General features: G+C 38.8%; 2 protein-coding genes across 5 annotated transcripts in view; one reads left to right on the top strand and one right to left on the bottom strand.

The window, feature by feature from the left end:
* rnaset2 (ribonuclease T2) overlaps nt 1-7,997 on the bottom strand; it is an 8,239-nt gene extending 242 nt beyond the window's left edge. The window contains exons 1-11 of one of the 3 annotated variants that reach the window (XM_037754465.1): nt 7,828-7,969; nt 6,992-7,051; nt 6,489-6,566; nt 6,226-6,280; nt 4,181-4,230; nt 3,697-3,754; nt 3,312-3,376; nt 2,066-2,179; nt 1,781-1,826; nt 1,550-1,624; nt 1-1,415 (exon numbers count right to left, since the gene is read on the bottom strand). The exon at nt 1-1,415 is cut by the window's left edge and continues 242 nt beyond it. In XM_037754465.1, coding sequence (XP_037610393.1) covers nt 1,221-1,415; nt 1,550-1,624; nt 1,781-1,826; nt 2,066-2,179; nt 3,312-3,376; nt 3,697-3,754; nt 4,181-4,230; nt 6,226-6,280; nt 6,489-6,559 — 729 coding nt within the window. In that variant the 5' untranslated portion in view covers nt 6,560-6,566; nt 6,992-7,051; nt 7,828-7,969 and the 3' untranslated portion in view covers nt 1-1,220. Of the gene's footprint in view, nt 1,416-1,549; nt 1,625-1,780; nt 1,827-2,065; nt 2,180-3,311; nt 3,377-3,696; nt 3,755-4,180; nt 4,231-6,225; nt 6,281-6,488; nt 6,567-6,776; nt 6,955-6,991; nt 7,052-7,827 lie in introns of those variants that run through there. The other 2 variants (XM_037754458.1, XM_037754469.1) reach the window with 2 other exon arrangements.
* A 4,623-nt stretch (nt 7,998-12,620) lies between these two features.
* On the top strand, nt 12,621-48,290 carry myom2b (myomesin 2b). 2 transcript variants are annotated; one of them, XM_037754430.1, is made up of 39 exons: nt 12,621-12,769; nt 14,732-14,835; nt 17,524-17,581; nt 17,827-17,981; nt 18,218-18,304; nt 20,767-20,855; nt 21,185-21,235; nt 21,404-21,568; nt 21,996-22,157; nt 22,682-22,823; nt 23,034-23,233; nt 23,831-23,884; nt 24,040-24,167; nt 24,914-25,097; nt 25,259-25,433; nt 25,511-25,632; nt 25,791-25,978; nt 26,267-26,393; nt 26,621-26,799; nt 28,241-28,355; nt 28,579-28,741; nt 28,874-28,980; nt 32,576-32,620; nt 33,026-33,162; nt 33,407-33,551; nt 34,295-34,357; nt 34,657-34,724; nt 35,716-35,829; nt 36,485-36,572; nt 37,253-37,291; nt 38,207-38,312; nt 39,213-39,279; nt 39,692-39,788; nt 42,064-42,100; nt 43,262-43,284; nt 43,472-43,527; nt 44,096-44,185; nt 46,825-46,950; nt 47,716-48,290. In XM_037754430.1, the coding sequence occupies exons 2-39, from the start codon at nt 14,753-14,755 to the stop codon at nt 47,923-47,925; spliced, it is 4,245 nt and encodes a 1,414-aa protein (XP_037610358.1). In that variant the 5' UTR covers nt 12,621-12,769; nt 14,732-14,752; the 3' UTR covers nt 47,926-48,290. The 2 variants fall into 2 exon arrangements, with proteins under 2 accessions (XP_037610358.1, XP_037610366.1); XM_037754438.1 differs by lacking the exon at nt 14,732-14,835 and having other exon boundaries at nt 12,630-12,769.
* Nucleotides 48,291-72,089: the final 23,799 nt, after the last annotated feature.

The following is a 72,089-nucleotide window of genomic DNA, read 5'->3' as shown; positions in this document are numbered from 1 at the left end:
TTTGCTACATCCTTGAGAAACAGGTATTTTATCTCTACAGTAGTAGAGCATGTGTGACAAAAATGGTGCATAATGAACTCGTGTGACATCTTGTGTGATGTATTGGGCTTAGTGTGGGTTGTGAGGTTTCCATGGCAAAGTACTTGGGTTTTTGGACTCGTATCTACTAAAACTGTAGAAAGAACTGAAGCATTTACTCTATACACCATATACTGTAGTTACCTTCTAGTCTATACATTGGTTCTATATTGGGTTTTAAGCTCACAAATGTGACCAACAGTCCTCTTCCTGCAGCATAGACAGACCTAACCAGGCCTACAGCACAATATTGAATAATGGATTATGTACTTGGCAAACATCAGAAGCTAGCAAACAATAACTACCACTAGTGTATAATACCTGAAACCTGTGGATGTTGTTGAAAATCATCAATGTTTGTTTAAAAATTATGCTCCAAAAGCCCTCAAAAATATGCATATAACTCAATATTGTAGTGATTTAACAATGGAGATCACCAGCTATTTTGATGTATTAAATTAATTTAATTATAATGTAACTAAAACATCTAATTACCCCCGCAAAAAAAAGAGATGGTACTTAATAAGTGGCACTTAAGCACACAAATGTGGTATAAAATATGGCCAGATGTCACAAGATAATGCACTAGGCTTTGATATCTACACAACCTATAACATGAAGTAAGAGTCACCTGCAACACTGATGCAAGACTCCACTCATTTGCCAACAAGATACAGTACATTAAGTGTCCATCTTCCTGCCCGCCTGCCTGACCTGAACTCACCATGATGCCCCCTGTCGAGCCCTGCTGTGCACTATATCGGATTCAGTTTCTAAGCAAGGGTCGGTCAGGAAGGGACATAATTGCATTAAAGCACAAGGTATTAGTGTAGTGTGTGTCCTGGTCTTTGTAGGATGTAAAAAGAGCAATGCACTTTAAAGGAGATTTTTTTCAAGTACCTGTCGCAGCCATAATTTTCATGCAGTTCAAACATGTTTTCAGACTGCACTGATAGTGTGACGGTATTTTTGACATACATTATCATTTAAGTTATGATGTGAAGCCTGAGAAAAATAGAATTATAGTCAGTTTGTGCGCACGCGCTAAATCACAGTACAGTTGATTTGTTTGCATGTCTGTGTGTGTGAAAGTAGGGCTGTAGTGTGCTGTTGTTGCGTTTCAGTTTGGGCATGTATGTGTTTTATGGAAGAGAGGGTGGGTAGTAAACTGGCATATCATGGTCACACACACTGAACCCAGATACCCTGTCAACAGCAATGGTATTGTCCCAGTCTTCCCTGGATACTGTCTCCATGGTATGTCTCTCACAGTCCACGAGGGTGAAGTCAGGGTCAAAACAGATCTCAATCTGCCCCAGAGTCTGGAAATCATCATTCTGTGAAACACAAAAACACACAATTTAACAATCTAACAGACTGCCAGGCGAAATTTGACACAAAAAATGTACCTGAACTTTACCAAAAAGTAGGATCATGACTTCATTATTTGAATGAAATTAGGTGTTTATACCTTTGTCGGATGGGCACACTGGATCTTAGGTTTGACGTTGTAGAAGTTCTCTATGACTCCTTCAATTTGTGAAAGCTACACAGACACGGAGAGAAGAGCAAAAGTGAGGGGCAATATTATTACAGACCTTATTATTACGAGGCACTTGCATGCTTTATTCCTAACATAACATTAATATTTGATTAGATTTTAATATACCATGATTTAACGTTACAATATAAATAGACCTACTTTGTAGTAGTTTTCTGAAGGGATGATGTCAAACTTCTTCAGGATGCTACAATAACAGAAACAGATTTATATCTGAGGCTTTGAGGTGTTTATGCTTTTACCTAGAGTGACTTAAAATAAATACACAACAGTAGTCAGATTCTGTGAACCACACTGAGGACAGCAAACACACACATGGTTAACAGTGATCAAGAACATCGAGACAATACTAAGAACTAGAAAATGAGACATTGTTTCTGAGGAAAGAGGTGCGTGCAAGGGTGTAAATGTGTACACGAGCTGTACCTGTCCAAATCCAATTTATGGTATAGTTCCAGTGCCTTGCCGAAGTATTTATGTTGACTATTCAGAGAATCTGCTTTGGCTGCACATGTACCATGTTTGTGCCACTCATACTTCCTGTTGAAACAGACAAACAAATAGCAATAGGTTTCACAATGATTATAAATGATGCCAGGAATACACTACACGATAATGCTAATCTCCATATGGTTAATCTTTATGACTATACTCCGGAGAAATCTGAATATGATCATGTAGTCAGAGCTGGTTAACAAATAAATATCTGAGCACAGTGCGCTAGTCAACAACAGCCTATGAATGCCAGTTAATAAATGCATGACACTGCATTGTATAGTGTATTCCCTGCTTTATAGAGATTACATACACTATACTATAACTTATACCATTTAACAATATGCAGTAGAGTATCAAGAAGACATAAATGTCTGTATCGCTGTCAGAAAATAAGTGAATAGAAGTAGAAGTAAATGCTTGCAGCCATTTGTGGCTGTGAAGTACATAAAATTCATTCAGATCACCCACTATAAGATTTGTTTTTTTAATTATTCTTGGTCTGAAATACTGTATGTCTAAGATCATACACAAGCGTGTACATAGCATGGTATAGTGGAGTAAAGTACATTAATGTCGACTACTACAATCAGCATTTTTATACAGGAATAAATTTGTTATTAGTTAGTCATATTACTTGCATATCTGAATCCACTTGAGGATGCATTGACAAAACAGACAAACAATGCAGTTGTAAGATACATGTAAGAAAATGCTGATGTGGTAGTTAGGGCTGGGCGATATGGAGGAAATCAAATATCACAATATTTTTGTCCAAATACCTCGATAATGATATTGTGATGATATTGTAGGGTTGACTATTGGTGCTTTCACAAAATATTTAGACAATGAGATTTTTTATAAATAATCATCACTAAGTGGGTAAAGGCAAATAATATAATATCTAGAGTAGTCGTGAAAGTTCAGAAAAATACACCACTTTATTGTAATGCAGCCTTTAAAAGCAGGAAAAGACAACACTTTTGCCATATTACCATATCCAAAATCTGAGCTATATGTAATCTCATATCACGATATTGATATATTATTGATATATTGCCCAGCCTTAGTGGCAGTAGTACAGTTATAGTATATAACATAAGAACATACCCAACTAAAAAGGTGTCACAGACAGACTGACAGACGGAAAACATTGAAGGGTTGATTGATACAGTACCAGAATTCAGTAGAAAAGGGTTTAAGCAAGTCCGGCCAACTCTTCTTCATGTCTGGGAGCAGGTCCTGAGAACATACACCCAATAACAGAGTTGTTTAATCTATCAGTATACCAGCCAGAGAAAAAGAACATTAAATTGACCTTTCCAAATTTGGTAATGCCAAATTTTACAGTCTGTCTCCATTTAATGTGCTTTAGATTAAAAGAGCTTTCCATCTAGCTTTCTGAAGAAATAAGTATTCTCCCATTTCTTCTTTGTCCTGCCAATTGTCATCTGTGTAACTGGTGTCTGTTTGTTCTTCTTGATAAACTAAAGTGACTACTGATATACAGAAAGACTATATTAATTACTTTCAAGACACACTCAGCCTGAACAGTGTTGTACCTCTATTTGAGAAGAGTTGAAATGCCACGATGAATTACAGTCAATCCCTTTATCTGGCCTGGAAAACAATAACATTCACAATATTAGATATCTTGCACGCCCTGTGTTGCTCATTCACAGACAGAGAGAGAGAGAGTGAGAGAGAGAGGGAAGGGAAAAAAGACTTAGTAAAACAGGTATTATGACCAAGTAACAATTACCATGCGTTGCATTTCTTTCTCCAAGTAATGCACAATTAGATGTGCTTCATTACAGTCACTTTCCTAAAGCAGTTAGTGGAAAAGATAATACATCTCTGTTGTATTATTTTCAAGTTCTGAGCTGGTTTTTATTCTAATATTGTATATATTTAATATGTTGTAATAATGTACATTTTCAGAGATTTACTTTAAACTATTTTCTGAAGTGTTAATACCTAACAGGTTGTTTTTTAGTAACATCTGCCGACACTCTTATATGATTTAAAAACCACCATCACACATACCAGAGTCCATGTAGTGTCCAGAAGCTAATGTTGGCATGACAATGTTCCATCTGAAATGTATAAACATTTGTATTGTTATTCCATCTGGATGCATAAACCCAACACTTAACTCTTTATTAGTAATTAACATTCACTAATATTCAGCTGGCAGTGTCTCATTGAGCTGAAAAACAAAAATCTGTCATAAACTCAGTGAAGGCACATGAATTAAAAAAAAGAAGGTTGAAATGAATAGAGAGCTACTCGCCTGCAACTAATGATCATATCTATTACTGATTAATTTTGATTATTCTTAGACGAACCAATTATCCATTAATTGGTGGCACCACTAGCAATAGTTTGTTTGTAAGATATGAGTGATTGATGAAATGGACAATCACTTTAAAGATACAGTATGCCTTGCATATTGTATTTATATTGCACCTAGCATAAAAAAAAAAAAAAAAGTTCCTTCTCCAACTAAGGAAAGTCACACTGTCGAGTCGAAAGGGGAACTGCAGCAACTTTGTGGCTTTGCAGTTATTGGTCTACATGTACTGTATATTTCCTCAGTTGAGTCTTGGTATGTCAATTTCTAAAACTGTCCTAAAATTGCCTTGATAGAAACTTCTACTGAGAATGTTAGTTTGTCAATCATTAAGCAAAATAAGACCCAGAGCATTTCCCACCCCAAACAGAAACTTCTCATACCAAGACCAGTTGCCAAACCTTTGCTTCTGACACACAGCCAAACATATGACACAACAAAACCACGTCACTCGTAGGTTTGCACCATCAGAGGTTTCCAAGAAAGCAAAAAAAGTGCGGTCGAAAGCACAAAATAAGGATGTGTGTTTTGTATCGTGACTGGAATGGTTAAAACTGCATCTTCCCATGTTGAATCTTGCCGAATCAAACCACATTGCTGACATACAACAAGTCTCATGACTCATAAATAGAAATCACATGATATTAAAGGATTAATTGTTGACGCAGTGATAAAGTATAAAGGTAAGATTCTGGGGCAATATAAGAGGTAAACATCGTCTTAAGATGGGATAACATGTTATTAATCAATTAATCATAATTGTTGGATACATATTAAATATCCATACTACACTCAATTTGTTACAACAGGGGTATATTCATCTTTGATTGTGCAGAATTGGATCTAACCAGACACAGACATTACACTTTGGCTAGGCCCATACAGTAGATAACGTTATTGCTGGACTAAGAATGCCGCATATGAAAACATAAAGTTTTAATGAAAGGTGAGGCTCTGGAGGTGACTGTGACAACCAAAACCTGACTAATCAAACACAGGCTGCTGATAGATGCTTATCATGATACACTGAAAACCTTCTTCTCATAGACATTTAATAAAAATTCAGTTGAATATTAAAAACTGATTCAGGGACTTAGGTGAGTAACAGACTCTTTTCATCCTATAAATGAAAGAATAACAGAAGAATGTGTAAATGGAGTCAAATCTGGATCTGGTCCAATGAATCACAGCCCTTGTTCGCAGCAGATATTTTGACTTGACTTGGAAGGAGAAGCACAGGTGTTACTAATAACATTAACGATGGCTCCATGCTATTCAAGCAGCTTAATGGCAATCATCAATTTTATTAATTACACTTGTGCTTTACCTACTGTGATAAGTCGGATTGTGTTAAGCCCTATTGTATCTTTAAAAAAGGTCAAAATTAGGGATGTCAAGGCATTTTTTTAACTGATCACTATGCCAAAAAGATTACAGAGGGTTTTTTATTTCATAATTTGTTATATTGTAAAAAATAAAACGTTACAGAACAGCTTGGAAGCAGGCAATGTGTGTCTTAATGCAATGCAGAGCTATTCAATTGGCAAGCATATACATTGGATTGAGTTTAATAACTTTAAAGTAGGCTACTTGAAGTGCTCACTGTGTAGCTGTATTATCTCGGAAAATAGAAGTATCAGATCGGGACTCAGCATCGGCAGATACTCAATATTAAATCGGAGGCAAAAAAAAATAAACAAATAAAAGACTAAATAAATAAAGGGAGGCAGAAACTCACACTACAGAAGGTCTTTGGCCAGTGGTGGGTCAGGATCAGTTTGGTCCACATGTGTCTGAAATACACGCACACATACATTCATTTCTTAGTGGATTTCAGTTTGTTTGTTATTTATACAGAATGACAAGGACACAACGTTATCTATTGAGAGTTATGTGTTAATTTAATTAACATACAAATGGAGAGGCAGAAAATAGCAGCTCACTAGACCATCTACCATCATATTCATCTATATATACAGTATATTATGCTGCTGTACTTACGGAGGTGAAATCACAAAGGCAGTCGACAGGCCTGCTGCCAGGCACAGCAGAACGGGGGACCAGAGCCTCATGTTGGACCTAAAAGAAGATTTTTTTGTCAATTAACAGATGCTTTTATTCAGAACAACCCCAGGTTCCTCCTCCAACATCCACATTACAACAACATTAAAACAATGCCCAGTGTGTAGAATAGAAAAAAACCAAAAAAAAACCCATTTGTGACTGTGGAGAATTCATGCACCAAAGTACTTTTCCATAATAATGGATTTTGATGAAACCATGTATTACACAAATTGTAGATGTTAGTTAGCAAGAAAAGCAGACTCGTGCACAGTGATGGACAAAAAGAGAAAAACCGGTAGTGGCTTCAACTAGGGGGAAGTGAAAGGCAATTAAAACCTCATGTGACACCTTAATTAGACACTCAACAAAAGCCTTTAACATGCAAACTCTCGCTCATATACACAAACAACATAAAATTAAACCTTATGCACACATATTACCTGGGGCCAGTTTAGCAAACAGTACCCAAAATCCCATCAATCATGTAGGTGACAGTTGATCTATTTAAAAATATAAGAAATGATCTAATGCTGATTCTCACGGGATCTCTCAAACTGTGCAGTTATGAGTCAGGCTGAAGTTCCCACTCATGATGAAATAGTCAGTGCATGTCACAGCCTAGGAGACAACCACAACAACACATAATAGATGCACTACTTCATGTTTGTTTTTTTTGTTGTTTTTTACATTTATCTTTGATATTGCAATATATTGTTATTAATTGTTTTTTATTTGTTTGTTTGTTTTATTAACACAACAAACATTAATTACTTCTTAATTGTTTTCTTCCATTTACATGCATGTTCTTTTTAAATATCTATATATTGTAATTTGCTTAATGAATTGTATATATGTATTTTGTTTTTATATTTTTTATTTATATATTTTTATTTATTATTGAATTGACTCTTTGGCAATTTTGTTCACCTGACAGTCATGCCAATTAAGCAAATTGAATTAAAACAAAATAATAATTTAGTCCAGTTTGTGGAAATACATCCAGAAAGTTCCTGTGAAATGTGCCCTGCTACAAACAACAAAGTCAGCAACAATGCCAAAGATGTATTGATATCTAGGCCACTTCCTAGAGACATGAAGCAGCTCTATAATACTGCAGTGAGTGAACAAAACACTCACACTGAAACACAAACTGTCACGTTAGTTAACAAACAGATGGCAACTCTGGAGTCAAGTCAACAAACTAACACGTTTTCTGTAGTTCACATTAACTTAACCTAATCTAAAGTTACACATGCAATGTTTAAACTGGTCTCACCTTGTTCCGGATGTGTTGCAACAAAGACTTGTGGTTACTGCGCAGTTTATAAAGTAGAAAACTTCACTAGGTTGGAGCGACAGACGGGACACTAGAGTAACAAGAGAGCTGTCTGTTGTTTATGTCCCGCAGACGAGTCACTACCGGCCTGTCTGCTCAGCCAATCAGGAGCGCCGTAGACGTCATGCGTCATCACGTGGTAGGATGGGTGGGTTTGATTTACTGTCCGGTCCCCGCCGGCTGCTCCTTGTCCAGTAGCCTTGTAGTGACGTTGTGAAACCAGGTTCGCTGATGTGACAGTTTTGAAGCGTCCCTTTCAAGACAGCTTGCACTACAGTGTACAGTATTCGTGTCTAGAAGAAGGGAACCCCCAAGTTGCGAAACTCTTAAAGGTATAAAATAAGATAAGATAAGATGAACCTTTAATAATCCCCGGAGGGAAATTCAGGTGTCAAAGCAGCAACATCAGCAAACAGAGTGAAACACAGGAGAGGTAAAGGTATACAAAAATTATAAAAACAATAATGGAGATATAAAAGATACAGAGTGAATGGGTGAACTTAGTGTGTGCAGTAAATATATATTATATAATATAAATATAATAAATTAATATGCAACAATTTCCTAAAAAAAAACAATGTATAGACTGATAGAAAAATAATCAAATTCAAATAAGCTTTATTGGCATGAATATTCAGGTTACATTACTGCCAGAGCGAAATTACATATTAATGAATAATTACATTTTACAAGAAATACTCACAAAATAATCACAATCACAAGTTATAATCACAATCACAAGAAATAATCACAAAATAATCACAATCACAAAAAATGATCACAATCACAATATACCAAATACATTTTAAATATACATTCTTTTACGGATGTAGTTAATCAGAAACATGTTCGGAGCTTGTAGCACCTCTTATTGTATGGCAACAGTCAATATATCTTGCAGCTAATATTGCACATTGATTTTTCTCCCCACATAAGTATGGTATTTTCTGAGGATCGGGGAGATGGATGAACTCAGGATATATGTTATTTATTTTTTCAAAGAAAACATCTCTCACATCCTTATATTTCTCACAGCACAGTAGGAAGTGAGATTCTGTCTCCACCTCTTGTATAACAATGTGAATATAATGTAAATAATCCCTCTCAATCATCACTTATGCCGGTAACACTTCATTTTACAGGTCCGCAAATGTCATGGTAATTAGGTGATAATTAGCAAGTAACCAAGTAACCTATTTGAAATTTCTTTGGAATTACTGTCAAATTACCCCAATATTTGCCTCAAAATTAATCATTTATTATAAACATTATTTAATAATTATATGCCGCTATTTCCAAATAGCTGGTAATTTATTTAATACATTTCCAGGAAAAGAATACAAAGTTAATTGATATGCTTTATTTCCATGTCTGCTGGTGTAATAGATGATAATTAGCACATAACTTCTTTGAAATTTCTTTAAAAAACAACATTAATCATTACATTAGTTACCAGGTTACATTTGTGTAGACAATAAGTCACACAATGGTGAGATTTTTGCCTGATCAGAAGTGTCTCGTATTAGTTTTGGTTTTCCAACTCCAATTAAGAGCAGCGCAAAGCTGCTTTTCAAGCCTAAGGGCCCTATTTAATAATTTAATTATTTGATTAATTTTGATGTAAATATTGGGGTAATTTGGCAGTAATTCCAAAGAAATTTCAAATAGGTTACTTGCTAATTATCACCTAATTACCATGAAATTTGCAGACCTGTAAAATAAAGTGTTACCCTTATGCCCCACTAGAAGTGGAATCACTGTGAGTTCCCCTGTTCCTCTGTCTCTCCTCTGCTGTGTGCAATGGCTGTTGTGCTGCTATCAGTGTGCATCTGCCAGTTTGACCGAGGCACACAAACCAGGCAGAGAGGACAGCCTGCAAATTGGCACATTCTAGCAGGGTTTTGTGGAGTTAGTTGTGTGTATATTTGTGTTTTAGAACGTAACCGCGATGAAAAAAAAAAAAAAAAACTGTTTTATTTCTCTTATTTGCTGCTTTGTTCTCACTATCGGCGCTCTTCCTTGGTTCATTCTATAGCTCGCTTGAGGAGGAGTGCCCAACTTTGACAACTGTTGCATATTATACCTTTTAATCATAGTTTTAGAACCGTTCTGGTCACATTTTGTTTCATGTTACAGAAGCAATTATTATTAGAAAATATTACAATGTTAAGATCTCTGGAGATTAGTTTGGGGATACTGACGTACATTGAAGACAAATAATTAAATAACTAACTCAGATTTGATAAAAATGTCAGCTCTCTAACAAAACTGCATTCTGATAAACACAGTTTTAATGATTTTGGAGAGAATATACCAGATTAAAAGCCTGTGAACAGCATGCTTTGGCAACAGCATTTGGGAAATTTGGAAGCTGTGTCAACAGAGAATCAGTTTCACTATGTGCCAAAACTACTTAATTAATCTGTAGTCAGCTATACAGTGTTGTATTGTAGTTTTCAACAACCATACAACACACAGACGCGCTACATTCACAACATACTGGGGGATTATTATATATCTCCTTTGTTACTTTGTGCATTAATGTCTACAGCTGCTGCAGTGTTTGGCAAGCTGCCACCCTCCATGCCTCTAAGCTCAACAGAAATCATGTGACCTAAACAGAAGTTTACAAAGCCCAGTATGAACACACTCTGTAGTTAATGGGAAGAGACAGTTGATGTCATTTTCTGTCAAAAAGCCTCAGATCCTGTTCAGGGTTTTTTTTTTTTTCTTCCAGAAATGGTTGTAGTTTAAATAGTCTAAATGGAGAGACAGTCAGCTAAATGTATTGCATGTCTGCCCAATGTTTCTTCAATATTCAAATATTTAGTCAGACTTTTTCTCTTTGTTAAGTGCTCTGAACTAACGATTCATAATTTAAAGTTAATCGGACAGGCCTGACGTATTAAATGTACGAAGTGCCCAGGGGGGATTCCTTTTAAATAATGACTCATTATAAGCCAGTGTGTAAAATTAAGCATGTCAGGAGAATAAAATGAGATTAATTAATCTTGCTATGTCTCCAGGGACTGTAGCGTCAAAAGGTGTTGCCTGGAATAGTCAAAATTTCACAATATATTCCTGAAAGAAGCAGAGATTGATCATACAACAACTTCGCACATTATCAATTTTCAATGATTCCTTTTTTTTCAATGCTATTTCTTCCTCGTTCAACTTGCTAGACATTTAGCACCACCTCATTACCTTGGAGCCCTGGCTTACCAACGCCTCACTGTCAGCCAACAACATAATGTACTAAAATTATCACGGGGCTTTGGTTACAGAGTGTACTACCACATGACCAACAGAGGGCTCTTTTCGACCACAGACAGACGTCATTCCTGTTTCTACCACACACACACACACACACACACACACACACACAGAGACAAAAACTATGAATCTTACATAGACTGATTGAAGTGTATAAACCTTTTGCTCATTTAAGACTTTAAGAATTTAAGACATAATAAACCATTAATGAACAAGTCATATGTCTCATTTCAATGCAGGATGCTATTGACTCCTGATGACTCTTACCTCTCACATTTTAACCTCTCACAAAATGCTTTTCCTTTGTATTTATAATTTATTATAATATTAAATATTTTATTTGCGATTTCACAATTAAATAAACAGAGCGCTGCTTTCACTTCCATGTTGTGTTACATTCCACAAAAACTCAAAATGTTATCCTAATGTCATCTATAGTGGTAATTTGATTAAAAACACACAATTCAAATGATTAGGAAATAAATTATTTTATTTTTATTTAAATATTTGCTTTGATTAAAACATCTTGGAATTAGTAGTTTTAATTATATAGTATTAGCTGCTAGTGTTAGGAAGTTACACAGGTCATATTTCTCTCTCTAAAATCTATTTATGTTGCATATTTGACATTATTTGGTATTTATTTTTTTCTCATAAAAAAATGTGACATTTTGTAATGTTATAGGCTAGGTAATGCGGATGGGACCTTGTAAGTCCAAAAATCTATTCTACGTCACTCACACATCACACACTCCTCTCTTCCTACCACTCTCTCTCTTTCCTTTTCTCAAGTGTAACTACATGATGTACCATCATATGATTTCACCTCAGATGTGAAATGTGTTTCACAGCTCCTCCAGTGTGTCAGGAATAGTCTAGCTGTAACTGTAGCTATTTTTATAAATAGACCCTGTCCAAAGTTCAGCGTGCGACACACTGTCTCAAGACGTTTCTGAGAGCAGATGGAGAAAGATCTTAGAGAGGGACTTCACTACCGTTTAAAGTGCAGCTAGAACGATTTAAATGTATGTGTGAAACACCCATTTACAGGCTGTTATAATATATATTGCACATTGAATTTAAAATGGATTTTCAGAGTTTGAAGGTGCATGCTCTATAAGCTCTGTAATTCTGTTTAAAGTATGTTTTATTATTCAACAACTATGCCATTGTGGTATGGAAGAAAATAAAGGGACTTCTTGAATAAGCTCACCATATTCTGTAGAGCTAAATATGCCGCTTGAACATGTGTGGCTCTGCCCCCATAACAGATCCTCTGCATTGTCTAGATCAACTGGTATACTTGAATAACCAGCTGTTTAGCATCAGTTGTTGAGCTAACATCCCAGAAACCAGCAATTGGGCAAACCACTAAAACGTTAATGAGCAAACTCTGTTAATCAAATAGTTGACTGGTTCTAGTGGCCCTGAGTCTTGAAGGATACTGGTTATATATAGGCAGCTCTCTTTCCTTTTAAGGCCTCAGGGAGAAGCAAGTGGGGGCCGGTAGGAGACGGGTGCTGGTTTTGTTGGCCTGGTGCTTGGTTTAGGCTGACTCCCGGTGGATTCAGGCTGACAACCAAGGTCGCTGCAAAGGAAATCTCAAGGGGTAAGAAAACTATAATTTTTGTTTCCATCTCCTCTGTATCCTTAGCTTTTTAATCTGCTTTTGTTTCAAACCCAAGTGTAGCAGGTGGGATCAGTGGGGTGGAGGCTTAGAGAGCAGATTAGGGCACGACCAGGAGGTGTTGCATGGCCCCTAACCAGGGCTGATTATACTTGATGAATGATAGGATATATGAATTATGAAAGATAGGCTGAAATTCAATCTGAATATATGAGTTAACCACTGTTTTGAGGATAATTGCCTTGTTTGAGATAGGACAGCAGGTTTCTGTGTGTTTATAGTTAGACTCTTAATTGGTTAAAATGGACTCCCATTGGAGAGTCAAATTTGGTTGGGACCCTTGGGACTGTTGCTTCAGTGCACAAATTGCTGGTGCGTAGTTCTGGGACTCATACAGTGTAGACTTTATTTGATCTTAAATTAAGGCACTTACAATACAAATGAGCTATTATTAGTCCATTGTATTACAATTGCCACTAATGAGCAAGTGTTTGTATCCAAAAACCAACTCTTCAGAGATTTTGGTTGAGAATTTTAGAGGTTTAGTGTTACAGAGGGAAAGGCTCGGGTGTCATTTGGCAGGAATTTGTGCTGTTACAGTATTGGCTGGACTGACGGAGGCAGAGGACTGATGGGACTAGAATATAACCTGCCTGCAGTGAAAACCTGCCTGATGGCAGTTGAGTTTAATGCTGTAGCACAGTGTCTTCCTATATCTGTTGCTTTGATTTTGCTGCTAGATGGTGCTACATAGCTTAACTTTACTTACTCACAAGGAACAATAGGGACTTTAGCTGTTTTACTGATCCTTGAGTAGGGTGAAGTGAATGCACAACCACATGATTTAACCAGGAATTTAACTATTGTTATGGCCTTTAAGGGTTAGGGCATTATGATGTCATCTATGTGATTGACTGGCTGCTTGATTGGCAGTTTTGGGGCATTTGAAGTAAATGAAACATGCTGGGGCGAGGGTGGGTTTCAGAGGTGCGGAAACAGGAATATCTTTGCCAGTGGAGCATGTCTCAGTAGCTACCAGGGTGAGGTTGGGTAGGGAGAATCGCTTCACGTTTCATCTGACCTTATTTCTCGTCTCTGAGGACTTTCTTAGGTGATGTAAGGCAATTGTGTTCCTACGCCACTATGACTGCATGATGTAAGACAAAGTTATGCTCTTGCTTTGTTGTGTGTACTGTAAAACGTGTTTATGTCAGACACACAGCAACTTGACTGTTAGTGATACATGTGTTGCAGTGTCTTTCAGTGTTGTATTCATGTCATGTTACGACTCAGTCTTGTTGCTTGTGCAGGATATGTGAATAATACAAAGTTGGTATGATAAGAGCCGTTATTCTACAGAGTTCACACTAAGTTTTGTGTTTAATTTAGTATTGTTTAATTCACTTGTCTTCAAAGTGGAAAATAACGGTATTCACAGTCCACCACTGACAAACTGTAATAAATAAACAACTGCTCGTGCTGAATTTGGAGCTGTCAAATGGTTGTCTTTGGTGCAGCTGCATACCGTCAGTTACTGTTCATATACATTACTGGTCCAACAATAGCCCACATCCATGCCTTCTGTTTATTTATGTGTACATGTGTGTCTGTGTTGGCGTCTTTAAATCAATATAGTGTCACCTTGTCAGTAAGACGGCTGTGTTTGTGTGTGACAGTGTTGCCAACTCCATGTGTCCAAATTCCAGGAGGGCTTTTCTTTTTGCAGGGGAGCACCAAGTCATTAATAGAGAGGAAGACAACATTTACATTTGTCTTTATGACAGCATCCTTGACTGCATCTACTTCCTGAATTCACTTTGACCTTTAGGGTTGGTAGCCCTTGTTTTTGTGTATGTTGGTGTCACTGTGTTGCTGTTCTGATTTGTGAGGATCTTCTGTACTTTGTTACCATGTCAGTCTGTGTGTGTGTTGCTGGTCCAACAGGTCAGTATCTACAGTGTCACCATGTCAGCGTGGATGAAACGTGGGAATTACAACCAAGAATACCACCACAAACACAGCAAATATGTGGTTAAAGAATACAGCAGGTACATGTTAATGCTAATTATAACAAAAGCTTTATGCTAACAGTAGTATTGGAACAGTGGTAAGCTTTGACTAGATTAACATATAGTAAGGCTAACCTGGCCTAACATTAAACTAACATCATGACCAAACTAACCCTGAGCTGGCCAAGCTAAACTTGAAAATTGTTTTCACATGGATGTTTCCAAGCTCATCCTCTAAATCCATATCAGAGCTGATCAAAGCATTTAAAAAAAAAAAAAATATTGATCGTTATTGGCTAAATGAAGATAATTTAAATTTTGGTATTTTTCTCATGCTGAATAGTGGCTGTCTAAACTGTCAAGCAGCAAAAGTCTGATACCTTTTCCATAGATTCAATACAAAACACAACAGGAAAGGTTTGATATAGAGTGTGATGTCAGATTTCATGTATAACTTTTTTGACATAAAAGCTGTATAACGTAGAAAAACAGTCCAAAAATCCCCAAATTTAAATCTAACAAACTGGCTGATGAGTCCAACACCATGGGGTAAAAAAATATGTTGCTAACAGATTTTCTGTCACATTCTGCAGCTGTTTAGCGCTGCTGTGATTGGTAACTATGTCGAGTATTGAGGTATGTGTTTGTTTCTGTGTGCTGTCTTTCATGTCTATCATTACCACTTTAAAATCTTCTTGCTACCGCTCACTTCTTCTTGCTTCTTTTTTAATTTTTACTTATAAGCAGCTAACCAGCACACCACTGACCTTTGTTAAACTCATCAAGTTATTCTCATTTAACAAAGTGCTCAATGGCAAGTGTTGAATTCTTTTTACTCATGTAGTGCTCGTATAGAGCTTATTTCCCTAACCGATTCTCTTGTCTTTTATTTCCAAGGACGTAAGTATACAGCTTGTGTGTGAAACGTGAACACTGATTGACTGATTTGTTGATCAAATATAAGTTAACTAATGAACAACCACAAGAGAGGATATTTTTTTCTTCTGCTCCCAATATGATCTTTCCTAGTTGTGTAGATGGCAAAGCATATGAAGTCTGTTTTTTTTTCACATAGGTTGCACTCTCCTTCACAGAGCAGCACACTAAAATTTGCATATCAGCCCACTTGTTTCGCCAATTTCGGCGAACCCACAATGGTCGTCATACCCCATCCTGGCATCCACTTGCAACACAAGACATTACTTTTGGTCATCTCCCTCTCTTAATATGCAACATAGCCCCTCTAGCCTCGCTCTCACCGCAGTGGTCCCCACACCAACTGCTTCCTCTGTTGATGCCAGCACTCATTTTGCGGTGGCAGTGGTGGAATGACATCAGGCCTAAAGGCTTTATGGACAATAGTGATGAAAGGCATAGATTCAGAGGTTCCCACTGCTGGCTGTGTCTCTCCTGCCGACAATCTCCCGCTCTCAGGCAACAGGCCTGTTGCCAGCTCTGGGGCAGCCTCTCGTGGGTTTTGGCCTTCAGTGGCATCATGGCCTGCTGAATATGGGATTTGGCTATGCGCAAAGAGATTGTGTATAGCAGCAAAAAAACAGGGAGGATGTTGTGATTAATCATTTGTCCTTTGTGCCAGCAACAATGGTTCATGACAAAAATGGCTCTCCAAACAGTTGTTGTTGTCCAGGAGGCTCGGCTTACAAATGAAAGCAATATAAAATTTGTCAGTTAAATATTTATTTTTAGAGATTCTGGAGGCCTGATCATATTTTCCGTGCCCAATGATGCACAGGCAGACAGTAATAACCACATCTAAAGCTAATGACTCTCTGCAGCTCAGACTGCCATGTCTTGAACACAGTAAGGTGAAATCTTATAATGTACCCTCTTTTAAAAAAGCTTCTCTTTTGGGTGCTAAAGGCTTTCTGATGTCAACCACGTGAGCCTTCCTATGAGATTTTCGTTTAGTTGGTGTCTCTTCCCCCCTCGCAGAAGAGTCATACTGTAGGTGAGTGTGTGTTGATAGCCTGTTGTGTAAGGTCACGCTCAGTCAGGAAGGCTTTATTTCTCTGTCTCTACTATGGAAAGGTCTTGGAAGGAGTCCTGCATTCTTTGCACGAACCAAGTTCGCAACCTTTTTTCTTATTTGGTGTCATGGCAGGGATTAAAAGGATCCGGCTTCACTTCCTTAAGATTTTAACGCTTGCCAGAGGGGGAAAAAAACCTGTGTGAAAAATAAATCTAATTTGTAAACCTAATACAGTAGCCACAGGCACAACAGACCATGTTCCAGCAACTAGGTGGGAGTTGTGAATTAGCACTGATTGACTCTACTGATTAGATAGAACATTTTGGTGCACTGCTCAACAGAGGAAAGTGAGCTGGCCTGCAGAGCTTGCTAGAGGTCCCCATCTTTGCTCATAGAACTTTGGTTGTAATGGATAACCTCCATTTAAAACCATAAGAAACAATGTGAAATCCAATTACAAGCACTGGCAACTGCATACAGCCTGTTTCACATATCAAAACAAACTTACGCACAGCACTAAAGCTACTTTGTTGAAGCCTCATACACCGTCAACAGCACAAGGCATTTTTCACACACATAGTTATTGTTTTGAAAAACCAGTCACTGTAAATGTTTAATATTTTTAACAGTAGGTACATGTTCAAAATCACATGTATTTTTAAGAATTTACTAAATTCTCAGCCTGTGTACATGGAAAACATTTATTGTTATCAAACTGACTTACTGTTTGTCTTTAGTTCTGAGGCGGCGGAGGAAAGATATGTGCACAAAACACATGCTCACATCCAGGAAATGGTAAGACTCTATGGACTTTCCCTACCCAGACTTGTATATAAACTGTACTAAGCTCATATTGAGACAATAGTAGTTGAATCACATTGTTTTAAAAATGTTTATATATGGAATTTATTAATGTTTATTCATTATAATATGATGTATTATAGTAATAGGATAATAAGGCAATATGGAGATTGTGTGAGTAAGATGTGTTTATTATTGATTTTCTTAATATCCATTGGTATTCTTGTTTCCATGTCTAGATAAGTGCAAAGATGCTGGACAAATATGTGCATGAGGGGCCTATGGTCAGGGGACCAAAGTTCCTGGTCAGACTGAGATCCCACACCGTGTATGAAAACACTTCAATCAAACTCTTCTGTACTGTTGAGGGCTTCCCCATGCCCAATGTAAAATGGTGAGTAAGAACTAAAAACCTGTTTTGTTTTTTTAAATATGGTCATTTAATACTAAAACTGACAAAACACGAGGATAGGTTGGCCTTGCATCTGTCTTTCTTTTCTTCTTTTAGATATGACATTTATATGATAGTAGATCTTAATAGTGATATTACGAAAATTGCTGCTAAAAATGTTGTCTATTATGTTTCTACATGTCTTGATGCTGGTGAGCAGTAATTTTCCTCTATTTCAGGTATAAAGATGATGCGATCCTGTGCCTGTCCTGTGGATCGTACCTGATTGAATCCAGAGGTGGAATCCATTCTCTGGAAATCCCAAGGTGCAATAAGTCAAAAAACACAGATTTTAAGATTATTTAAAAGGTCATTTGTGGAGTGGTTTGTAAAATTAAAATTCAAATACTTAAGAGAAAACCTGCATTATAAAGTGCAGATATGGAGTTTGAAAATTAAGGATGTTTTTTAGGCAGAAAAGGTGTAATGAAAGATGCTATTGAGTTGCATTATGTATTGCACATATCATTTATGAAGGTTGCACGCAGAAGCTTACAGAGAACATGATAAACATTTGTACTGACTGCAGAGAGCAGGAAGAGTTGTGGCACTACAATGCACTATTAAAGGAAGCAAAGCACCAATACAGGAGAATACAAAGAAGACTACAAGCATTTAGACATTTAGAACATTTAGACACATTTAAACATTTTGAACAAAGGTTTGACAAATGGTTCATATGATAAGAAATGTGTTTCATGTGTTGTTAAGCTTTAATTGATTTTTGTGAGAAACTGTGTTTCGTACTAAAGAAAAATCTTTAACTAATCTTGTCCATTTACTGGGTTTGTAATTCATATCTCACTGCTATTCTCGCACCTTTTCATGCCACTTGGGCCACTGAATGGCTTATCACCTCGTCCCAAGACTACGTATTGAATCATCAATACGTCAGTCCCATTAGAGTCGCCACACAAATTCAAACTACAGTAATAACGTCAGAGTCAGCTGACTGACTCCTGTCCCTTCAGCCTTAGGAAGCTCAGCTGTTGCGAGTGCTGACCTCGGTGCTACGTGATCCTCCAGGATTCTTTCAGTCATCACTCTCTCCTTGGATCCAGTCACCTTTAGCTCCTTCCGTCTGTTACTTACACATAGTTCAGCCAACAGCCATTACTCCTTGTAGAAAAATACTCCTCAACCCCTCCTTAACACCCTCCTAAGTGGTCTAAAACTCACAAGACTGTTAGATAGATTACCATTTACACTGAATGCTGTGTGTTTTAGGTGAAAGTTTGAACTGTTTTAAAAATAGGCTGGGGGACATTAGAGGATACATTTCTTTTGAATTACAAATTACCAGCAGCTTGTTGTAATTTTAAGCCTGGCTCATGACAGACAGAGAAAATGCAGAATCCCTACCCCTCAACTTCTCAGTCCAAGATCCTTACACCACGACATTCCTGTACACCCTTTATCCCCCCACACCCACACCCCAACCCACACACATAGTTGCACCAGTGTAAACATTTCTGTGCATTTGAAAGATTTACTGAATGCTGTTATATTGAGTCAAAATAAGAATACATTTGCTGCCTGCCCTCAGCTCTCTGCTGCAACTCGCAGTATTCACTTCCGCCAATAATGTCAGAGTCATCTCCTTATGACCACACCAGCCTACGCATTCTGCACGGGTTGAAATTCCCATGTTAGCTGACACTGGTGTAATATGAGGTTGGTGAGAAGAGCATCAGACATACATAGAGGGACAGAAAGAGGAAGACACAGAAGGATAAAAGAGAGATTGAAACAAGTAGATTAATGTCAGAGGTTGAGGTTGATCTTAAAGTCATAAATGCATGGCATGCAGTGACAGTGAGACCAACACATGACTTTGACCACTGTAGCAGCCCTCTTGTACCGCTTAGTCTTTCTCTCTACATCTCTCCAACAAGCCTGTAAATGCAGATTGTCTCGATCAGAAGCTTCTGCCATTTGCTTGGGGCTTGCTAAGATTGTAAAACATCTGTGGCCATATGGCTCTAGAGAGAACAAAAGCAGCAACATCTCATGTAAATATGATTTAGAGGAAGCATGTAAATCATGCAAAGAGACACAGAAGATGATGTACTACATCCCGCAACTCGATCACAGCATGCATTTTGCTGCTTGTAAAATAAGCATATTTGTGAAAATGTCCTTGAAATTGAACCAATTCTGACTGAAAAGCGTTGCCATCTTTTCACAAAGAAGACAGGATTCTGTCACAGCTTTGTGGCACTGTCTCCAGATGTCTAATGCCAAGTCTTGTCCAAGCATCTATCCAACCCGGCAATGCTGTACTGTACGACCTGTATGTGCGAACGGGGCTTTTCTCAATCTTTACTGTGCCCGCTCGGCTGCTGATTATCCCTGGCAACATAATATATTCATGTGGGAAATTATTGCTCATTTGGTGCATTAGTTTCACACACCTTGTAAAAGCAAATCCCCAATGGCACTGCTTCAGTGGTTAGTCCTGTTGGAGCAGATCCTTGTGGATATACAGTACATCCGGTATGTAGGCATTTTTTCATGTTTTTACAGATGACTGTAAACATAACGAAAGGCTCACAGAAATATCCAGGGCTTGATATAAGGTGACTAAGAACCTTACGTGGATAAAACCCTGACTCATGGTGTCATTTACACATCTGTAGGCTGCCAAATATTTTGATCATGAGAGTCTATGGGAATCCTTATAGGTATGTTGACCTGGAAACTTGTGTTTTATTGTGTGTATATATAGATGCTCAACTGATGATACCGCCCAGTACACTGTTGTGGCTTGTAATAGCCATGGACAGGCCTCTAGTCAGGCCTCCGTCATTGTCAAGAGTAAGTACATCTATTATTTGAACACAATAAATGTAATGGTAAACTCTGGCAGAGATGAGCGTTACTTAATTTCAGTTATATCAATAACATTTCTAACATCTCTAGTGTTCAATTCACAAATAACTGTATAATTTGTAAACAACCCATTTGTCATCACATTTAACTGAGGCAGTCTGATCTATAACTGCACACTTCAGGCTGTCAGTTTTCTATTACTGCCATCTGTTACCATCTGTTTGCTTGTTCACCAATTTCTTAGCCTTTATTATTACAACTGGCTGCTGCTAACAATGATGAACTTTTGGTATGTTTGTTTTTTAATCATGTAGGGTTCAGGCAGGAGGAGGAGTCCTGTTCATATGCTTGGTTGCCTTTCACAGGTAAGCATCATAATTACCTCTAAATATGTCCATGTATGACAAGATCAGTGCCATTACTAGGCTATAAAATATGTCTCTTTTTTCAAAGTAGTGTGTGAAGCAACAAGCTGTTACCACCCATCCCATCCCTCTCTCATTCTCCGTTTCTTCTTTTCCTAAATCTCTCAGCTGCCATGCTTCCCAAGATCACTTACACTAAAATCGTCATTACTTTTCTGGAGAAGTTTGGGCCAGTGTTTGCCACTGAGGGAGAATCTGCCAGTCTGACTGCTACCATGACCCTGAACCCCAACCTGGCCAACCTGCAGCCTGAGGCACAGTGGTATAGAGATGGTAAGTGTTATAAAGTAGCCTTTTATGACAAAGTAATTACACTTTAATTGCGGGTAATATATACTGCCTGCCACCACGACTACCAGACCCAATCTAGCTGACATGCAGCCAGAGGCACAGCAGTGGAAAAATGGGAATATGTTACGGACACTATTTTCCTTGCTAATTAATTATAGTGAAAGTAGTTAAATAGACTCTAGCGGTATAAACCCCCAATTCATGAGTAGTTTAATCCGCTATGTGTCTGTAGACATTACATAAAAAGGTACTATGTGGGATAAAAGCAAATTTTGAATTCAACATCACTATATGCAGTCAAACCTCATGTATAATTTATAGGAACATATTTCTACATCAATTAAGAATGGAGGTTTCTAAGATTTATGCAAGAAGGGACACTGAATTCATGATCTTGTCTCATCTTCAGACACGCGTTTGGTTGACTCTAAATGGGTGAAGATCGACACTGGCAGAGGAGTCACCACCTTGACTATTCCGAACCTCTTCAAAGATGATGAAGGCCTCTACACAATACGCATGGTCACTAAAGGAGGCACCGCAGAACACAGTGCATTTGTCTCTGTCTCCGGTAACAGAGGATCATACTGGGTTTTTATTTATTGTTTTTTTGTTAACATGATGCAACAGATTTTACAGAACTCTGTTACTATACTTATTTAAAGCTCCTACGAGGAATTTTAATTTTGTGTTGATTTTGGCGGTCCCTCTGGACAAAAGCAGTAGTATTTCTGAGCACCAGATTCCCTTTAAAAAAAGAGGAGGAGCTGCTGTTGCCGGGCGCGGAGCTCTCCTCCAAATTGCAGGTCGAAGACGGCTGGAGTCTGAGCTGAAGGTTTCTGGTGAACCTTCGTGACGTAAATCGTCATCTGATTTTGCAGGGTGTCGGACCTGAGGCATAAAGAATAACCATATAGAAATAGCCAGTATTCTTGCTGATGGTCTCGTTTGCTTATGTGCGTCATATAGAGGCATCTGTATTAAATTGAGACTGTTTCAATACCAGTTAAAAGTTCCTTGTAGTAACTTTAAATATGTATTACTTACTTATTATGACATGATTATTAAAATGTCACTGTGTCACTTCCTGTGTAGATGGTCCTCCCCCAGTCCCTGGTGCACCTGGTGCTCCTATGGACATCAAGATCCACGATGCCAATAGGGACTATGTCATTGTGTCATGGAAGCCCCCAAATACCACCACAGAGGGACCAATCCTGGGATACTTTGTGGACAAGTAGGAGTTACTGATATAAACACCATAAATAGATAAATTGACCAACATAAAGACTGATTACTGTAAGTCATCACATAGAGTTTGCTTGACTATCTGTATAAGTGAAAGGGTTATTGTCTTTAGGTGCAGTACAGATAATCCTTCCTTTTTCTCTACACTGATCTATTTTGCTGTACTTCTCCATTAATTTTCCTGATTTTCATTTTGTAGATGTGAGGTTGGAACTGAAAACTGGACCCAGTGCAATGATCACCCCATAAAGATTTGTAAATACCCAGTGTCTGGGCTGTTTGAGGGACACGCCTACTACTTCAGAGTCCGAGCAGTCAACTCACACGGAATCAGCAAAGCATCCCGCATGTCTGATCCTATCGCCGCACTGGACCCCACTGAATTTGAGAGGCTCCATGGTGGGTTTAACTACTGGATCAGTATAGAGAAATGTCATCCCTGCCTTTTATATTACATCATTTGAAGACTTGAAGAAAGGTGTCCTGTAGTCGCTGACATGCCAAATGTCGCTGCTGTTTTGATATGATTGGATGGACTGACTGTAGATGATTACAATTGAGATTACATTCTACTCATTGTAAATTCAGGTAGCTCACATTTTTAGTTTGTCTGTTTTTAGAGTTCATTTTACAAGGCATACTGCATGTATTGCATGTCTGATAATTTCGCTTGACTTCAAACTGCTTTATTGGACTCTGCTACATTTAAGGTTTGTTATACAAAGTTTGGTTGATGTTTGAATGATGTGCCCTTCCTTGGTCAGTTGCAAATGACTGGTCCTTCTGTCATCATTGATCAAAAACGGACATATAATTTGATTATATAATGTGATGAACATTAATATTTGCCTTCCAGTGTGCTGATTTGATAAACGTTAATCCGAATCTCTAGCTGAACAAACGATTTTACCAAATGAACAATAAATGAAGCACTGTAAATTCAACATGAACATAAAGCAGATTGGTGACAAAGTTATTTTCCTTATCTTCCTGTAGCCAAAAAACTTGGAGGAAAACTGGATGTTGTGTCTTACCATGATGAAGTTGAAGGTGAGTTTTTACTGAAATTGACAAATATCTATATGCATTATTATAATATCCTTCTAGTATAATTCTTTACAGAGTAGGAGGAAAACAGTGGGTGTCTCACAGTGCAGGTGTATATGTGTACTTTATCATCTGTGTGTGTGTGTGTTCCTGTGTAGCTGAGGGAAAGCCGCCAGGTGCTCCATCAGGAATGTTTGCCTCAGAAACTGACAGGACATACGTTGTTCTGAGCTGGAAAGCCCCTGCATATTCCAGCAGTGCTCCCATGTGGTACTACTTGGAAAAGGTAAACAATGTCACACTATCACTAGTGGTGCTTTGAGTACTACACTTTACACTGTACCCTACCTTGCAGGTAGTGGAAGAATGCATGTTCTGTATGTTTGAAAGCCCCTCCCTAATCCAGTAAAGGTGCAATGTAGTTCGAAATCAAGATATAAAAGGCTGCCGTTGTGTTTGGGGAGTCCTCTTTCTCCTTGGAAGTCTAGGGGTGGAGCAAAAAAACAGGATAGCTTAATCAGAGGCACGTTAGAATAGTTTGAATTAGTGCATTACATGTGTGGATGATAACATATACTTTTCTGTACACTGTTATATTTAGTCTAACAATATTAATGACATTTCTAAAGCTGCCTTTTGTGTTAAACACCTCAATTTTGGTGTCAAAGAAACAAACACACACCCAATTCTGTACATGACAGTATACACTACTATTCTTCACTTCTGTAGAATATGTGATGTTTTCCTATGCAATGAAGATATGCAGTTTTCTGATCAACTGCTCGATCAGACTACTGTGAACTGATTAGATTAATCTAAACAATTACTGAAGATCTGCAATAAATCAAGGTTTAGTTTATTCGATATGGACTTCACAGTAGCATTAGAGTTATAACTTATTGTTATGCACAAGAACTAGATGCACTGTGCTGAGTGTTTATAGCGAAACGCTAATTTACAACACCTGTCCATCATTATGTGTGAGGATGTATAGTAACAGCAGGCATGCTTTCTCTCTCTCTCTCTCCACAGTGCATGGCAGACAGTGGTGCTTGGCAGCGTGTTAACACTCAGGTTCCTATTCGATCTCCCCGTTATGCCGTCTTTGACCTGACAGAGGGAAAAGAATATAAGTTTAGAGCTTTGTCTGCCAATATCCACGGAGCCAGTGAGCCATCAGAACCGACTGGAACCATCGAAACCCTGCAACTCAAAGGTCTGTTTCTGTCCACGTCTTTCCATTATTACACAGAATTCTACAACAGTGGAATATATCCACACTTAAACTGTGTTTACATTGTGTTTATGATTATCAATTGTCATTTTGATCACTTATTGAAAATCTTTTACACTTGCTTTTTTTTTTGTTGTCTTCAGGTGTGCCATCTGCTCCCGGTCAGGTGATTTCTACCAGGGAAACAGACACCTCTGTCCTCATCCAGTGGGCTCCTCCAAAGGAACCCAACAATCTGATTGGCTACTACATCGACCAGTGTGTGAAGGGGTCCAAGGACTGGACCTCGGCCAATCACAAACCTCGCAAGAACGCCAAGTATGTTTTCAACCAAACCAAACTTTTTGTAAAAGCGTACAAAAGCGAGACTCATGCATGTGCCTCTGTTTCTGCAGGTTTGTGGTTAGCGGTCTGACTACAGGAGAAACCTACGTGTTCCGTGTCCAGGCCATCAATGAGCTGGGTCTTAGTGATGAATCCCAGGAGTCCGCACCTCTGACTGTTAAAGCTGCCCTCAGTCAGTATTGGCACATTTTTCATCATTGTTATTACTGATGATAGTGACTGATTATCTGCTTTGTAATGTCTCGCTGTTGGACTGTGATGATCATTTTCATGGTAGTGAAGTATTATTATTGTAATTATAAGTATTAATATTCAGTACTGCCCTTTCAGCCAACCCCTCTGCTCCTTACGACATTGCAATGCTGAACTGTGACGGCCATTCAATGGTTCTGAACTGGAAGAAGCCTCTTCACTCTGGAGGAGCAAACATCAAGGAGTATTATGTGGACAAAAGACGCAGTGGAACAACCATGTGGAGGGAGGTTCACATCCCATCAGTCGCAGAAAGACTTTATAAGGTACAATAATGTCTTTTGTTAAAGCATCAAAACAAACCGAAGAGGGAACAACAATTTCAGCTTAAATTGGATACAAGTACTACAGTTGGTTGTTCTCTGATACAACAACAAAGCTTAAGTCACACACATACATACTTTTTTTAACTGTAGTTAAATTCTAGGTCAGTAAAATATCTGGGTCAGTTTGGATTACTGAATAACCAAGCACTCATTCACTACAACTTTCCGCTATTGTTTAGGACAATGATGGCTGGCATGTTAGTAACCATGGTAACATTTTATTGACAGGTGGAAAGCTTGACGGAGGGAGCAGTCTATCAGTTCCAGGTGTATGCAGCCAACCTGGCTGGCCTCGGACCAGCTGCCAAACATTCAGCCGACTTCAGCTGTGAGGCCTGGACTATGCCGGAGCCTGGTTAGTAAATGACTGACTCGGACTGACTTGGTCACCGTCATCGTCAAACTTTGAAACTTGCCCAAAATACATGAAGCCTACATGGCAATTATGGCAATCATACTCATGTCTACCAAATAGCCTGAGGATTGTGAGGAAGAGAGTGAATGTTGTCATTGAAATGTCCGTAAATACAAATTGAAATGTGGTTCTGTGTCTCTTCTCCTCTCATTCTGTGTGTCCTTTAGGCCCTGCCTATGACCTGACTTTCGGTGAAGTGAGAGATAATTCATTGTTGGTTGAGTGGAAAAAGCCTGTCTATATTGGCTCTGGACCAATCACAGGTTATCATGTTGAGTACGCCAAGAAGGGCTCTTCTGACTGGACCACAGCCAATGAGAAAGCTACCAGTCACCGCTTCCTCAAGGTGAGAGCATCTTTAAAGGAACAACATGTAGCATTGACAGTAGCTTTTTAAAATAAAAATTTCAAAGGAGAACATACTGGCTGTAGCATTATTGTCAGAGAAGCCAGTATTTCAATTTAGCATTTTTTTTAGCATAATCTCTGATGACATAATGGTCATTTTATGATTTATTACGGTAAATATATTACATATTGGTCCTTTAACATGGTTTATGGTTAATTTATTTGCGGGTTACCAATATGATTATTTATCTGACATCTGACATAAACGTTACATAGAGCAGAAATAATAAGTTGATTCATTTATTAATTGACATTCCATTAAATTGTTTATCTTTTTCAAAAGCAATAATACCTTAATTTTTCAGTCTTCTATGATTGTAAACTTAGTATTTTTAGGGCTGTTGGTCAGCTTGGGCTTTAGGAAATTGTGATGGCCATTTTTCATTATTTTCCAACATTATGACTAACCAGATTTAGATCGACAGATTTAACGATAATGAAAATAATCGTTAATTGCAACCCTTAAGTTATGCAATAACTGTTTTAATTAGTTTTAGTTGTTCTTCATCTTCATTTGTTGCAAAGTGTTTGTATGTAATTTAACTGTGTAAAATATTATTCTGGAGAAAGTGGATGCTGGTGTTAATAATGTCAGCACTGCTGAAACATGTTACAATTGTCGTGCATTGTGCTCCTGATGCTATATTGTATAATAATAATAATAACATGATCAGTACTGTGCTCCTCTCTTTTGTTTGTCCCTTCAAAATTGTCTATTGGCTCCTGTTAGCTATGATATTATTTTCAAACGTTCATACATTACATTTGAGCCTTCTGTGCCAGCCAGTATTTTATTCACCCTATTGTATGATGCAGTGATACACTTATATTAAACTGTGTGACACTGACACCTAGTGGATAAAGTAAACAGGTACTGGCTGAACAAAGCTGTTAAAAGTATATCTTAACTCAAGCTAAGAAGGTAGATGGACATTTTAGACTGAAAAGCAGAAGCAATTGTGACTTATTTGATATGTGATACTAGAAAGTCAGTCAACTTATCAACTTTATATGTATTTGATTACCGTGTAATGCAAAGAATATTTACTGGCCTAATAAAATATTGGTTGCAAAACAGGACAGATTAATTATGAGTGAATAAATATGATGTTGATTAATTTATTACCAAAACACAATGGGTCTGGGTGCTAGTATATAACAATGCATTTAGCAGATATCAGCTGCAGTAGCTGCTGGATCTCAGAGTTTACTACTGCTGACACTATCTGCCAAATAAGTTACCTCAGAAATCTCCAACAGTTTCTGATGTTGTGGAAAAACATACTGCAAGATTACGTTAATGTCAGTTATTGTACCTGTCAAAAAATATCATAGCTGTACTCCCTTCACCAACATTAGGTTGTCTGTTTGTTTCCTAGGTAACAGGTCTGGAGACGGGAACTAGCTACGTGGTACGAGTGCGTTCGGTCAACGCTGCAGGAGTGGGTATGGCCTCAATGGCCTCTGACCCTGTGACCGCCAAGTCTCTGGAAGGTAACATTTATTCACAAACAGTAGGTCAATCAATTTAATCTCTTTGAAAAGACGCGACATGACAACACATGGCTTTTTCTTAAATTGGAACTCTTTTTGAAAGTGCTGGAGGCAAGAGGGGAGAGGGGTGTGGAGCAGACAGTTGCCTTTTTTGGAGACTGAAATGGGTGTATTTAAAAAAGATCACTTTATGTTTATGTGTGTTTTTCTCTGTGTATTCAAGGCTCCCAGGAGGTATCTTGCTTTGTGGATGAGAAGTCAGGTGACATTGTTCTGTCATTCGAGTCCTGCCAAATAAGCGAGGACTCTCAGTTCATCTGGAAGAAGGATTATAAAGAAATTACAGAATTCTCAAAAGGAGAGGTGATTAAGACCGAAGGCAGTAGGTAAGACCACACGCACACACACTCAAATATTTGTATGTACACATGTGAACAGTTGGATACTGTAAAAATGCATTATGAAATCTTAAATGTGCATCATCTATCTGTCTGTCTCTTGCCTGTCATGCATTTTAGTTCTAAGCTGATCTTTAAGCATGCAGATAAAGAGGACTTTGGGACGTACTCCGTTTCTGTCACCAACACAGAGGGAGTGTCATCCAGCCACACAATCTCCGCTGAAGGTAGGATTTACCAATCTTTTTGTTAATGTGGATCTGGTGCTTAACCACCCAGCCAAACTCTAGCTTTCAAAATGTTCAGAAATCCAATACTAAGAATTAGCATATATTAGATATTATTATTATTATTATTATTATTATTATTATATATATATATACAATTATTTATTCCTGTTGACATACTGTAATTTTAATTGTTGCTATTATTTTGTAGCAGTATGATTACTTTCATAATTAAAGTTTTACACTTGTTAAAGTTTGGGGGAACCACTTCATTCAAAGGAAAATGAATAAAGCAAATGAATCAGTCTAATAAGCAGGAATTGGAATTATTTTCGATACAGGGACCTCCGTCTTCTGCTCCAAAGAACAAATACAGACAACTTCTTGCTGATAAATGAGGACATTGATTTATAGCTGGGTGCCTACTAACACAGGAATAAGTGAAGCATTAGTAATGCGTGCATGATGAAGACAATAATCAAACAAGAGAGTAAAACTTCTTAAATGGTGGGATAAACCTTAACTCAGTGGGTTATAGTGATGTGAAGCATACGATTTAGTTATCAAAAACAGCGACGGTGAAGCTAGAGGCAATCAAATGCTCAAGGTATTTATCTTTTTCGACATCAACTCTCATCACATGAAAGAAGTGGAAGTTTGTTGAAGTGTAGTTGCAGAGATGAGACCGTTTCAGCTGACTTCCCAAACGTGCAGTGATGAGTCCACTGGCGCGGCTGCCAGGAGATGTAGCCTGGCCTGCCTGTCTGTAGTGGTGGAGATACACCAAATCAAAACAAACGGAAAGATGTGGCAGAACCCAAAACGGTCCAATTAGGGCGGGTTTGCCCCAGTTGGTGGGCGGTGCTTGGTTTAGGCTTGACTGTTTTCAACATGGCGGCCGGGTCACAAACTATCTATCTAATTTTACAGCTAAACAGTACACTACAAGATGTTTCTGAAACATTTGAGGCGAGAAATACGAATTACCGTAACACAATATTGATTCATATTTGATCAGCGCTGCCTAGTTTGACAGTTAGATCAGACTTTCGCGAGCTTGGTGCGTTGCGATGGATGGAGCTCATTTGCATAAAGTTGAGGTGAAGTCGTGATTATGCAAATTCAGATATGGCGAATGGTCAGTCAACTCGCCGAACCTTGTCCATTATGCAACACGCCGCTCCTGCTATCCATAGAAAATTAATAGAATCCGTCAACTTCACATACTGTACAGATCCAGTGTATCGCCACCTTAATTTAGGACTACACTGTGATGGCGCCCCAGCTGCCGGTTATGCTCCCAGCTAATAAGGTCCCGTCAGCGGGACCTACCAAGACATTGTGTGGTTTCACTTCAGGGCCGATGACAGTGGTCTTGGCGGAGGAGTCACTGGTGTGGTTGACCAGAAGCCCTCATGCGACAACTCTGGCTACACTAACGTCTTCGGCTAGGCTCGAGTAACTCTGTCGGCCGGATCACAGGCTTCAAAGGGAAAATACCAGAGAGAAACGCAACGCTTTGTGGTAAAAAGACAGGAAACAACTCTTCAGTTGGACACTGAGATACTCTGAGGCTTGTTTAGAAAAAGTTAAATTGTGCGCGTACTTTAGACGAGGAACAAAGGAAAATTAAAGAAAGATGTCTAAGAGAACTAAGATGAAATCAAAACAAAGTTTCATGAGCTCAAGATGAGGACCAGCCTGAGGGACGGAAGTCGGCCAAAACAAGAGGAGGTTTGGGCGTGGAGAAGACCCTCCCCACCGAAACCTCTAATGAATATTAATTCCTTTGTTTGGAACTTTTACCTGGGTGGCGGGTCTTCCGGACTCAAGTGAAGTCAATTTTGAGTTTCAGGCGCAAAAAGTCACTTACTTCAGTAAATCACTATGGGCAATTAATTGAATGATCATACGGGAGTGAGAACTGCTGTTTTTATATATTTTATTCGATACACATTATTACCTATAATTTATGTTAAAATCACGATCATTCAACATGACATTCCTGACTGATCTGTCAAGATGATTTCTCATACTACTTGTAGCAACACAGAGGCTAAACACTGATTTGATTACACACTAAATATATACACACATTTTTCACTATCCATAGTCAATAGATGGCAGTGTGGCCACACTATGCAGAATATATTACCAGTAATTCATCCATTTCATATCGTACAAATATCAGTTAGTCCATTCTTTAGGAATTAATTATTCCTCAGAGTAATATTAACTGACTTACTGAATGATTGGACAGCTTAATTCACATTAATTCAGACTTGGCTAAAACAGGGAATATGCCAATGTTAAGTCAACTCAGGAATACACTCTCAGATTTATAACAGTGTCTTGCCGCTGTTTTATCTCGGCTCCGTCAGAGGTATGAGAGAAAAGAAAGAGGGTGTGTGCATGTCGGCATGTGTGACAGACACGGGGAGGAAGAGAAAAGGAGTGTATGTGCAGTCCCTTCTCTTGACTTGATCTCCGGCTAAAGTATAAGAGTCCTTTTATTGTCTTCGCGTCTTCCTGTTACTTCGTTATCTTGACAAAACATATATCTCATCAAGGTGGAGAGCCCTGGTGCCTTGTCTGGCAAGTGTCAGATTGATACTTTTACTATTGAGAGGTGAGAAGCCTGTTTACAGATCCGGCAGAGTCTTCAGAAAAAAGCTTTATTCAAACCAAAGGTCCCCCGCTGTGAGAGATGAAAGACCAGTTCTGGGATTTCTCAAATGTCTGCGAGGCACTCCAGCGGAATTCAAAAAACAAAACAGGGTTGTTCTCGCTACATCTTCATCATCTCGTCAGCATTATATATGATATTTAATATTTGTTTCCTCCATCTGTTAAAGTAGTGCGTGCAAATATCTTTCATGCCTTGATCATTGAACAGCTGTACCGCAACATCGACACATCAAAACCACACTGTTTGTCGAAGAACTGAGGCGATGTGTAGGATGAAATAAAGATGAAAGCAATGAGATGGTGCTTAAAACGATCACACTGGCATGTAGGCAACAAACAATTTCATTACACATCTGATGAATACTAGCAGAGCACATTGATTTATCCAAGCTTGGGGCAGTATGTGTGTGTGTGTGTTTTAAAACCACGTCTTCATGGCAAAGGACTTTCTGTCAGGAAATTTCACAATATTTTCCTGCTATTGCACCACTATGCTACTAGGCTATACTATTATTATTCAGTGCGCCTTACACTGATTGCTTCCCATTTGGCCTACAGTTTTTTTCAGCCTATAATTTCCAAACTCCTAGTATACAGGGATTGATTTCTTTCACTTCTATCAAAGGTACTTGAGAAGGCTCCAATAACCAGCCATAATATTAGCCATAATATATCGACTTCCCTATGGCTGTATTTGCTTCAGTCTTTAAGTGTTTGTGAATTTATCTGCCTCTTCCTATTAAACACAATTACAGCAGTGACTTCTCCTACACCTAACTTGGTACTTGAAGTACTCGTAAAAGTGCATGATTAAATGACATCTATGTACAAAGTGTTAGATGCATTTTAATTGCTTGTTTGTGTCCATGGTTGCATGAAATGAATAAGCTGTCTCTTTATATTTCAGAGTTGGCAAAGATGCTGGCACTCAGCTATGATATCCGACACCCAAGTAGGTACCTCTGGCTGACTCTGTCGATCTCTCATAATCTCTCTTTGTCCATTTTAATCTCTCCTCTCTCACACTTTTTCTCTGCTGCATCTAATCTGTTTTACCCATTCTCTCTATTTATCAGTTTCTCCCTTTCACGCCTTCATTTTTCTTTGTTCTGACTTGCTTTGAACCTTTCAGATTTCTTTCTTCTTTTAGAAGCACATTTCTCTTTTTATTTGATCCAAAAAGTCTTACCTGCTTTTGCATCACCTGCCTAACCATTATTCACCTCACCCTGCTCTATTGCCTCCTGTCCCTCTCCTCTCACTAATATAGTAACAACAGTTTGGTTAAGTTATTAGAACAAAAGTGCAATAATGTTTCTGAACTCTTAACTGTTCTTTCTCCTCTTCTCTCCTCTAGTCATCCCGTTGAAATCAGAGTTGGCCTATAAGATTTTGGAGAGAGGCAGAATGAGGTTCTGGCTGCAGGCTGAAGAGATTTCTGCCAATGTCACCTACAAATTCTTTGCCAACAATAAGGAACTGTCTGGAGCTGCTGTAAGATGCACTGTAGTTTAAGGCATGGACACACAGTAGGGGGTAATGGGGAAAAAAAATACTGGCTTCAAGCTGAAAGAATTGTCTGTCTTTCCTCGACGTACGCTGACCATGATTCAGTCAGCTGCATGCTGCAACAATAAAGTCACACTAAAAAAGTACCCATATTCACAAAGTCTATCTTTGAGTGTATTATGTTTTTTTTTTCCAACAACAAACTAAAAAAAAAACTATTTTTCTGCAGCCCAACAAGATGGGTCATGACGCCTCTGCAGGTATCATTGAGTTCATCATGGACCATTTCACTGAGGAAAATGAGGGGACATTTACCTGCCAGATCACAGATGGAGGAGGCAAAGGACAGAGCTCACTGGTTCTGATTGGAGATGGTAAGAGAGGATCCGGTCTTGTTCACCATGCTTTGTGGGTGTGACTTTTTTGCTGCGTCATCACCATTCATATCTATACAAACAATGTTTAAATTGTTTACCAGAGCACAAAGTTCTTCACAGATCTAGCCTCTTAATTTTGCTCCCAAACTGCCCCCCTAGAGGGTCCGAGGTCCACCCACCACTGTCTCACATATTCCTGTGGGGAAACACTGCAATCTACCACCTAAAGAACGGTGATCAGTGGACATTAACACATATTTCCTCCCAGGTTTTATAATGATATTAAACCACAAACGCAATTGTGGCGATGACAAAATAAGTTTTTATTTTCCATTGTAGCTGCTGCTGTACTATGTTGAGTTAACATTTGCAAAAAGGACTTTCCATTTTCAAATCCTTATTTCCCTCCTTACTAATCAGTGAATATGCTGGCTGAACACAGCACGTTGAGACATGTGTGGTATAAAGTATATATGTGCTTGACTTATTGCATCGCTAGCATAAGAGACTACATTATGGAAATATATTCAGTTGATAAATGTAAAAGTGGGTTTGAAGCCGTTATGTATGAAGGACACTCAGAGATTCAAATGAAGGAGCTTGATGTCATAAATTACGATTCCCCTCTCATACAGAGGACTATTAGTGAGCTAATCCACAAACAGAATCTATAGCAACTACCGGCAACACTTTGATCTTTTAATTATCCTCTGTTTATGTGTATCTGTATGTGCACACAGCTTTCAAAGCAGCGCTGGCTGAGGCCGAATACCAGAGGAGAGAGTACATCAGAGTCAAGGAGGGTAAGACATACAAAACATCATCCACTCTTAACCTTGTACGAGCCTCTTACTCTCTGTAGCCTGAGACCAGCTCACCACTATGTTGCCTGGGAGACAACTAATCTGATGATGAGTGTACAGGAAAGAAACAGACCTGTATTACTTTAAGTGGGAGTTGGAACATTAAAACTCAATGTCTCAAATTTAGATATTTATAGAACAGCTATCGTAAGTGCAAGTGCAAATTCCATAGTGATAGTTTACACTATGAATTTTAACACTACTTACTGTATGCATAACTAAGGCCTTTCTCTCCACAGGTCCCCACTTCAGCGAGTTCCTGACACTTCAGGTTGGAGACGACTGCTCTGTCACTGTGGTCTGCAAGGTAAACACAACCACACTCAATAATTATTGAATATTTATTTACACTCCAAACAAATGGGAGTCTGACTTGTGGATCGCTGATTGGCCATTCTTAGGAGGCTAAGTGCAGGCTGAGAAGAGGCTGTGTAATGATAAGGTCCAGATTGAAAATAACCAGAATTACACTGTCAGAGTTTTTGTTGTGGATTTGTTAGCTTGAAGCACATAATTAAGACAATTTTGAAATGAAAGTATCGTTCATATCCCTCGAGGCAATCTGAAGCCAACATCTGTTTAATCTGTTTGTCAGTTTAGCCCAAACAAGTCCCTTTTTGAATAATGTGGAAACACAACAGACATATGCAGTGAATTAAGTGGAGTGAATGTTGTGACTACACACAGCAGCTTCTTTCTTTTCAAGCATCAACCATTTTGCAGAAATAGGATTCATTTGTAGTTGGTGTCAGTGATAAGTTAGGGTTCAATACATTTGTTAAAAATTACTACAGGCCAAAGTTCTCTGGAGGGAAAGAGTGGGTTTTATATCCGTGAGATGGGGTGAGAGTAACTGCCCAAAGTGCAGACGTTGAGATATCTCACCACATAAACTGAACTTTCCACACATCACTGACTTGTTGGATTTGCATCTGGTAATGAGTTATAAAATCTGAGGTGCTGCTGCATTAATGGCATTGCTGAACAGGTTTCTCTTAGGTGGAACTATATATACACAGAATATCTCTAATGGCCCTGTTACACTTCAAGTGTTAAATGGCCCTGGTTGGCAGGAAAAGATGAGGTGCAACACATCTAGAGTCGGGACTCACAAGTGACTTTTAGAGGCAGATTAATGGGGGTAGTGCAAAAAGGCAATTTTTGGGCTGGGTCCATCTGTGACTTAATTGGGATTTGATGATCTGATATATAGAAGCTATAAAAGTAGCAAAAGCCTCTCTCCCTTTTTAATGATAATTATGTTTTAATAATATGTGCGATTGTGTTTTTCATGGCAGGTTGCTAACTTGAAGAAGGAATCTGCGTTCACCTGGTATAAAGAAGAAACTGAGATCATCCCCGATGTGAAGCCTGACCTGGGATCAGGAGTCTGTAAACTGCCAATTAAACTGGTAATATAACTTTTGTACTGGTAATCTTCTGAATGCTATGAAACTGTGTACAATACTGTTATTTCTATGCATGGTTATACATGCACATACCAGGATGTAGCATAGTGTAGTGGCTTTACTGATTTGGATAGAAACATGCTGCAAAGTTACACAATTTAGTGTTTCTCGGAGGTATGGATGTGCAATATATTGATATTATATCGATATTGTGATATGAGACTAGATATCGTCTTAGTTCTTCTTCATCATTATATCATAATGTGACATAACTGTTGTCTTTTCCTGGTTTTAAAGGTTGCATTACAGTAAAGTGATGTCATTTTTTTATCTTTACAGACTGTTCTAGATGTTCTTTTATCTGCCTTTACCCATTTAGTCATTATATCCACATTACTGATGATTATTTATCAAAAATCTCATTGTGTAAACATTTTGTGAAAACACCAATAGTCAACACTACAATATCGTTGCAATATTGATTTTGAGGAATTTGGTCAAAGATATCGTGATATTTGATTTTCTCCGTATCGCCCAGCCCTACCCGGAGTATCCAAAAACAAAAACAAGGACACACAGACCTCATTATGTGTTCAGATCTGTGGCCTATATCCCCTACACACTATTTGATGTGTTTCCTTTTTTGTGTCTTCTCCAGTTTTCAAAGAAGACTGCGGGAGTTTATAAGGCCACCATCAGTGATGACAGAGGAAAAGATATGAGCCAAATTGACATCTCCGGAAAAGGTAAACATATCTGTCCGTCTTAATTTATCTTGCTGATTAATTAGGGGAGTAATTCACTGACTTGCCGGCTGGCTGGTTTTCTAACTGAGCATAAACTGAAAACGAGCTTGATGCTCATTAAAAAGTGGGAGACAGGAAAAAAATATGAACCAAATGTATACACTGACTGTATCTGTGGTAAACTAATGAATTTTTAACTTTGTTTTTCCAACTACTGTATACAAATACTTCTTGCCATGTGACCGCTTGCTCACCTGTTGGCTGTATTTATTCCGCAGAAAATCCATTTTAATGTTCCCGTAAAAGTTTGTGCAAAATATAAACTGAAGCTGGTATTCTGTAGTACTTCTAGCTTGTACATCTTGATGGCAGAACTAAATAGTCCTTTTTCAGATCCTCTTCTATAGGTTAATTATTTAATGATTTGCTGACAGATGCATTTTCACACTCTTTTGCCATTTTACCTAAGTATGGACACCACCAAAGAACAGAAATATATAGTTAATTGGTTAATAATGGCAACAGGGATACTGAGTCACAGGGTATGGAGACAAAGAAACACACCTTTCATTTGAACTTTTCCATACTGAGCTTTGAATGCAGCCACCAGAGGGCAGCATCATGACTTTCTCTCCTTCTAGCTCTTCCCCTGACCTCATGTTTTTCTGCCTCTCTTCTAGTCTTTGACGATGCCATAAACAAGATCAGCCAACTGGCTGGTGGGTATCTTCCTCACACACACACACACACACACACACACACACACACACACACACAGAGGTGAACACACAGACATCAATTATCTCACTAACACTTATCCGTATTAAAAAACGGCACTAAACACAACCATCATCATCCTCTACCCACTGAAGGGATCAAGAGCAAATTATCTAAACACGACACAATCGCACCACATTGATGAGAGATTTAGTAGATCCATCACCAGGCTGAGACATTTCTGTTTTTAAAATCCCACTGCTATATAAACACACACACACACACACACTTATCAGCGTGTGGCAGAAGTTGTCATGCTGGAAGCATTTGGCCATCATGTCATCATGTGGTGAAATCACTTTAAAATTCCACCGCACTGTCACAGTGACAGTGTGGAGGAGCATCTTACTCCTATTTTAAGAGACAGTCACTTGACAGCTCTGCAGCAACTGTTACAGCAGTGGTTGCAGAGGAGAAGAGGGTTCATTACTGTGATAATGGGAAACCATGGTGATGTGACCAGGTGGATGACACACTTGTACACTTGTAATGTGAAGTCTCACACAGACATAGTGTAGTATAAACCTCCCTTTTAGGTATAACAGCTTTAAAAAAGAAAAGTTATTAAAGCTTCTGATGTCTGAAGCGTTTTATTGAATGCAGCATACAAACAGTCTGCACTCTGCTTCATTAGTGCAATTCTGCTCTCCAAGCTGGATAAAGGTAACATAAAAAGGGAAGTCTTAAAATAGAGTCTTCAAATGGCTGCAGATGGAAGTTTGATTTAATTTGATCAATTCTGAGCAATAAAGTGCATCGTGTAGCGGCCGTGGAGAGGTCAGGTTATCCAGCAACAGATAATTCTCATTTTGAATGTGCCCCTCCACAACCTCTGTCACCTTGTTCACCTCCTCTAGGAGCCAGTGCAGCAGAGCTGGTGATTAAGTGCACAGCAACAGGCATTCAGCTGCAGTGTCACATGAAGTATTACACCTCAGAGATGAACATCAGCTGGAGTCATAGGTAAGAAAATATATTTATAATACTAATAACTGGCTGCCCTCTCTTAGTCGATTTGTCAACTAAATGGTCGTTTTGGTCAAGAAAGTTAAGATTTTTTTAGTCAATTAATCGTTTTTATGCTTTTTTTCATGCTCAATGACTTATGTCCAAGAAACTTATGAGCACAGCTCCAGTAAACACAAGATTATTGTTATGCTTCTGTGTGATTCTTTGTGGAGAAACAGATCTGTCAAAATCAACTAATCGATTAGTTGAAAAAGTCGAGTGTTGGTCGAAGACAGCCCGACTAATAACACTGCTACCTATGCCGCTACAACACCAGCAACAAGTACTACTAAGAAGAAGAAGAAAATACTGACAATTACTTCAGTTATTTGTAGTCATTGCAGTGGTTTCTTTTAAGTCTGTCTATAAACATGCTGACCACCAACACATTATTTTGCTTTTCTCTCAAGTTAAACTGCCGGGAGTGGCAAAAACAATAAGCAACATAATAAAACTTGTTATAGCTGTTGGCAAGTGTTTTCATTATCTTGGTTATTGCAGTAAAATGGCCCTGTTTTGTGACAAAAATCCCACCCCTATCATTTTTTATAAAGAAGCAACGTTAAAAGCACTCTGTCGTACCCTGGAGATTATAAAATTTGTAGGTAGGGGAAATAGATTGAGAGAGAGTAGACAGAAAGAAAGAAAGAACAAACTGATTAGATTTTTAAACTCTCTCTGTGATTGTGTGTGTGAGAGAGAGCGACAGATAGCGAGAGAGAGAAATTGATATCCCTATGCGTAACATTAGGCAGGCATGTAAACATGATTTTCCATTACCTCCACAACAGGCTTCACCTATTCACAAACAAACACTACACACATACGCACTCACCTCTCCTCTCTTCTCCTCAGTGAGTCTAAACTCTCCCACAGTGACAAGATTGTGATTGGAGGAACCCCTGCTATGGCAACAATGGAGGTATTATCGTCTCCCATACAATAGGAAACAGTATATGCCTCTTAGGTGGATCATACATGGCTAATTTTTATGACAATAAAGCCCCTCAGGCAGTGTTACTGTTGCTTAAAAGTCATCAGAGTGCCTTTGTAGAGGTGATACCAGGGCAACTTTGAGACAAATTAGATAGATAATTTTACCTTTAGAAGGGGAAGCTAATGAATAAAAACATCATACAATTTAATATTCATTAAACTTACTTAATTAAACAGCGTATATCTTCCTTTTACTTTTTGTCAGAGAGCTTTTTAATTGTAATTACCCAGCAGATGAATGAATCTTTTTTAAACCATGAATTAAAGTAGAAATAGACAGACGGACACTGATTAGTTGATGGGTTTGTTAATTAATAAATTGATTGATTGATTCACAGGTGATTGAGCCAATGGAAAGGGATAAAGGAAAGTACTCCATCGTGATCACCGACCCTGAAAACTCACATAAACGCAACCTGGACCTCAGTGGTGACGGTCAGTACCTGCTTTCTCTCGCTGTGTGTCACTCACTCTTTTTATTGATGATGCAGTAAAAAATGCGCCTGGAAACAACACAGTCACTTGTTTTTATGGAGCTCTTGGCTTCAGTCTGTAGTTTAAGACTTTGAAGTGATGCTCCAACCAAAGTCTATCTTTTGAGTATCAAACACTCATCCCTGTAGGCTGGAGAACTGGCTGTAAAAAGTTTGCTGTTCGCTCTTCTTCTCTGTCCTTCCATTATGCTCAATATGTTCCACACAAATATTGATCGGATGTCTCATTATTCCCCATCTCAAGTTCTGAAGCTATGCCAGAAGTAGTTTATTTATATTAGGTCTGCAACTAACAATTATTTTTATTGTTGATTAACTTGTTAAAATTAAAATTATCAGTGTTTCCCAAAGCCCAAGATGACATCCTCAAATGTCTTGTTTTGTCCGCAACTCAAAAGATATTCAGTTTACTGTCAAAGAGGAGTAAAGAAACCAGCACCCAATGACATTGATGCCATCGATGATGTTGATGACGATGACATTGAGAATGTTGTTGATGTTGACTAGGATATTCATGATGATAATGACATTGATGATTGATTGATTGATGTTGTTATGATGATGACAAAAAATATATTTAAATCTGCTTCTATACACCCTGTGCATTGCCTCTGTGCACTGCCTGTCGGCACCTGTGTCCGATCAGACTTGAAGCTCTTGTTGGGACTTACTCACGTTGTTCCCTTCTATCTAGATCCTTGCTTGTGTTGTACGAATTCTCAGATGTACGTCACTTTGGATTAAAGCATCTGCTAAATGAAATTGTTGAATTGTTGAAAATATTCATATTTAAGAAGCTGGAAACCTACTGAGCCCGGGAGTGGCCATAGAGAGAATAAAATATATATGAAGGCCACAATTTATAAATGTGGCCACGTTTTAGTTAGTTGGTGCGCACGAGATCAGTACTCCGCTGCAGTCTATGAGTGATGTTTCACACTGTCAAGCCACAATTACGCATGGGCACGGCAGATCTGCTGGTTACATTTTGCGCAGCGAGCATCAGACTGTTGTTAAATAACCAGAAGAAGAAGAAGAAGAAGAAAGGCACTTTATTAATCCCCGAGGAGAAATTCAATTTTTTCACTCTGTTATATTGATATTATACCACAGAACCCCTCGTGCTTATGTGCACATTAAACATGTTGTTTTGATTAATTATTCTACACAGTTCCTTCTGCACATCATCAGGCATGTAGGTGAAAAATTGTGAATCACTTAAAACAGCTCGCTCCGCTATAACTCCCTCAGGACCGTTCGTTCACCCATGCTTCATCTTTTTTAAACGTGGCTGGCCAAAATGATGTCTGGAGCTGCATATTTTTAATTCTAATAGCCTACAGGTGAATGTGTGGCTGCGATGAGCAACATGATGTGATAGAGATTGTTCGGGTTCAAAACTGTCAGTGCGTCATGATGGGGAGAGCCTTGTGATTAAAGGGGTGAAAGTTGTGAATGTGATAAACCATGACAGCCTCTAATGCACCCACCTATAATAATGTGTATCACCCAGTGCCCAAGTGTGACACAGGTGCACCAAGTATGATCCTGGCCACACAAAATTACCAAAAATCGCATTAGGTACGGTCCCGACGCACTTGGCAGGGCGCATCACATTGTTGCTTATCACAGCCACACATCTACCTATGGGCTATTATAATTAGAAAATGTGGAGCTCCAGACTGGCCAGCGTTGTTTAAAAAGAGATGATGCACCCAGCCGTTCATGGAGCTGTGTGAACTCTTTTCAATGTGTAATTCTCCAACACGCCTGATGATGTGCAGAAGAAACTGTGTAGAATAATTAATCAAAACGACACGTTTGGTGGGCACATAAGCACGGTGGGTTCTGTGGTGATTTATACTGGCTGCACAAAATATAACCAGCAGATCCGCTGTGCGTAATTGTGGCTTGACCGCACACAACATCACTCCAGTTAGAGACTGGGGTGCGCTGTGCTGGCTCTCTGTATATACACTTATCTCGTGTGCACAAAATAACTAAAACGTGAAACGTTTTATTTCAATTGAGGCCACAAATTACTATCTTGTACTCACAAATTAATGAAAATTACTCAAACCGATTCATTTAAAAGTTGTAATCAATTGATTGTTGCAGCTCTAATTTATATTTTCACCAAAATGTGTTTGTTACGGCTTCTACTCTAAAATAAAGTGAGGAGACAATTTGTGAAATTCTGTTTTTGTCTTTTACAGTATATGAAAAGGCCTTCGCTGAGTTCCAGAAACTCAAGTAAGAATACACTCTCAAAGCTGTTACTTCTCCCTTTCTGTGTACATTTTAGTCGGACTAACCCTGCTAATGATGAATCACTGCTTCCTTCACATTTGAACTTAAACTGCTTCATCACAAGTTTGACATTTGGTAGCTAAAAGTAAAGTATAATGATTGCCCAGGATACTGGGTGCAGTTCAGTTCTTAGTAGCAGTTCTGCTGCTACTGAAATGTTCTGTTGAGACAGTCACTCAGCTATTAGATTTGTTTTTAATGTATTTTGCTGTGCAAGATAGCATGCACATTTGCATTTGATGCATTTGTAAACACTGTACGCCTTTAAGTGAATAGAGATGTATTTAAATTTATGAATGTTGAACATTTCAAAATTTCAAAACCCCCAGTATTGCCGTCTGAAAAAGTCCATGATATTATAATTCAAGCTAAAAATCAATGTTAAAAATAGAAGCAGTCAGGTAGCAGAGATCCTTTTGGGTCCTTTGGCTAATTAGGCCAAAGTGAAACCCCACATACCGAATTTTGCAAATCCATTTAGAAAAATCAATTGAAACTCCAAACACTAAACACTCCATGCGGAGTGGAAACTGTCCAAATCCCTTTTCTAATTAACATTCAAAGAGAGACATTTAAACACAAGATTTTACAAACACATTGAAACAAGTGGCACCCTGTTGCCCTTTTGATTGAGTATCAATATGCTGAGAGGAGACCAGAGTTCCCCCAGCCATCTGGTCCTGTGGCTGACCTCTGGTCCTCCCATGCTGCTCCGACAGCCCTCACCCAGTGATTACAAAGCAGTATCATTTTTCCCTTAGAAAAGATTCTGTTAAGTCCCTGGATAAACTATGTGGTTTGGCTCTAAACCCAGAAAACCTTGTGGCAAACCATCTGACCACTGCTACCGACCCAAAAATGGAAAAGATATTTGCGTGTGGTCAGTGAGCAGAGCCAGGTGGTGGAAACAGACCATAACCAAACTTGGCTGTACTACAATTACAATACAGAGTTACATTTTATACTCTTTATACTTTTGTATTTTGAAAGACAAATTAATACCGAGACGTACATTTTAGAATACAGTGTATATGATAAGTGTACTGCTGGTGTGTTTGAGAGAGCAAGAGACAGATCTGTAACTTTATTTTCTGTGTGTTTCAGGGCTGAGGCCTACGCTGAGAAGAGTGAGTTCATCCTTCTATTCTCCTTGTTGCTTTGTTTTTTTACTTTAGTTACTTCTGTTTAAAAAATATCATTGTTCAGACGTCTCATAAAAAGCATAAAGCTACTGAATGTTTAGTTGTCTTTAAGAGTTCATCAATACAATAGGCCATAGGAATGATTGGTAATAATAACAATGGTTTGTTTCAGACCGCGGTCAGGTGGTGGGAGGTCTGCCTGATGTGGTCACCATTATGGAAAAGAAAGTAAGTGTATATGTGATTTAAAGGACCAGTGTGTAACATTTAGGGGGTTCTATTGGCAGAAATGGAATATCATTTTAATAATATGTATAAAGTTTTTGATGTGCCGTGTTGAGATCTGTTGAGGAAATACCAAGCCTTGCCCAACAGCCGGAGCAAACTTTCTCATTTTACAGCTAAACAGTACACTACAAGATGTTTCTGAAAACATTTGAGGCGAGAAATAGGTATTACAGTAACAGAATATTCATTCATATTTGATCTGCCTAGTTTGACTATTTGGTTGGAGTTTGCGAGTGATTGACAGCTGCCTCCGTTGAATGAACAACCAATAGGAACGCTCTCTCTCTGAAATGACCTGAATCACGCACTAGAATTTTTAAAACCTGAAAACAGAGCCATGAGGAGGTTCAGAAGTCTAGTTATTTCTCAGAACACTTGAATTGCAATATGCTGAAAGGTTATTTTGGATTTTTTTCCCATTGATGCCAAAAGTGTTCTGCCTACTGCAGGTTTAAGTCTCTGTTAATTTGTGCGTTTGTCTAAGATGTCATCTTTGTCCCTCCTTTAGACCCTGAGTTTAACATGTACAGTGTGTGGGGACCCCAAGCCTCAGGTCTCATGGTTGAAGAATGGAGCAGAGGTGGAACCTGACGATCAGGTAAATGCTTCAGTGTGTGGCTGGATGCGAAAAACACACTTCAAACAGGGCCCCGTCCTTTTCTTTGGTTCCTACCTGCCACACGCTACTGCTGACTCTTGGAGCCGTTTATTCCCTTCCGAAAGCCAGCCCCTTCTTTCTCTCCCATGATTAATTACCTTATTAATCAGACACAATTGCTATAGTGTGTTTCTATTAACTTGTCTAGTGATACTACACTGTGAGGTTTCCGCACAGTACGCGTTTACTGGATTCTCTTGTTTTACTCCCGGTGGCTTTGACTGGGTTTCAGTATTTTGCACACTCTTTGGATCATATGGGTAGCGTCCTAAAGTGCACTGTACTGTCAAAATGCAATGTAGAATAACGTTTTTAGTATCATAGTAAGTGTTCTTGACAGAACAATACATTTTACTTTTAAAATGACTAATATAAAGTAATGGAAAAGTAATATTTGAATAAGAGATTCAGGACATACTGGAGGAAATTTTGAGGTACTTTTTAAGTAGTGTATGTTTAGTTTTAATTAGTTCACAAAATAGAAACTGCTGCAATAGACAAGCTACTGCTATAAGTCTCTATACAGCCTCTATATGTACTGCCGAGGTGATCAGGATTGAGCGAAACAAAGATCATCTACCTGCTTTTAAAGGGAGACTTCAGCACCAGTTACAATCCCTCACTGGAGGGATCTGCATACTTTAGGTGAGGTCAGCATTATCAGCACACTCCTGGATCGGTAATGGAACAAATCTACCTCTCATATCTCATTGACCTACTTGCCAACCAGTACAAGTCTACAGCCTATCCCCAGTCAGTGGAGGCTCTTTCAACAGCGTCAGCATCCTGCGGCTCCTAACGGCTTTGAAGATTTAAGTTTGAGAAACCGCGGTCCAGGTGGAATATGTGTTGAAGTTTGCCCTCTGCTTTATTCATTCCCTCACCTGCTAATAATCTGTCTAAAACAAGAACTGACGTCCTTGGTGATGTGTTTTCCAAACCTCAGGAGTGCTTCTCCCCTACCTCGTTACCACAGAGGATACTGAAGCTACTAACAGAAAAACAAACAGAAGTATATACAGATCCAGAGAATATTGCACTGAAACTCAGTGCAGGGATAGGTTTTACTGTAACGCTATACAGGTTTAAATAGAGGTGTGTTGGAGCAGGTGGTGAATACATTTGGTCACAAATCAACCATAATTATCTAATATCATGATTTTTTTATACAGCAGCTACCTGTCATCAGTCAAATAAAAGAGAAAATAGTAACCCACAGATTAGACTATATTGGTCTAATAAATTAATGCAATTATCCAAAACCATATGACATGTTAATTAGAAAAAGGTGATCAATTGCAAACATCTTTATGCCTCCAGGCGGCGACAGCCGTGGCCATACGTACGTCCCATTCTCGTGAACGAGATATCTCAGGAACGCCATGAGGGAATTTCTTCAGAATTGGCACAAATGTCCGTTTAGACTCAAGGATGAACTGATTAGAATTTGGTGGTCAAATGTCAAATGTCAAAGGTCAAGGTCACTGTGACCTCACAAAACATGTTTTTGACCATAACTCAGGAATTTATATGCTAATTATGCTAATTTCACACAAATGTCTGATAGGATAAAATGATGAAGTGATGACATTTTGGACAGACATGGCAACCCTGTCTCCCACAAAATTACGTTCCCATACAACTTGTGGTACAAAAGTATTTTCTCCCAGATTACGGTCGCAGTTTTAAACAAGAGATTAACGTTGTAAATGGAAACAAGACAAAAATGCAACAAAACAACTTGGTTAGGTTTAGTAACAAAAACAGTATTTAGCTTAAAATGAACAAAACAACAACGCAAGAAATTACTATGTTTCACACGGGACACGAACACCGGTCTCCTGGGAGAAAGTCCGGTGTTTGTTGAGAATGCAATTTAGTTGTATGGGAACATATTTTTTAGGAGACAGGGCTGGACATGGATGTGAAGTGAACTGCAACTTGACTAGTGGGCCGAGGCATACACCGCGAGTCCGTAATTCCAGTCGTTTTAAGGTCTATTTGATTGTTAGGCCAGTAGAGCTTTTAGTTTCTCAAATTTAAAGGCAAGTGTTTCTCTTAATAGGAATATAATTAGCCTGCTACAAGTGCCACTCTGGCAAATGAGTGGGCAGGTACTGTATGAGAGAGGGAAATTAACACACTGTATTCTCGCCAGCAACGCTCACATGGTGCAAGTCAGACTGCAAGTACTCTATCTTGTCTCAGGTGTCTGAAGAACATCTACACAAGTGTACTTCAACTCTGAAGGCTTTAAACATCAATAGTTTTGTTTTTGTGGTCTTAATAAGTACAGATGTAGTAAGTATGTTTTCACTGTCATTTAATCGAATCATATTATGGTTGAGCTAACAGGGCTCAGCAGATTAGAATAGACAATAGAGTGGAATAGATCATTAGTCGTTGTGTCCACAAAGCCCATCTAGCAGTGCTCAGGTTTTGCTAAAGCGATGTGGTAATCAAAGCTCATGCTGCTACTCAGAGGAAAAGATAAATCGATTTTTAGTGACAGCCGTTTTAAATGTTAAACTCCCTGCGCTGGCTTTCTCACTTCTTTAACCTTTGATTTTATATTTCAGTACTTGGTCTCCCTGGACTCGGGCAGGTTTGCCTGTCTGACGATCAAAGGTGTCTCCATGGAGGATTCTGGCAGATATACCATGATTGTCCAGAACAAATACGGAGGGGAGTCTGTGGATATAGTGGTGAGTGCCCCCTGCTGTGTACCACAAATGACTCGATCTACTCCGAGCCGGGGAATTTTACTGACCATCTGTTGCACAAATCTTGTATTTTCACTGGGGCTAACAGTGAGATATTTTTGTGATCACACTTGTATGTAACTCAGAGGGGTTACAGAGCTGATATTTGACCTTGTGATTTTTGTCTGACCCTGATTTGACAGTTTTAACATGAAATAATAACGCAAAATCCTGACCTAGAATAGTCTGTACTTAAAGATGTGCTGGACAATGTTTACAAGAAATGTCTAGCCCTTTGAAACTCTCTACGTACATACTGTACCCTCCATGTTAGCGGATGGGACATAGGCCAAACTAAAAAGTCAAAGTACACGTCAAATACATTTTTCTGTCATTTTAGATAGATCTCATCAAGCTGATTTATGTTCAAGTGTTAATTTTTCTGATGAGTTTGGTTTTAATTCGTTATTTGATGCTATAAAAAGGGGGTGAGACATCATGATTGTCAGCTGTGAGTCTCTCTCCCTGACGGCTCGCGATTGGTTCGGGCGGATGACCTCGATACCGCGGCTCCACCGCCCAATCACTACTGCGAAGTTTCTGGCTCCAAATGATGTCAATTTGGTTTCACTGTTGTACAGTGGGAGGAAGTGGAGACGTGTAGTCCATCTTTATATACAGTCTATGAGACTTACAGAAGAGTAAATGCATGTATGGGGTATGTTTGCGTCATACTAACATTATGTCTCATTCTGTCTCTCTCTCCAGGTCAGTGTGTACCGTCATGGAGAGAAAATCCCTGAGGCGAAACCAACTCTGACCCCTAAAACAATCATCCCTCCTAAACTCCCCATTGAGATGCCTCAGGCCAAGACCCAGCCTGCTCCTAGCCCCGCCCCCTCAACTCCTAGCCCCGCCCCTCCCAAGGCAGCAGGAGGAAGAGGAGTGAAGAGTCCCACTCCTACAAGGAGGAAGTAGAAAGCATGACAATCATAACTAAGGAAGTATTCACACACTGGTGCGCATGTAAAACCACACAAGCTTCCATTGGTATTCTCTATCTGGACAGATATTAAAAGTGTTAAATGAAATGGAACTAACACACTTGGCGTTAAATTAGAGAGTCAAGAAAACTCTCGTAACTAAAGTAATAACTGTTATAGTAAGCAAAAAAAATGACAAAAAATACTGTGATATCCCTGTATGAAAATGAAAAAACATGAAATTAATAAAATAGAAAACTAGTTCATATCTGAACGTAACTTAATTAGAAATTACTAATTTAATTGAAATGAAACTTGAATAAAGCTGAAATTTCATTAAAACTGTTGCTGGAAAAAGACTGAAATGTGTATTTTAAATTGACGCTGGTATGTGAGTGAAGCAGAACCGTAGTTTTCACGCATAGCTCTGTGTACAAATGAAACAAAAACAAAAAATCAAATCTGCCGAAACTAAAGGAGAGATTCATACATATACTATAATTAAACAGACGCGTTATAGACTATATTGTTGGTTACCACCATGGAGACATCTGCTCAGAATGCTTCAGCCCCTCAGAGCTATACTCACCGTCTCAAAACATGTTGCAACAACATAAAACACAACAACTTGATCCTTCAGGACAATAGCTTTGATATGACTTCATCAATATCCTGCTGAAAAGACAGTTTTGCCTGCATTTTTGATGGTGTGCAACATATTGTGCTTTATGAGGCCTTTGGTAGAATTTCTTAGTTCCCCCTCACGCGCCCTCAACACCGCCACTTCACGACCCTTTGAAGACGGGGCCAAGCCACGTTGTGGCGCCTGTGGAGAGAGGTGGGTCCACTCTGCCTGTAGGGAAGGGCGGCTCTGCGTATGATCAATGGTTTGGCTCGGTCTCTCGGTCATGAGACGTGCTTTATACATGACAGATTTCATTTATTCATTCATGTTTCAGAAAATTTCTCCTATAATGCTTTCTGCAGGATGTTGAAAACAACACAGGCTTAGTATCACAGCTCTGTACGTTGCACTGCTACATCCAATAAAATGAATGTTGAACGCTATTTAGATTTTACCTTCCTTGAGATATCATGCTTAACACAGGTACAGAGAGAAATAGGTCTGAGTTATATTATGCTCCTACCTCTGTCTGCAAATATATGCAATACAGTCTCACAGCAGTTTGTGAAATAGTCACAAAATTGAATCTATTTGTTGCGTGTTTTCCAATGAATGTCCAGCAAAACGTGACACGTGTCAATTTCCGCTCCAGTTTTTTCAAAATAAAACTACTTAGGTTAAGGAAAAGATCGACTTGGATTGGTTTAGGCAACAAATTGAATTAGTTAGGTTTGGGTTAAAATAACACTGGAATTGGTGTAAGTTAAGTATGGAAGTTACATGACAAAAACTATTTAGGTTTAGGAAAATATCGCTGTTTGTCTTAAAATAACAACAGAAGTGCCATAACTTAAGTACGGAAGTTACGTGACAGATAAATCAACGTTGACTTCAGGTTTCACGCAAGGCTTATTGAAAGAGGCAGGGGTCATGGGGTAGGACACGTGCAGTGTAACTAGAGCTGTGGTTGTGCGTCGCTATCGGCTCAATTTTGGCGAGTGACTACCAGATTTGATTGCGCATGTGTTGTACCCCAATGATATGACACATTGGTGACGCGTGACATCTTTCTTTCCACCCTCCTTGGTTTCACAAGTCTCCTGGGTGAAAGTCCAGTGTTTTTTGACCCACCCATCCACCCCATCATGCGGAATTCACCACTCTTTATACATCCTGGTTCACAATTAGGTGGATGATATAATAATTGATTTTGTGCTTACCATCAAGAAAAAAATAGGAAATTTGTGTCCATGTACACAAATCAATTCATAAAATTCCGTTAACTAACTAACTAACTATTTCCCAAACTGCTGTGCGACTGGGCTGATATACAACACCGTCCTCTTTAACATCACCATGGTGAGATATTGAACATGCTGAAGATCAGCTGGCAGTGAATCACCACTTAGTAAACCAGAGCCGTGGAGCAGGACTGTCACATTACAGTAACACTGCCACCACTGAAAACTGTCATAACCGATTCCTGCTTAATACTGACTCTCGACTGTTAACACAAAATATATTTTTGGAAAATCTATATGTATTCCACCTTACAGCTAAATATCAATTATGTACAGTCCTGGTCATCAGCCAGCGGCCGTGCAATAAGTAGTCAGTCGGGTTTAAAGTGCAGGAAGTAGCGATGGCAGAGCTGATGAAAAGATGGCTGATGAGATTTGTGGTTCATTAAAGCTGATGAGAGGAGAAGAGCAGACGGGAGAGGAGAGAGGGAGGGGAGGAGGGTAACTTCATTGTTTCTGTGTTTGCTGTTGCTAATAAAAGAAAGAGATTACACTTTGCTGAGCCTGTTTATTCATTCTGTCAGAGAGGAAGAGGCCGAGAACAAGAGACGGATTGTGAGAGAACTGGAGTAATGGAGAGACTGAGAGAGAGAAAGTGAGACTGCGACACTCGCTGTTGTTTTGTGTTACTTTTGCTGCTGATGTGTCTGCTCTGGCGGTATGAGATGAGACTTGTCAAGCTTTCTAACAAGTTGAGAATGGGTTGACTGATTGAATGAAACGCAGAGAGATATTAGTAAGAGGGGTGCCGTTTGTGTGTGTGTGTGGTAAAGTTGTTTTTTGCTATTGCTGCTGCTGTTGTGTTTTTCATTTGGACATGAAGACAAATCTCATCATGTCATAAATTGTGTATAAGTGTGAAAGGAAGGAAGAAGCAGACTGAGACAAAGCGCGTGTGAGAGATGAATGCAGATAATTCAGTGTTGCGTGGCAATAAAGGACTTTTGAAGTGTGACAGAGAAAGACAGGAAGAGGACGAGACACTCGCCTATTAGAGAGAGCGGGAGGGAGAGAAAGAGAGACCGAGATCTGAATCATTTTGATGTTTCGCTGATCATCTGCTGTGAGATCATTTTCCTGACTTTTTAATTAATTTTCACATTTTTAATCAACATAATTACTGCGAATCCAAATGTTACCATGACAACCAACTTTTAATTTCAATAAACGTGGAAAAAAAGGGAGTCATCACTGTGAAACACCCCGACAGCCAGTGCACTCACCGACACACAAATAGATGCATACATACAGACACATCCGCCGCGCGCACGAGCATAAGCACACATGCACACACATACACGCACACACACACACACACACACACATATAGACGGCTGCTATCTAAATGGAATAGCTAGCCAGTACTGATAGCATGAAATTGTGTTTCCAAATATAACACCGTGTCATTGGAGAGTGTGTGTGTGTGGGTGTGTGGGGAAACAAGACTATAGGATATCTGCTCTTCTACAGTCCTCCACATGAGGGCACTATGGTTACATGCACACACACTCAGACACTGTTACTCACTTTTACACACACACACACACACACACACACACATAGATAGACAGGCCTGTCCTAATTAAAGCAGTGCTGTTCAAACAATGAGATAAACTAGGAGCAGAGACATTTTGTGGGTGTGTGCACTGACACAGCCACATTTTAAAATATACTGCTATGATGCACACGTACGTACGCACGCACGTTTTCTTAATTTGCAATTTGCATTTGTGTGGGTAAACGCTGACAATTATTCTGATGATGATATTGATTACTGCTGATTTTTGCCTAAAAGAGAGAGGAGGAAAGATGTGCACAGAGGAGGAGGCATGTGAGGAAATAATAAAGGACATGAGTGAAAGAGGAGACACAAGCAGCATGTTATTCTGCAAGCTTGTCCTGCTGTTTCACCGCAGATGATCATTTCTTTATTTTACTGTGAGTAGAAGGACAGCTATAGGAGAAAGGGAAGGTAGTTGTCGGTAATGCGGAGAGGGAGTGAGGGAAAGAAAGTTGAGAAAGAGTGCAGAGAGGGAGCAATAAGGGAGAGGAAGAGGTTTGGGAGACAGAAGGGGAAAGGAAAGAGGAGAAGAGGCTTTCACCTTTTTTGTCTCATGCTCACAATACAATCAGACAACAATGGGGCATCACACACTTTGCTGTAACCGAAATAAACCTGTTTGTGTCTGGTTCACCAACCATGTCAGCACCAATCTCACAGGAGCTCTCACACCGATCAAAAAAACTCAATCTGCAAACGCTGGATCGTAAATATGTAAAATCAAAACATAATCAAGATAGCTGGAACGTGTCTGCTTGTTGTTCAGAGCGGTTGAATTTGTAAACCCCTCACACTGTCACCTAATCCTGTCTGACCATCGGTCCTGTCTAACCTCTGGTTGGGATTTCCCCTCAGATTGGTGGCAGATCGAGACTAAATCAGCCAAGTAATCCTCCTCTGTGGCCCCAGCTTTACTACTGCGTTGTTCTGTGCAATACAAATGAAGTAATACCGACAATATAAAGCCAAACTGATCACAACAACAGAAAAGGACAAAGACAGAGGTGAGGAGGATGAGACAGAGAAATGAGAAGGGATGGGGAGAATATGTGAACAACATAGCAACGAATGAAGAATATGATCAAAATAAAGAGGTTAACATGCACTGCAGCTCTTTTGCTATACTAGTTTTTGGCTAAATGGGCTATTAAAATAGTTTCATAAGATGAGAGCAGAGCCATGCTGTGATTATTAATCCAGTTTGGACATCTTTACTTCAGGCACAATATTTGTGAGAAACCTCTTGTGCGTATATTCTATTCCCGTCACCTGCTAAAAACACATTCGGAAAACTTTAAGGCTGCATTTGCGTCAAGTGGAAAATGACTCATTTTAACAAGGAGGCAAATCGAATGTTCACATCTGGTATATTTCCAGTGATATTAAGTGATGCATTGCAGGGAAGTCAGGTAGCTCCGCTACACAGCGGCTCCCCTGGAGCTCGTAGTGACTCAGTGTGTTGGCTGTTGGAGGCTTCAGCAGGGCGGATGCTTGTTGTCAACATGAGGACTTAAACCCTGGATCTCTGGTCCAAGGACAGCACACCTACTTGCCATTCCACTCTGCAGCCCTAATGCCACTGTGGGCCCTTACCTGCATTAAATCCAGAGGCATTGTTTGTGTCAACAACATTCAATCATCTTTTAAACTGAACCCACAAGGATCAACTTTGCTCTCAGTAAAACCTTGGACTTTTTGGTTGCAGTAAACACATGCTTATTGTTGTGAATTAAACAAACATGCTTAGGTTCAGGCAATAAAACCACTATAGTTAGGTTTAGGAACGAATAACATGGTTGGGCTTAAAACTACTACGTTTGTACAGTAAAAATAACACTGAACGTTGTGAACACGGGACACGAACGAACACCTGATTGTAATGTGACGCACGGGACATGAACAGCGGTTCCCTGGATGAAAGCTTTGTGTTTGTTGGACACATCCACCACCCCTTCCACCTGCCCGTGTGTCTTTTCGCTCTTAAAGCTACGTTACCACACTCCCGGCGCACTTTCCCTGAGCATTTAATATTGACACAGATGGGTTTACATTAATGGAAAGCTCGGTGCGTCTTATACCGACACTAAAGGGTGCCTTGTGCGGCTGTTTCTAACGCCAACTGCCGTGTCAAAGCGTTGGTATTTGACGCCCCGGGAATGAGAACTGGCTGGCTGTACAGTCAGTGGCTCATTGTTTTATAAAAAACCCAAAAGGACGTGCACGCTCTCGTCTTCACTTCACATTACAGACATGAACGTTTGCATGATTGGAGACTCTAAATTGCTCACATTTATGTGAGGTTATGCCGGTGTTGCCCTGCTCTCAATGGAAATGGGGTAGGGAGAGTGGGCAGAGAAAATGACTAGTGAAACTTAGAAAGAGTATTCTGAATGGAGTGAGTGAGAATGGGAGACAATGAGGATGATGAGTGATTTTAACTTCACTTGCTTATTCCTAGAAAGCTGAATTCTTTTAACATAGAAGACTCATCTGACAGCACTGTTCTCCCCACCCACCCCCCCCCCCCCCCCCCCCACACACAGCTGAATTACTAACAAAAATGCAGTCAGTATATTACCATACTCCTCAGTCTGTCTGTCTCCTTGCCGCTATCTCCCCCTAACTCCTATCTCTCTACTTTCTATTCATTTCTACCCCCCCTTTCTTCCTCTATTTCTTCTCTCCCCCAGTCTCTCCTCCCTCTCTCTTTTTTCACTCCTTCTCCAATCACTGTGAAATTGCAAGGAGGCTGGTTGGGGACTTTTCTGACAGAGAAATTTGGCTCCGATCAGAATCACAAGCGAGCATTCCTGCATTCCTTTCCCAATTTAAATGATTTTGCAGCGCTTCACAGGCACACCCACCCAGACAGCCAGACATACTCACATTGACACTTTGCAAGTCTGCCGCCCTCTCTTTATCTTTTGCGCACGCTCACTCTTTCATTTCTCTCTCTCTCTCTCTGTCACACACACACACAAACATAGACACAGAAAACACAATTCAGACCTAAAAGTGATGTACTGGCGAGGCGCCAACAAGCAGGAGCCCATACAGTTGTTTCGCTGACTTTAGTTGGCTGAGAAAACACATGAGAGACGGAAGAGACAGTGATAGGAAGAGCAGATAGATGTAAGTTTAGCAAAGTGCATCATTAAAACATGAATACATGTTTATCCTGTGGTGTATAGCTGTGTTGCAGAATGCACAGGCTCACAATCTGCCTTTTTTCCCTCTCAAACTGCATGCAGATGCATTTTGAGCTCCTTGGAAACAGCGCTGTCCCTGATGCGTGTCAACATGTCGAAGTCACACAGACAAAAGAAGCTGTCGAGTCTGCTGGCAATTTTCATTTTTCACTTGATGTGTAGCTGGCCAGCTGTCTCACTGAGATTATTATGTGAAGGCAGCACACCAGGTCTGCCTCACCTACATCAGATGTTTCTTCCTGACTTTTTGCGTTGAGCAGCCGAGGCAGGGTGAACAGGTGTCTGCACCTCCTCAGGCTAAGGGGGCAGATTCAGAGGAAGAAGCTACTTCGTAATCAGCCACTTCAAATTCAACTTTTCACCCTGGCTCAGAAGCCATCAAGCCATCAGCTGCAGGCAGCACAGCCAAGAGTCTTGAGCATTCATTCATTTCTTGATTTGAATACAATGGATAATTTTACTAAAACGTTTCTACAGCACAGCCTTTAACCTTTTCCACTCCACCACTCTTTTTCATAGACACATTTTTGTCTTTTGGGGGGTTCAGGGGGTATTTAGGGGGAGATAGCAGTTCAACGGTAAATGTCACATACTGTAGAAGTGGTGTACATTATCTGAAAGCTGGGAACCTGAGGTTTAATTTGAGATGTAGCTCAGCACTGTGTGTCAAGTTGTTCTAGTCATAAATCAGAAATAAACGTGAATTAATTGATAAATTAGTTCAAATAAATTGTGAAAGTGTATAATGGTTTAGAACATTATGATGGAAGCATACGATTGATGCCAGTCCCATGCTCTATTATGTCTTGTAAGTTGTTGCAGCAGTTTTTGAGTTGATACCATTTGTTACACAGATTTGGTGCTAAATTTACCAATTTTTTACCACTCAAATTGATAAAAATGATCAATAAGCCCTCCAAAATACCACATTAAATCACCAAAACCTTGAGGAACACCATAGAAAAAGCCATGCTGTGATTTGGTATCAAAAACAAATTAGCAACTTCAGATGCGAGACTGGAGTTGGGGTTGAGAGACAACGTGTACGACCGGATTGTTTCACAATTAGTCATTTTACAAGCTAATTTTAAACCAATAAAAAGCTAAATCATCATCAGACGATAGCTGGTGGGTTCCCAGATGGCATATTGGCCAATGCACTCCGCCTCTTTTGCTCTCCACACAGACTGTTTACCTGCATTCAACCAAAGCCTGCTGGAACATGATTGGTCAACACTACTCTGACTACAAACAGAAACCACAAAACACTTCCGATACAAAAATCCTGTTGTATATGAATGCAGAATCTGTTTATAAAGATTGACCCAACATTGACTGTTAGGAGACAGCATGCAAACAGCAGTCTCCAGTGTCAAAGTCAGATGCTTTTGGTTTTTGGGCTCTCTGTCATAAAGCAGCCTCAACTCATTGTTTCACCATTGGCCCAAAACAGAAATAAGTTCAGTGTAGTCATTATCATATTTTTAATACATTGCAAATTTATAGTTGTTGTCGTTCTTGTTGCTTTTGTTGAAGAAAATAACTAAGCTAGCTAACACAATGAAACAAAGTGAGGTAACACTGAGACATGTCATGTTCCGTAACTAACAATATGATAAATCTAATTGCCTTTACTACTTTTAGGCCGAACCTGAATGGTGGCCTACTTGTTTATTAAGGAGAGTATGTGAGGTCAAAAATCCCTTGGATCAAATCCAGCCTTTGGTAATGTGAAGTGAGCCGTTGAGCTATTACTGCTGCGTGAAAGTATGTTTTAATATGCATGCATGGACATGAGAGTTGTGGTTCTGACCTTACAATTAGAGGAGAGGACTCTTGCCCACAAGGTCCTGAGGATCAAATTCCCCCGCTGCAGTCTAATGAGAGTCTCAAATCTGTGACACACCTACTGTCACTGCATGTAATATATGTCTGCTTCTGTGTGTGTGTGTGTGTGTGTGTGTGTGTGTGTGTGTGTGTGTGTGTGTGTGTGTGTGTGTGTGTGTGTGTGTGTGTGTGTGTGTGTGTGTGTGTGTGTGTGTGTGTGTGTGTGTGTGTGTGTGTGTGTGTGTGTGTGTGCGTGCGTGCGTGTGTGTGTATGTCATTTCTGCTACATGCAGGTAAAGTATGTGTGCTGAGCTGTGATTCATGGTGGAGCTGCAGGTTGCGGTGCACTTGTACATGTATTAACAAAGCTTTTGTTTTCAGGCTGCTTCATGGTCAATGTCGTTCTGTCTCTATCCTCTTTTTAATCTTACACCTCTCTGAATCTATCCGATAAAAAACAAGAAATTATTTAATAAGATACAACATTTGAGATAAAAGCCTCATGGTCGTCTCCTCTCTCTCTCTCTCTCTCTCTCTCTCTGATCGGCCTTATTTTCACAATATTATATCAATTTATTTACTTTTCACTTTTTAACATGTTGCAGCCCAAATAATCCTTGTGTTTTCTGCATCTAAAACATGTAAGGACTTACTCAACTTCACCTAAGAAACCATTTATGGGTTAAATAGCCAGATGGCAATGTCTGCTTTTGTGTACTCCAGTGAATTAAATACTTGTCAAATCAAGAAACTACACCTTGCTAATGCAAAAACAGATCCACCAAAAATCCAGTATACTGCCATAAAACAATTTTGCTCAGTTACTTGCAACATTACCCACAACAGCATAGCAACCAGAGCTGAATGATGTCAGCTCACAGTATCTACTTCTATTCAGAATTCAACACATGCTAGATGGTGGGCAAATACATAAAGATCAGGGTTTTTACACAGTGTTTTATAGCAGAGGTAGGCCACCAGGCCTGAAACACAAACCACCAACATTAAGTGTCATAGTGAAGTGCCTCCAGAACAGTGTCACTGTGCTGTAGTATTGATTCTTGGGTGTGAAGGCTCAACACGTTCTCAACTTGTCACAATCTGATGTTTTGTCAGGCCCCTCGGCATCACTTTTTCTGTCGTACTAAACACGTGCTTAACAAGCCCTTGGGGTCACTTTACAGTCGCAGTAAACACGTGCTGAATGTGGGAATTAAACAAAAACACTTGCTTAGGTTCAGGCAAGGTTCAAACAACTTAGTTAGGTCTAGGAAAAAAAACAACATACCATAAGGGAACATGGCAACGATTTCGGGAAAAACATTAACGATGACATTTAAAGAGACACGCAGAAAATAAAAGAAGTTGAGGAAGACAGAATGGAGAGAAAGACATAATCACAGTGAGAGAAAGAGTGGGAATGATGGGAATAACAGGACACTCAACAACATATACATAAGATGCATTTAATCATAAATGACCAAGAATTGTTTAAAGTCAAAATGCTTTGAGAAGATATGCTGGAATCTATGTGTATAGATATTTGTGTGTGGTTGCAGGATGCTGTTGCTCCTGGCAGCAAACCCATACACTTCTCCTGTCATGGCCAATCATTGTCAAGAAGACCACAGCTCCTCCACACACTCACACACACTTGCTCTCTCGAGTAATATGAGGGTCAGCTGCAGTCACCCGTACCTGTTATTCTCTTTGTTTTCATACACACACAGAGTGGAAGACATCAACAAGCTGGAATAAAATTGTACATAGCAAGTCCTTGACTATGTTCGGACATTTCAACCTCAGGACTAAGCTACATGCTCAGTGGTCCAGAGCATAATTGAAACATGTTTATGAGTGTGTATTGGATGTGTATATGCGTGCGCGCCATATTTGTGTGCTCCAGCTCAGAGAAAATAAAAAAGAGCTGCACTGATGTTTTCAAGCTGGAGTGAGGGTAGGGGGGGGGGGCTCAAAGTGTTGCATTGTGCACTTAGAAATGAAACCCAAATATATTATCATCCCACACTCACGCTCTCTCTCACACACACACAGACACACACAGACAGACAGACAGACAGACAGACAGACAGACAGACACATATTGCAGTTGTGCAACAGCATAGATACTTGGAAGCAGGGATAGCGCTCAGATTTAAATGCAAAATCCATATATTCATAAGGACTGCGGTGGTTGCATTTTGGCGGCTGCAATTTAGAGTAGAGTGAAGGTCTGGGCAATATTTCAATTAAATGATCTTTTGTAAATTTTCATGTCATGATGACATAAACGTATCAAATTATCGTTTACCAAATTAATTATTTCTTGCATGCTGTAGCTAAAAACAACAACAAATCATTTTTATTTGACACATCCTAAGAGTTTAATCTCATGTATGTGTGGGCGATATAACAATACACTCAGTGGCTACTTTATTAAAGTTAAGTAAACCTGTAAAATTGATTGCAAGCCAATACAACACCCATAAATTCTACTTTTATAAAGACGATAATGTTTGGATTGACACTGTCAGAGAGGTATTAATTAAACTTTGTGTTTATTATTGAGGTTGTAATTTGCAGTGGTGTTGTGCTGGACTGCGTCCATTGAGAGGTGTTTCTAATATTTTGTCCATCCCATTTACAAAAAATAAGGGGAGAGGCATATTAGAAACACATTTCAACATAATGCAGTCCAGTACAACACCACCACTAACTACGACCTCAATAAGAAACATACAGTTGACTCTCGGGGAGTTTTAACAAAGAAAACTGAACAATTATAAATATTTCTCAATATTTCTTAGAGTTTCTAAGAAAATGAAATGACCAAAACATATACATTATAGGTGTGATTTTACACCCACCCACCATCCTATACAACAGAGAGAGATTAGAAAATGTGGGTTGTATGAGCATTCGGTTTGTGTGTGTTTGTTTGTATATTTCTGTCTGTTTCTTATGTCCTAGTTCGCCATCAAAGACGTGAGCCAGCATGCAGAGCACTTACATAATGCTGTGGAGGTAGCTACTGTAAGTAAAGAGATGGTGTGTTTCTGTATGTGTGTGATGTGCTATGGTGTGTGAGTGTGTGTGTGTTTCCTCGGCTGGGTGTGTGTGTGTAGATGTCAGATGATCATGACAGCTGCTTTAGTTACCAGAGCACCAAGAGCTAAACATGCTTCATCCCCTTATGTGTCTGTTCATGCAACCTCTTTCTATTCTTCTTTCACCTTTTTAATCTCTCTCTCCCTCTGTCTCTCTCTCTCTCTTTCTTCCTCCTCCTGTCTGTCAGCATATTTTCCTCGCTGTATTGGCATACTGAATTGATAATATTTGTTGAGCTTAAAGGGGGATTTTGGTAGCTGCTCATGCAGCCATGTGTTTTAGTGTCTGCTCTGCTACACTGCATACTCCAATGGAGCAGGTATAAAATGAGTGTTACAGCCTGTTGCAGCTAAAATATCTGCTATATATAAATATATATTTGATGAAAGAGTCAGTGGGATATAGTGTTGCAGGTCCTATGTTTGGCATCTAACTAGTAGCCACTGCTGCTGTGCAAAAATTGCCAGCACACATTACATTTTCAGCTCACCTAAGGTGTAATGGAGTACATGGCTTTTTAGTAGTAAAAAGCCATGCTGTGATTTGGTAACAAAACGTTAAACATTTGGAGATTTCTGCTTAATTGCATTTTTCAGCGATTGGATGGCGAGCACTTCTGTTCTGGAAACTGCTAAGAAACTCCCTTATTGTCAGTATACCTAGGAAAGCCATGCATCCTCTGAATGCCCTAGGTCTCTAGTTTGTAGCTGTAAAGTTTCATGGGGCTTTGATTATCCTAGAGGTCTGAATTTATGCAATTCCAAGACTGGTTAGGGACCCCAGTATACAGAAATATTCAAATACACCATTTTAGAATAGGCAAAATATACTGCAAGGTTTTTGACCAAGACTGCATGTGATTATCATAAAGTGGGCATGCCTGTAAAGGGGAGACTCGTGGGTACCCATAGAACCCATTTTCATTCTCATATCTTGAGGTCAGAGGTCAAGGGACCCCTTTGAAAATGACCATGACAGTTTTTCCTTGCGAAAATTTAGCCTAACTTTAGAGTGTTACTGAGCCCCCTTCCTGACAAGCTAGCGTGATCCCGTGGGTCTCGGGGGGTTAAATTACCTTTTTATGGCATACTATATAACATTTTTCATGACATTTTTCATGGCATTTTTATACTCTACTATGACATTTTTCATGGCATTTTAATGGTACACTATACTGTGAGGAAGCCTGGCCAAAGTGTCTAGGAAGGTAGTAGGAGGCAGACACAAGAAACTTTGTCCAGGTCTCACAAACGGTATGTTATTTACATTTACCTGGCACCATGCTACACAAGTGACCAAAAATATGTACATACAAAATAAGAGAAAACAAATAAACAGTTTAACTAAGCTTAACTGAGCGCAAGTCAACTTAAAGTAATGCAACTTCAAAGCAGCAAACCTTGAAGAAGAAACGCTTCACATAGCTTACCATATAACCGACATTTGCAACCATACATAAACAGATCACAATCAACATAAATAACTTAACCTTAATTTACCTCCCCCCATACTTGGTCTAACCCAGTGACATCACTGATGATTCACCCAGAGTATAGATACAGGATGTGGTTGGGAACCTCCTCCTTATGTCCTGAGCACATGGTGGGTATGGTAAGTAGTAGTGATGGTGAGATGAAGCTTCATGAAGCACTGAAGCTCTCCAGCAAATTGGTTAGCAAAAGGGTTCATTTCATGAGGCTTCATGTGCAAGCAACTATCAAATATAACTTTCATCACAAGCACAAACATAACTATACAATTTAATAATGACATACTATGACTTTTTTATTTTTTTCGAAATTCTATAAAATTATTTTTTTTCGACATACTATACTTTCACTTTTTTTTTTCTTTTTCGACATACTATACTATGAATTCTGTTCGACATACTAAATTCTGACTTTTGCAATTTTTTCCGACATAATATTCAATTACTTTTTTTCGACATACTATACTGTGACATTCTATTTTTTCCAACATACTATACTATGACTATTATTTAATAAACCATACTTTTACTTTTTTAATTTTTTTTCGACATACTATACTATGATTTTCATTTAATTTTTCGACATAATATAGTATGACTTTTTTTTGACATACTATACTATGACTTTTTAAATTTTTTCCGATACTATACTATGACATACTTTACTATGACTTTATTTTTCGACATAATATTCCATGACTTTTTTTCGACATAGTATACTATGACTGTTTATCTTTTTTTTAGACATACTATAGTATGACCTTTTTCTAGATACTTTACTATTACTGTTTTTTTCATTTTTTTGACATGTTATACTATGTGTATTTTTCGGCATACTTTACTTTGTCTTTTTTTTATTGTTTCTACATTCTATACTATTATTATTTTTTTTTTTTGCAATACTTGACGTTTTAAAATGTTTTCGAGATACTATGCTATGACTTTTCAAAAAAAAGTTGAAATACTTTACTATGATTTTTTTAAATTTTTGGGCAATACATATTATTACTTTTTTTTAACATACTATACTATGATTTTTTCTTCAACATACTATACTATCAAGTTTTTTCGACACACTATACTTCAACTTTATTATATATTTTTTCGACATACTATACCATATATTTATTTACCAAAAAATAAATAGTCATAGTGTAGTATATCGAAAAATATCATAGTATAGTATGTTGATAAAGCGTCATAATATAGTAAGTCGAAGAAAATAGTCATTGTATAGTATTGTGAAAAAAGCCATAGTATAGTATGTCGAAAGAATACAAAAAATCATAGTATAGTATGTTGAAAAAAAGTCATAGTAATGTGTGTCAAAAAAAGTCATATTTTGTCGAAAAATCCTTTAAGTAGTTATAGTATATCATGTTGATTTTTTTTTTTAAAAAGTCTCAGTAATGTATGTCTAAAAATTAAAAAATCATAGTATTTTGAAAAAAAGTCATAGGATACTATATCGAGAAAAGTCTGGTATGCTGAAAAAAGTGGTAGAAAAGTCATAGAATAGTGTATCGAAAAAATGTCATAGTATAGTATTTTGAAAAAAAGTCATAATATATAGTATGTCGAAAGAAATAAAACAAATCATAGTATAGTGTGTTGAAAAAAAGTCGTAGTATAGTATGTCGAAAAGAAGTCATAGAATAGAATGTTGAAAATTATTGCAAACCTTTTTTCAGAATTTTCAGAATGGAGATAATGGCACATGAGCTAGGCAAAGGTTGAGTGTCCTTGAGGCTGATCAAGTGGCTGAATAGACTGCAACGAGGAGCTGGGTTTGACGGCCGAGACAGAGCAGGCAGCAGACACGAATCCAGAACAGCAGACTGGTAAGTGGACATGAATCTGAGCACAAGGAAAAAAGAATTAAACCTCAGACAAAAATACAGGAATTCCAAAAAAACAAAGACTGGAGAACGTAGCTACCACAGTACTAAATGGAACAATACCCATGGTTAATATACTGCAGCAGTCATAGTATAGTATGTCAGAAAAAAGTCCTAAAAAAAGTCCTAGTATATAGTAAGTTGAAAAAAATGATAAAAAAATCGGCATAGTAAAGTATGGCTCTCGCTCTCTCTCTCTATCAGTCATAGAATAGTATGTTTGAAAAAATAAAAAATGTCATAGTATAGCATTTCAATAAAAATTCATATATAGTATGTCAAAGAAATGAAAAAGTAATAGTGTATGTCAAAAAAAGTGGTAAAAAAAACTCGGAGTATAGTATGTCAAAAAAAGTGATAAAAGTCATATAGTATTATGAAAAGTTATGACATAGTATGTTGAAAAAAGTGGTAAAAAAAGTCCCATCATAGTATGTAGGAAAAAAATGGTAAATCATAGTATAGCATGTCGAAAAAAGTGATAAAGTCATGTTATAGTATGTTGGAAAAATAAAGAAAGTCATAGTATAGTATGTTGAAAAGATGGAAAAAAGTCAGTACAGTGTGTCGAAAAAAACTCAAAAAAATGTCATACTATAGTATGTTGAGGAAAGAGTCATAGCATAGAATGTAAAAATTGTTTTAAAGAGTCGTCATATAGCATGTCTAAAAATGTATAAAAAAAAGTCACAGTACAGTGTCTAAAAGTCATAGCATAGTATGTAAAAAAAGTAAAAAAGGGTCATAAGAAATCCTAGCTGTCATAGCTAAGGTGTCAAGATATTATACAGAATAGTATGTTGAAAAAAGTAAAAAAAATTCATAGCATAGTATGTTGATAAAAAACATTGTAGAGTACATCGAAAAAAGGAAAAAATAATCTATAGTATGTTGGAAAAAGTGATAAAGTCATAATATAGTATGGTGAGAAAAGTTAAAAAAAAAAAGTCATAGTAAGTCGAAAAAAGTGGTAAAAAAAGTCATAGTATAGTATGTCGTAAAAAAGTGTGTGCGTGTGTGTGACGACCCCTCCTCCCTGGCACTAACTCTCCTTTTGCTTGTGACCGCTGCTCTTTTTTCTGTCTTGCAGGAGGGAGGGTCGTTAGTGGGATGGGCCGCACCTTGGCCCGGTGTGCTCTCTCCCCTTTAAATAGCTGCCTCAGTCTGCAGTCGCTCTCTCTCTCTGGAAGACTCAACACTCTCAGCAGCATGGCACAGACATGAATTTCTCTTTTGTTCTTTCCACCACACACATTCACACTCCACATCACTGATTTACTGATTTCCACATGTTGTATTGAATTACTTTTGTGTTTCATAAAATAAATTAAGTGTTCTTTTGCCGCCACCTCGTGTCTGTCTCCCTCTTTGTCACAGCATTGAGCAAGGCTGTGACAATAGTAAGTCAAAAAAAGTGGTTAAAAAAACTCTTCAAAATTCATAGTATAGTATGTCGAAAAAAATGTAATTGTTAAAAAAAACTCCAAAAAAATTCACATTATAGTATTTTGAAAAAAGTAATGTAGTGTATATCGGAGAAAGAGTCATAGCATACAATGTCAAAAAAATTTAAGAGACGTCGTATAGTATGTCTAGGAATGTTAAAAAAGTCACAGTACTGTGTCTAAAAAAGTCATATAGTATGTCGAAAAAAATCATAGCACAGTATGTTGAAAAAAGTAAAAAAAAAAAAAAGGGTCATAGTATGGTATGTTGAAAATGAAAATAGTCATAGTATATTTTGTTAAAAAGTCATAGTATAACATCAAAAGTTAAACAAAAATTATACTAATATGTTGAAAAAAGTCATAAAAAAATCATATAGTATGTTGAAAAAAAAGGAAAAAAAAAAGTCATGGTATGGTACATCAAAAAAAAAGTAAAGAGTCATAAAGTATGAGTATACAGTAGTACATTATTACTATACTGTAACATTTTTTTTTACGTATTTGACATACTATACTTTTCCATTTTATGATTTTTTTTTGGCACACTATACCATGATACGATATTACTTTTTTATGACTTCTGTCTATGACATACTTCATTATGGCTTTTTATGAAATACTATACAATAACATTTTTCTTACTTTTTATGACATACTATACTATCACATTTTCATTTATTTTTTATGACATAAAATATAACAAAGAATTTTCTGTGTGATAACTCAGTACCTTATGTAGGGAAGAAAAATTATCACTTAAAGTTACATGATATAGATTAACCTGTGACACCATACAATCAACTGCTTACCTTTGTGAATCCAGGAAAGGAGGTTAAGTGATGATCTGGAAAATAACAACGTTGGTTAGTCTCGTAGACTCAAACATGTCCCGATCCGATAAGGTGAATGGAACTGGAGTCAGCATTGCTGAGTGAGTTTAAATTGGCAATTGTTGACATACCCAGCAGTCTGTCAGATTTACTTACTAGCATAGTCCATCTTCATTTGCATAACCAAACTTTGTCTTCTGTGAAGTGTCTTTTGACCTTCAGAGGTGCTAGAGCCAATACACTCTGATTAGTGTGTGCAAGAATATGATAGGTGTCGGTGTTGCGAATATGTGAGCATGTGTACTCTGATCCTTTGTCACCCTGGAAGATGAGGGCATCTCCGCCTATAGCAAGAAGGAAGAGCATGGCTGCTTGGGGACATTCCTCCGCTAACAACTGCTTTTTGTCACCGTCCGTGCCCTCAGTTCCCCATGTGGATCTCTCCCGCACCTTGTGGCATAGATCCACTCTAGCTTCCCTTCCACCTTTAGGGTGGTTCTTGTGGTTAGCAGCACTTGGAATGGACCTCTCCATCTAAGAAATAAAGAGACACAAAAACTAAACAAACCAGACACAAAAAACAAACTCAAAATCTTTATGTATGGATAGCTTATACTCCAGGCTCTGGCAGGCCTGTTAAAAAACCTGCAAGTTAAAATTTTGTTTCATCAGAGTGAAAGTTTGTCACAATGTTGTTTCGGGTTAGCACATAGTCATTCATAGATTTCTACATCCATATCAGGGTAACTCTGTGAGGTGTCAGCAACCCCCGTGGACATAGATATAACACTTAATGTGGACATAGCATTTTGTTAGGTGTACCTCGGATACAATATAGCACTGAAGACAAAACATCTGTCTATTTCAAACCTGTTGTCTGCTTAGTTTCAGTTAGCTTCTCCTTAATTGTGCTATCCATTCTTTCTACCCGTCCTGAAAATTGATTCTAATTGATTGATTGAGCTCTGGTAACTATAAGAAACATGCAACTTCCAATCTATCCTTAACACTTTGCTCAGCAGCTGGGTGATTTTAGAAGATATTTATATCACTAACAGGAGGCATAATTACAAAGTTTATTTGTTCTTCCCCCCCTTTCCTACATGTGTGGTTGCCGTGTTCAACCTGGGCTAAACAGAATCAGTATGTGTGCAGCATATTTTACAAAAGCCAATTGTGAAGACAAGAAAATAGCTATCAATAAATTGGATATGAGAACAGAGTGTCATACTGGATTGCCTGATGAGGTCATAAAACCAAACTCATGGTTCACACCAACCGCATAACATGACTGTAAATTGTGGCAATCTGTCCCTCAGCTAAAATACAGACATGTGTTAGACTTAACAACTCAGCTCTTTAAGCAGATGTTGCAGGAGGCAAAGCATACATCTCCACTACGTCTGTTGTGACAGCATAACTTTAAAGATATTGGGTGTCTGAGAGTGTCATTGCTAAACCATCACAGAAGAAAATCAAATCACAATTTGTGAGTAAAGGTTAGGCTCTATGAACCGAAATGTCAGAGCTGGACAGACTGGTTGCATTGTAGCCGGATCTACATGCAGATGTTATGTTGAGTAGCAGAAGTATTCAAAATGTGCATTACAGCATGAGGAGCAAAAACTTGACAACTGGAGCCTAAAACAATAGGGACTGATTTCTCAATTAGTATAGCCATTGGTGCAACAGCTCTGAAGCATGCTGGCATCCGCTGCACTACAGGAGGCAGCTCAGAAGAGCAGAACGCCACCGGGCGGTAATGACAGCCGTGTTTCTGAACCAAGTTGGCCAAGATGAAGCTGCTTGTCTCGTACACATACAAATGAAAAGGCAGTTCATAGTCCACAAGCCCAACTCGTATATTACATATTGTCATATTTTATGGCTACTATATTATAATATTTTTGACCTTTTTATGATTTTTTTATGACATACTATACTACGAACTCTTTAATGACTTTTTTTATGACATACCATACTATGACATTTTTTGGCAAACTCTAATATGACTTTTTATTCTTTGACTTTTATAACATTTTTATGACGAAAAATTAGTTTAGTGGTGTGTTGAAAATACCTCTGTATTATGTTCAATAACTCAGTAGCTGATGTAGAACAGAAAAATTATGCTTGAAGTTCCATGATATAGATTAACCCGTGACGCTGTAAAATAGTATAGTATACTATACTATGACTTTTTTTATAACCTTGTTATAGCATACTATACTATTACATTTTTATGGCATACTATACAATAAGCATTTTTTATAACATTGTTGTAGCATACTATACTATGACATATTATACTATGATATTTTTACATTACTTTTTATGACATTTTTATGGCATACTATACTATGACATTTTACCATGAGTTTTTATGACCCTGAAAAACAATTTTCTAGCACTAATCTCTTCCCATGTTTTGTGTAATTGTGGCTGTTGAATTATGAATTTGTATTAAAGCATAACAAATAAAGATTTGGAGGAAACTATCATAGGTTCTTTATTTTAAGAATCAACATAGTTTCATAATGAAGACTTATTCTGTAGGTCTACCACTGTAATGCAGATGCAGAGACATGAATTATGCTACTGTAGCACTATACTGCATAGGGCTTGTGTAGGACATATTAAAACACAATTTAAATGCATTCTGACCACAACAGATTCATATATTTCATATTCTGATCAATATATTTTCCCTGCAAAGCCGTAGATCAGTTAGATAGTATCTTTCTGTGTTTCACATGGAACAATAATTCTCATCTGATCACAAGTGTGTGTCCCCAAAGTTGAAATGAAACCCTCCATCTTAGAAAATAATTTTTACTGTCCACTATTTTCAGTTTGACTCCAAGCTTGACACCTCTTGCAAAGCTGAATCCAACTCAGTGAACTATATCAGATGATAATCCCTCCTCCCTTGCTAGCTACCTGCTGCTGTCAGGCTCAGGAGTCACAACTGTAAGTGGCAAAAATGTATTGACTGCTGTCAAACAGTGCAGAAAGGAATAAAATAAGAATCACTAGAAAATATGCCTTCACATCTCATCATTGTAGGACAGATACAGCATAGATTAAAGTAGCTATGCCCTCGGTAAATCCATTTATTCTTTTTCTACACCCAGTTTCTATCAGTGGACCACGAGTCTGTCCCTGCATATACTGGACAAAATGCACACAAACACCATGAAATCAGTCCATGATGAATACAGATAGTACACAACTACTCACACTAATGGCAATTTAAAGCCTGCTGCTGTCTCACATCCACCTGAACAGCTTGTGTTTGGAGGAGAAAGAGAAAGAAGCGGAGGAGGAGGAGGAGGCGGCGGCGGCCCATACAAGCATGAAAAGAACATGCAAAGTCTACACATTGCTCGAGCTGGGAAGTAGTGGAACTAACCACTGTGCCACTGAATTTTAAATCATAATCAGGATTCTCTGTGTGATATACAGGTGACCAGCCATCCCAAAGCCATGTTAGCGATGTTCTCAAGGCCCTTCATGGTGGTGCACTGATGAAGGAGGCCAGCTTTGAACTGGATGGCCTGGGTTTGTGTTCTTGACCATGACACACACAATCTCTACCAGCTCCAGGGTTACTTTAAACTGGGAGCAAACTTCAAGACTATTGAAAGACTAGACGGTCCACACTAGGGTCCAAAATGTACTTTTTGGTCTATCTGCCAATGGCCGGTAAACTGAAAAAAATTACCAGCCGAACTATTTTTCAACTTGGAATAAAACTGCATAACGTAAAAGTGAACATCAATTTGTCGAACAGGGTTCCTGCTGCGAATCCTTCAGCTTATTGTACTGACTTTCATAAAAAGCCAATCTCTATTCACCCCCTTATCTGTGAAGCGCCTTTATTCTGGAAATTTTCCTTTAACCACACTTCCATCGCGCTCCTCATTTTTATGCCTCCGGAGGCATTATGTTTTCGGGTTGTCCGTCCTGACCATTGAACCATGAATGTGATATCTCAGGTACACCTGGAGGGAATTTCTTTAAATTTGGCACAAACGTCAACTTGGACTTGGGGTCAACTTGTCAACTTGGACGAGGGTCAATCAAAGAATTGCGATACAATTATTGACCGTCATACGTTGCATGCCGCCAACAATGTGCAGAGTTGATGCAGATCAAAACATGGTCAATTTAGCCTATGTGTTGTAGTGATGAGAGTTTGAGGTGAAGTATGCCTATTTCAGCAACCTACCGATGGCGGTTGACCTAATTTATTTTATTCGCCAACATAGTTTTTTACTCGCATTTGGCAAGTGCTAATTTTGGACCCTGGTTCACATATAGCGACTGTTTTAACCAACAAACATATACTTTTTAGTCTTGGCAGCCAGAAATAAGGACACTGAAGACTGAATAAATGCAGAAACAACACAGTGGGCGAGAGATGGGCTACGATCACTGTTGCGTCACTAGGCAACCTCCGAAATGCCGCAAGGATATGAAGTCTCACATGTTCCTGTACCAAAACAGAAACCAACATTCGTCAATACAATGCACATTGCATGAGTTTGCTATTTGCACGCCATTTTCAGTCAATTTAGTTTATATTATTATTTATCATATTAACAGACCCAAAATAATCTAAAACTGTCTCAAAAGTCAGACTTTTAGTGAACAGAATCTCATTTGACAACCAAGTTTCACAAAGAATAATGATATATACTTGGGTCTCATATTCCCAAAGTAATAAGGGAAGTGAATAAGGGTAGACTGGGTGCTCAGGCTAAGGCTGCCACCATTGTGCAAATGGGTGTTAGATGCAGGACTGAAGACTTTATCATTCCTTAAGAGGAGCTAAAATCAAAGAATGTGGGGAAAAAGGAACAGACTCTGGAGGAGATGCAATTTTTTAACTTTCTTTGGTTCTTTGGTCAAAATGTAATTCCAGGGAGCGAGGTGATGGATAAAGAACCAGAGAACGAAGCTGCTGGGGCGGCAAGGGGAAAGGACATACACTTATAAATCTCTGTATGTCTCTGTCTCTTCAGATTCTATTACGCTGGACTGCCACACTATCACAAAACCCATGATCTGACACCTGTGTGTGTAGGTCATTATAACCTCTGCAGATTCCTGGATATAACACCTGACACCCACATGGTGTATGCATTCACACACACATACACACACGCACACACACACCAACATCTCTGAAAGGTGGTGGAATTGATTTTACACAGAAAGCTCCAATCCAAAGTTACTTATTACCTGCCAACCGCTAATGCCCTGCCCGCCTGGCTGAGGTGTTTGCGCTTGTGGCTCGGTTGACCTAGATGTCACTTTTCTTCCTTTTTCTTTGTACGGACCTATTTATCCTCTTCTGCCTATTAACATGTCTTTTACCCGTCTCTCGTTTCCTGTCTCATTTTTAGTCATGGTAGTGGTATGGCTCAATGATAGCCGTGTTGATCTGACTGACGATTGGTCTACCACTTTTGCTTCAGCAACTTTGTACAGATAGCTATTCATGGTGCCCAGAGGATGAATCCAAATGGCTTTAGTGACTCCCTGACTTTTCCTCTAGCGCCACCATGAGGTTTTGTCGAAAATGTCTTGACAACTTTTCATGTCATGGAATTTGGTACAGACATTGTGGTGATCCCCTTACTTTTCATCTAGCGCCATCATCAGCATTGTAATTTATCCAACAATTTGGTTTATGACCAAATCATAGACTGTATATAAGAAGTGGACGTAGTCACCGTGACATCACCCATTGGTTTGTGGACTGCCATTTTGAAGCCTCGAGTTCAGTGTTTTGGCCATCGCCATCTATTTTGCAACCAGAAATGACACCAGAGGGTGGAGCTAAGTACAACCGAACGCTGATAAAGACATTTTTAGGTGACCAAAATATTTCAAATAACTTAAAACAACAGAAAACACCCAGACCTGACAACGCCGTGGTAGCGACTTGTCAGTCACAAGGTAGCCACTCCCTAAAGCATACCCTGCTTTATGGCTTATTTTACTCTAAATGGGACCATCATTTACTAAATGAACATCATGCTGTATTGAAGAAGACTTGAAACTAGCGATTGAGACCATAAATTCATGTTTACATTGTTTACTGAGGTTATAAATCAAGTGAGAAGTAGGGTCATTTTCTCATAGACTTCTATACAATCGGACTTCTGTTTGCAACCAGAGGTGTCGCCCCCTGCTGGCTATTAGAAAGAATGCAAGTTTAAGGCAAATCTGCATTGGCTTCATGTAGCGGAGCACAGAATGATGTCCCACAGGCTCAGTCTGGTGCTACACATATATTTTAAGATGTAGTGCAAAATGTAAAAATAATGCTTTACGTTGAGCATCGCTACACGGCGTATTCTGCTTCCATCTCGTACACAGAGATTCTCATTATCTCACTTATACACGTGAGACTTCCCTGTGACGCTACCTTCACATACACGGCTTCTGTAGCGACACTGAAACCTACTGGCGACCCACTGGCACAACTCCCTAACAATGACACTGGCAATAAATAACCCGATGTACCCTAAACTCTAACCACATTGAACACTTTCTTCTCATAAACACACATGAAACATGACAAACTCTCTTCACTTGCATTACACCCAAGAAATGGTTCTGTTTTATAACCTACACATGACTTATTGTGCTACATTCACGTCTAAGACCCGGGGATAGCCAACTGGACCAAATACCTTCAAAGCTGATGACATTCCCATCAGCCTCAGCTGAGATGGTGAACATCAGCATAGTCATTGTGAGCATGATAGCAAGCTGACATTAGCTTTCAGCTCAAAGCCCCAATGTGCCTAAGTAGACTCTTATCCTTGTTTCACTTTGTCTTTGTTTTA

The sequence above is a fragment of the Sebastes umbrosus genome, chromosome 2, assembly GCF_015220745.1.
Source record: "Sebastes umbrosus isolate fSebUmb1 chromosome 2, fSebUmb1.pri, whole genome shotgun sequence".
NCBI lineage: Eukaryota > Metazoa > Chordata > Actinopteri > Perciformes > Sebastidae > Sebastes > Sebastes umbrosus.
Note: the sequence above shows the minus strand (reverse complement) of the source record. Positions and strands in the feature narration are given on the sequence as shown.

Bases quoted from the DNA above. Each gene is read 5' to 3' on its own strand.
- myom2b (XM_037754430.1), top strand. From the start codon at position 14,753: ATGTCAGCGTGGATGAAACGTGGGAATTACAACCAAGAATACCACCAC. The intron at 28,742-28,873 runs GTAAGACCACAC...CATGCATTTTAG, and splicing joins ATTAAGACCGAAGGCAGTAG to TTCTAAGCTGATCTTTAAGC. The intron at 37,292-38,206 runs GTGGGTATCTTC...CACCTCCTCTAG, and splicing joins CAAGATCAGCCAACTGGCTG to GAGCCAGTGCAGCAGAGCTG.